This window comes from Lasioglossum baleicum, unplaced genomic scaffold, assembly GCF_051020765.1.
Source record: "Lasioglossum baleicum unplaced genomic scaffold, iyLasBale1 scaffold0023, whole genome shotgun sequence".
NCBI lineage: Eukaryota > Metazoa > Arthropoda > Insecta > Hymenoptera > Halictidae > Lasioglossum > Lasioglossum baleicum.
In genome coordinates, this window is record NW_027469083.1 from 194,707 (window position 1) to 266,795 (window position 72,089).

General features: G+C 43.0%; 2 protein-coding genes and 1 long non-coding RNA gene across 5 annotated transcripts; 1 reads left to right on the forward strand and 2 right to left on the reverse strand.

Moving 5' to 3' along the window:
* The first annotated feature begins 2,605 nt into the window (after positions 1-2,605).
* On the forward strand, positions 2,606-7,925 carry LOC143219339 (uncharacterized). The gene is made up of 10 exons (XM_076445343.1): positions 2,606-3,119; positions 3,439-3,697; positions 3,897-3,959; positions 4,042-4,245; positions 4,351-4,672; positions 4,794-4,938; positions 5,007-5,086; positions 6,919-6,990; positions 7,087-7,179; positions 7,341-7,925. The coding sequence occupies exons 1-10, from the start codon at positions 2,827-2,829 to the stop codon at positions 7,595-7,597; spliced, it is 1,788 nt and encodes a 595-aa protein (XP_076301458.1). The 5' UTR covers positions 2,606-2,826; the 3' UTR covers positions 7,598-7,925.
* LOC143219340 (uncharacterized) lies at positions 7,439-10,182 on the reverse strand. Of its 3 annotated transcripts, XR_013011293.1 has the most exons (4): positions 9,913-10,182; positions 9,743-9,811; positions 8,951-9,004; positions 8,542-8,874 (listed from the first exon to the last, which is right to left on the reverse strand). It is a non-coding gene; the product is annotated as an uncharacterized LOC143219340 (long non-coding RNA). The 3 variants fall into 3 exon arrangements; XR_013011295.1 differs by adding an exon at positions 7,439-7,576 and having other exon boundaries at positions 8,736-8,874; positions 8,951-10,182; XR_013011294.1 differs by having other exon boundaries at positions 9,058-10,182.
* Positions 10,183-15,282: 5,100 nt separating this feature from the next.
* On the reverse strand, positions 15,283-46,515 carry LOC143219312 (uncharacterized). The gene is made up of 9 exons (XM_076445316.1): positions 46,425-46,515; positions 46,070-46,328; positions 42,458-42,520; positions 41,646-41,849; positions 41,248-41,569; positions 40,993-41,137; positions 40,854-40,924; positions 15,639-16,087; positions 15,283-15,327 (listed from the first exon to the last, which is right to left on the reverse strand). The coding sequence occupies exons 1-9, from the start codon at positions 46,499-46,501 to the stop codon at positions 15,283-15,285; spliced, it is 1,635 nt and encodes a 544-aa protein (XP_076301431.1). The 5' UTR covers positions 46,502-46,515.
* Between the last annotated feature and the right edge of the window lie 25,574 nt (positions 46,516-72,089).

The following is a 72,089-nucleotide window of genomic DNA, read 5'->3' on the forward strand; positions in this document are numbered from 1 at the left end:
TTTTCTTTTACATGTGGTGTACGATGCATATCTACTAGCTGATCTATTTTAATTGGAACGCACGGTCATATCCTGATTATTGCAAGGATAATGTTCTCACAGTGAGTAATATGTAGCTTGTGATCTTGAAAACCATTATATTCTTAGATAGAAAGCATTAATAATTGAAGTTTATACGCGACATATATGATCGTGCTTTATACAATCTTTTTTAAACCAGTTAATCAGCGTGTAATGTCACAGCAGCGTTTAGAATGATAACTGTAAATGTATACTGAATTTCCCCAATCAGATGTACCTTCTTTGATATAGATACATAATCCCTTTTACTTGTCATTTTAACTACATAATATAATGTGAGAAGTAAACCTTGCGGTTGAGTTTTAATTCTTGTATTTTAAATTATCATAACCGCTCCGTAATTTGTGCGTGCCAATGTATGAAATAAGTAAAGGAAAGTAAGTAGATATAGAAAGTAAGAAAGCATGTATGTAATAATTAAAGGAAAGATTAAATAAGCAGTGCTGTGTAGAATTCAAATGTATTTGTAGAATTATAATATGTAGATACGTACATAAGTTTCTATAACAATAAAAAATGGGAATATTGAAAACTCGACTCTTAACAGTTCTGTTTTTTTTTCATTTATAAATACTTGTTTATAAAGTAAACAATCTGGTTCGTGGATTTCGAATGTGGTGTAAGCTTTGGTCTTTGTAAGTTTGACATACGTGGAATTGCAACCACGTTGTCATAATGTCGTGTTATCTGTGTTTGATCTGAAGTGCCAAGTGTTTGTTAGGAATTCTTGTGATGGGTCTGTCGCATGTACCGGGACCAATTAATGTTTGAAGTGTAGAAATGAATGCTTTTTGGAGTCTGGAATAAATTTTAGGTTACAATGTTTTACTCGATATATGGTTTCGATAGTAAATTTGTGCAGGAAGAGTACATTAATTATATGTAGATATAACACGTGCCACGGAAAAATGAGTAGATTGTTCGATTTTTAAAAATAATGTGATTTTGAATTAAAATATTGACAACGAAGAGCGAAGGACTACAAAATTACACGAATGTATAGAATTGATTTCAGAGCTCCCGAATAATTCTGTGTGAAAAAGATAATTTAGATAAGTATTTTTTGCCTATAAAATATAATCATTTTTCTGAGTAATGGATAAGATACTTTGCGATTTTTTATATTATTCGTTTACATGTGGTGTACGAAGCAGATCTACTAGCTGATCTATTTTAATTGGAACGCACGGTCATATCCTGATTATTGCAAGGATAATGTTCTCACAGTGAGTAATATGTAGCTTGTGATCTTGAAAACCATTATATTCTTAGATAGAAAGCATTAATAATTGAAGTTTATACGCGACATATATGATCGTGCTTTATACAATCTTTTTTAAACCAGTTAATCAGCGTGTAATGTCACAGCAGCGTTTAGAATGATAACTGTAAATGTATACTGAATTTCCCCAATCAGATGTACCTTCTTTGATATAGATACATAATCCCTTTTACTTGTCATTTTAACTACATAATATAATGTGAGAAGTAAACCTTGCGGTTGAGTTTTAATTCTTGTATTTTAAATTATCATAACCGCTCCGTAATTTGTGCGTGCCAATGTATGAAATAAGTAAAGGAAAGTAAGTAGATATAGAAAGTAAGAAAGCATGTATGTAATAATTAAAGGAAAGATTAAATAAGCAGTGCTGGGTAGAATTCAAATGTATTTGTAGAATTATAATATGTAGATACGTACATAAGTTTCTATAACAATAAAAAATGGGAATATAGTAATCTCAACTCTAAACAGTTCTGTTAAAATATATAAGTTTATGAAAGAAGAGTACATCAATTAAATGTAAATATAAGACATGCAACGAAATTCGTGGATTATTAAATTTTTGAAATTAATGTGATTGCGAATTAAAATAGTGACAACGAAGAGCGAAGGACTGAAAAATTACACGAATATGTAGAATTGCTTTCACAGCTCCGGAATAATTCTGTGTGAAAAAGATAATTTAGATAAGTATTTTTTGCCTATAAAATATAATCATTTTTCTGAGTAATGAATACAATACTTTGTGATTTTTTATATTTTTCTTTTACATGTGGTGTACGAAGCAGAATTACTAGCTGAACTATTTTAATTGGAACACACGGTCAGATCCTGATTATTGCAATGACAATGTTCTTACGGTAAAAAGCATTGATAATTTAACTTTCTATTCTTTGTATGTCTTGAAATATTCATAATATGAAGAATAAATAATGATTATCAGTAGATAAGAAACATTTTTTAATAAATTTTAGTGCAAATTTCATCCCGATATCTCTGATGGTTCAAGAGTTATAGTAAAATGTCAGGATCCAACCTGCTGTGTTCGGTCGTCGTATGCTGTGTATCGCGCGGTGCAGCATTCAAACAAATTTTTAACAACATTCTTTGTTAGAACTAATTTTACGGAAAGTTCCTATCTTTGCCAGCGATAATATCATCGACCATATTTTCATTTTTATGTTCTTCAGAATCATTTGTTTAGTCAGCGACCACCATTTGTTATTTCATCTGACACACGCAACGCGTAGCTAACGAATATTACAATACAATATTGTTAGAATCAATTATATTCTAGGTAATGATCGTATTTTCATATTCATTCTATAAAATGTGTAATCGTAATTTTACCGTGTCGTCAATGTTTTACCAATTTTTTTACATATGTTGAATTATGGCTGTTTAAAATTCATTGTATTGCCGATAATATTTTGTTTCTCTCAAAGTAATCATACTGTTAATAGATGGAAAAAATCGCAGGTAAAGTGAAAGGTTCTTTTGTCTTTGTACACAACGATTACGTGTACAATAAAGATCATCGCAGTGAAAATATTTATCGTTGCAACACACGACGCACCACACGATGTTGTGGGGCTGTGATGGTTCTCAGCGATGGGACTATTACGCTATTAAAACCCCATAACCACCCTGGGCAAGAATATATTGCTACGCAGCATTTTATGATAGAGGAAATGATGAAGCTGAGTCGGGAGACATTGATCCCATTTAAACAAATATTTGATGATGTTTGTAGAAAGTATGTTTATGCTTACTTTTCTTATGTGTTTCTTTTATCAACTTTTTTTTATATTTTCTCCAAATATTTTGAACAAATATTTATCTATCTATCGATATGTGACACTCTTACAGATTTCAAAGATTTTTTAATATGTTGTAGAATTGATTTGGAATAGCAGATGTACACAGGAAAGAACAACCATATGCAGTTAGTTTGTGTTAAATTTTTAGAGTGTGTGGGGGTTTTTAAAACATATTAAGAAATCACTGAAATTAATTGTTGACAGTGTCACATATATATAAATTCACTGAAATGTTATACAGATATTTATTTAAAGACATCCAGATGCTGCAGCTTACTGTTCATTTTCAAAATTAAGACCAACGTTGCACAGACAGAGAGCTAATTTCAAACCCACAATTCCGCAATCCTTAGAAATTTTGTATGATCAGATGAAAACTTATCAACCATTGGAAAAACTAAAAATATCTGTTGTGAAGTCATTAAAAGACGAATTTGCTGTTATAATTACAACTGACGGCTTGCTAGAAGGATTAAAGAATTCAAAAGAAATATTCGTTGATGGAACATTTGCAGTAAGTAGCATAAAACTCTTAGATATAATGTTTTTGTTTAACAATTTAATTAACTTAAACTCTATATATTACAGAAGCTATTTAACTTAAATGTTTATATCAAGAATATCAGACTTTTCAAAGTAAACTTACTGTGTATATATGATAATAATAGATAATAATAATAATAGTAGATAATAATAGTCGTCTGTAATTTTAGGTTTTACCCAAGAAGCCACACATGGGACAGCTCTACACCATCCATATACGCTACATGGATAATGTAAAACATAATTTATATTGGATTTACTTCTTAAATTGTATCCAATGCTCCTTCACAAACATAAAGAATTGCTTCTCTGCAGGGTATTGCAACTATACTTGTACTGTGCGAAACACGGACGGCTGCGATGTATACTGCCATATGGAAACAAATATTTACTTTAATACCCGAATTACCAAATAATATAAGATTCATAATGAGTGATTATGAAGCAGCTGCTGTTACAACTCTAAATGAGTTATTCCCTAATGCGCATATACATGGTTGCTGGTTTCACTATTGTCAGGTTGGTGATACTGTTTGAAGTTATATATTATCATATAAATTACAATTTTGTCTATGTATAGAAAGCTACATTTTTTGTCATACATATATGTACGATATATCGCAGGCTATTCTGCGAAAGTGGCGCAAACTTGGTTTGACTAATGTACCTAATACTGTTCTGCGTATGTCAATGTCTTTGGCTTTAGTACCTGAAACAAAATTTCAAGAAGCCTTATTAATTATACAAAAAGAGGCAGACAACATAGCAAGTAATTTCCCCAATGTTCTTTTATTTATGACTTACATGCGAATTAATTGGTTAAAAATGGCATCGCAAGTAAGCGTATACAATTGTCCGGTGCGCACTAACAATATTGCAGAGTCTTTCCATAATGTTGCTGGTCAAAAATTAGGAAAACAGAACATAAACGTTTGGGCATTTCTAGGTATAGTATTATTTAATTTTTTGCAATCAATTTATTTATAATTTAATAACTATATACTTACATCATTGTCATGTTACTCTAAATATGCGGCAGTATGTAGTTAAATGTTATTAAATTTTAGAAAAAATAAGAGATTTGCTTATGGATCAAGAATTAGATTTGAATCGGCTACAAAATGGTGTAGCGTCTCGAAAACCACGTACTCGTGAAAATATTAGTCGAAGGAAAAAAATTGCTAAAGCTCAAGCTGAATTTGATACTGGAAGGTTAACATTCTTTCTATTTATAATTATTTTTATTGTATATATGTTTATAAATTTATATGATTTTGTAGATTATCTCTAGAGGAGTTTTTAAATATATTTCATCATAAAGACACAATTTTTAAAATCAATCAAATCAGTGCATTGGCAGGTGTCACGTCCTGGCGGGGCTATAAGAGCAAGAGAAGAGAATACCGCGGCCCGGCTACTCTGCTCTTCCACTGACTGACATTTAATAAAAGTGTTGGTCTTTTTATCAACAGACTAGGACCCGATGCCGACACCTGCATGCGGTCTTACACAGATGAATGATGCACGCGACCCTGAAACATACGCGATAATATGTTCCACTTACTTTTACGCTTCGCTTGTTTGTCGATTGACACAAGAAATGGGTTCGCAACGGATGAACGGCTACGGTTGCGCTGATGGCCTTGAATTCGGTCCGCTCTGCTTGACAGGCGTTGATCCAAATGGCTGGAAACGACCTTCAAGGATTGACGACTGCGCCAAATTCTGTCACGTCAATATTTGACAGGAACGATCTCCAATGGTTGACAGCTGGCGGCTACGGTATTGTAGACGGATGCGCTCGTTGAGGAAACGGGCGTGGACGCTGTACGATACCGTGAATCTAACTCACGAATATCGTCCGCGTGATTGACGATATTTTAACTAGCGAAAACGGGCGTGGACGCTGTGCGATCCCGTGAATTTATCTCGCGAATATCGTCCGCGTGGTTGACGATATTTTGATTCGAGAAAACGGACGTGGATGCTGCGGAGCTTGCTATGCGAGCAAGTCTATCACTATCACGCACGTACGCGAACACGTTGAAAGGAAATTGAATAAGGAATACTATTCGCGAACTTTCCAGTGAGAACTCTATCTCTAACTAACAACGTGTCACTTCAAACTACGAAGTTAGGAGCAAGGAAATAATAATTGGGATTTAGATTGACTCTGGTAAAACAAAGTATATTATAAACGTAAAAGAATACAAAGGTAAAGATGCTTATTATTAACGAAATCGAAATACGTACTAAGTACGAAATATGAAACGCAATAAAAATGTTTAATTGAATAAACGAAGTAATGTTTGAATTAAACGAATAAGAATAAGATATTATTGAATGGTATTAGGGACTGTGTCTAAACAGTATGGATTTGGAAAGATTGTGTCTAAACAATCTGGATTTGGAAGATTGACGAAAACTCGACTGACCCACTCGGGTCCCCGGAGAGGACTGGGGAGAATCGAACGTTCGTCGACGAACAACGTTCGTCCGAAAAATGCTGACTTCGCAAAAGGGGACCGTGTCCTCTTTGTGCCGGTCTTCGTCGTAAACAGCGCGATGGCCGCCGCACTAGAGTCAGCAGTTTTCGTTCCCAGTGGTGCAGGACTCGAAAATTAAGTGGTAACCATTGGCGTACCTATTTACTTATTTAAATAAATTGGGACTTAGAATATTTTCGAGCGCTTGCTCTTGCAAGGCGTTTCGATGTAAATTTTATATGTCATATGATTAGTTGACATCATTTGTCGACCGATCATATGTTTGAAAATATTCTAAGTACTTTTGAAAATTACCAAAAATCGAAATTTTGGTAAAGTCCAAACAAACGCGAATTGAGAACATAACCTACAAATTTTTAGGTTAGTTTCATGATTTCCGCTCACGAGTCCAATGATATTTCAATCTTCGAGTTTGGGCCATTTTTGGCTATTTTAGGATTTTGACAGATTTTGGATTTTAGGTTATGTTGATGGATTTCGATCAGATGTACGTGGTGTTAAGGATTCATTGTTATGGAGGATTTTTAGGAGTTTTGGAATCTTTAAAGGGGAACGCTCGCTCTTATGTATCTAATTTTACATGTAGTCTTAAAGCTAACGTCGGAGGTGCGACCGACGTCACACAGGTAAATATATATTGATAATTTTAAAGCTACCTCATAGAATTAAAATACTTTTTGTACAGATGAAGATATTAATGACGAAATTGCTGATGCTAACTCTTTTGCCAAAACAACTTATAATCCTACAGAAACCGGTAAATAAATTAATTTTATATTATGTAGTACGTATTATCGATTGTAGATATTATATATATTATAATGTTCTCTCCGTATATAATTTGTTGTTAAAGATAAACTAGAATGGATGCATGCAAAAACGTTACCAGGTACGACTTCAGCATCATCGAATTCCTCGACAATACAGGACGGGACAGTGTCAGCAGGTTATCTCCAATCCACATATTAATCTCAACTTTTCTAAATCGTTATTATTAATATAATAAGTGGTGTCAATTATCACCAATTGTGACCGAGGTGTATCGAAAAATTAAATTTTTCATATAACCAAGCAGTACGGATAATTAATTGAACATATATTTTTTAGGCGATTATATTGTTGAAATACTTAATGATAGTTTTTGGGAATGTGAAAAAGGAGATACTAATGATCAAGAAGATAGTAATAACCACAAATCAGGATTTTGCATAATCTGTTTTATTAACAAAGCAACAGAAGTTTGTGTGCCTTGCGGTCATCTTGCTTGTTGTATAACTTGTATCAGCCAATGTGATTGCAAACGATGCCCTGTATGCAATGTCAGCTTTACGATGTACGTGACACTTCGTGAACCAGAAATATAAGTATGCTCAGAAAACATCAACACTATATATCTTAGAATAATAGAAATACGGTTATAACATATCTGGGTCACACATTCCACGCGAAAACGAATACATTTTGGAGTAAAATTTCGGATTTTGTTCATTAAATATGTGTAGTCTTTAGTGATCTATGAACGAATCTCAAAGGATTTTTCGATGTCTTAAAAATTGTTGATTTTACACACGTGTAAACAAACGTGTTATCTTTTTGTCATTGAGTCATAAGTATAAAACTATCCCAGTATTCATTGTAGTGAAAACACAAGAGTATCTACTAAAAATGTTTTTTCACCATTTACTTTGCAATTGTTTTAAACAAATAACGTGTTTTCATAGCAGACCAAATTTGTTGTTTTAAAATAAAATTAAAAATTGTACATTTGTTACTCTTCGGTTATAAATTAACCAGATACATTGATATCTTTGGTTATAAATTTCTCTGTATTTCTTGACATTTATTTTTCATATTATGAATACTTCAAGAAATACAGAGTTTATAACCAAAGACATTGGCTGATTTAAATTATCTGAAAAAATACTGAATAAGTAACAAATTAACAATTTTAAATTCCATTTTAAGACAACAAAATTTGAACAATTAATTAAAAATGATTACAAAAAGTATATATTTATTACAAGAATTATCAACGCATAAAAATCATTTTATAATGAATTTTAGTGCAAATTTTATCTCGATATCTTTTATGGTTCAGCAGTTATAATAAAATGTCACGATCCAGCCCACTGTGTTTGGCTGTCTGAGGCAGTATATCTTTTTTAATAGAGGTCCGTAAAGGGGACACGGGTCTATTGAAAATTCGGAATATGTTTAAAATGATAGCAAAAGAAATGGTGAAAAAAACATTTTTAGTAGATACTCTTATGGTTTCACTACAAGTTCCCAAAAACCCATTTCCATCGCTTTGATAATTCTAAACTTATGACTCAATGAAAAAAGGTTAACACGTTTTGTTAAGATATCAAAAATCACCATATTTAAATTTGAACAAAATCTGAAATTTTACTCCAAAATGTGTCCGTTTTCGCGTGGAATGACCCATCTGTGAAGGTCAATTGGAATCTCTTTGTAAATATTGAAGATCTCTTTGTAACGTACATCCAAAATGGCCAAACGACAAAAATTGTGTTAAAAACTCAAATATTGAGTTTTTCCAATATTACAAGTGGCATTTTTAAGTTTGTGAATTTAGCCTTTTTGCCCAGCAATTCTGCATGTCCACGTACGTTCAGATTATCTGTAAAAAAACAATTTAGTAAGAGAGAAATGAGTTCTTCTCTAGCAATACTAAGTTTAGTCCATATAAATTGTACCTTTGTCCTCCAATTCTTGGTTGACTCTTTTCTTCGTACATTTTTTATATGCACCTGGAATTGTTAAAATAATTATTAAGAAATAATTATTAAGATTGTAGATTTACCGGTTGTCATAAAATTTTCACTAAATTCTGTTTCTCAACTATATCCAGATAGCACTGACAATGAGACGTCTTAAAGATGTCTTTAAACGAGTAAATTCGTTTTTCCTGGATTGCGAGGGTGCGGGATTCGCGTTCTCATTTCTCGATAATACAAAAATGGGGGTTTTCAGTAGACAAAATCGCTAGATAGCTCGATCTAGGCCGCTCTCGCCCTCAAGAGTTCTATTTTTTTATTTGCGGGCGTAATTTGCATTATTCGGAAGCATACAACTAACGTATGTAGCTGATTTCATAGCTATTTTCATAGCTACATGCTTGTCGAATAATGCAAATTACGCCTCATAAACGTAAAAATAGGACTATAGAGGGCGATCGCAGCCCAGATTACTCTTTTATCTAGCGCTTTTCACTACTTAAAATCCCATCTTTGTATTATCGAGAAATGAGAACGCGCATCCCGCATCCTTGCAATTCTGGAAACAAGTCTACCGCCTTAGGGTGGATTTATAGTGGAGCAGCGAGGTGAGCTGTGCGGTGAAAAAAAAAGAAAAACAATGAAAATACATATGTACTTTTTCATTAGTATGTGTCGAAATGTTGTCACGCATGTTGGTTTGTTTTCACCGCGCCGCTATCATCGATGCTCGCAGCTCCACTATAAATCCACACTTAAGTATTAACTTACTTCGATTTTGATCAGTAATTTCATTTTTTATAACACAAATCGGTTCTGGAGTAGTGCAAACATGTACCGCTATAAATAAGGAAAATATTTTATATATTTTATTAAAGTGATTATTAATTTAATATTAATTAGATTATCTATTATAAGTAAAATGTTGAAAATTTTGCAACCTCGGTAAATCATGACAAGAGTATTAAAAGACTTTTTTTATGAGAATCCTCATTACACACTGTTTTAACCAGTCCCGCGTGTTTAAATTATTAATAGATTCAAGACAGGTAACCTAGTCCTACGACATTTCAAATTCTGTAGCTGTATACCGATAGCGTAGTCGTAGACCTATGTTTGTGACCTTACGGTATTCAGCTATAGGCGGTACATAGCTATAAGTCTCACTTAATAACCGCCGGTCGTGAATGTGTTAACAGTTCGAAGTAAAAATGGATGGTGTTACGTCCCGGAGTCTGACTTTTGCGAAAACTATCGTTCCACGACCCATTCCCCTTACTGGACGCTCTCAAATGCGATACAACCTTTTGTCCACGCGGCACGTTACGTCCGACGTCTGACTGGGAACCACGACTTTCGCGAACATGCGTATTCTACTTAACGCTTACAGTAGATTCGCCCCAAAGCGGCGGACGAGAACAGAGATAACTGAGACGGCACGAATCTTCGCAGGGAAATATCTAGCAACTTATCGAACAGTTGAGTATAGCGATCGGTGAAGACAGGCAGGCTTCCTTTATGCGAGCTGCTTCCGTTGCTCGCTGACGGCTGCAGTCGAATCAGGCTGGATCGTCGTAGGAAGGACGATGATCCTCACTCGTCCTGGGAAGATCACGTCGTCGGTGATCCTCGGTTGGCGGGAGATACCCCGCTGTTGTCCTTCGTCTCGCGTTCGTTGACGCGCACGAGCTTTCGTAATTGATAGCGACGAACGCGAATTGAATAGGAGAGTATTGCAAACGCGAGGATGTAGGGAGAAGAACTAAGCGAGACTCACTTATTAAATTAATAACTGGGAATATATTTGTAACGTATGAAATGAAATTATAATGAACTAGAAGCGCGTGTTATAGCAGGACCGCTCAAAGGCGGATGAGAGCGAGGACTCGTCGGAGTCTGGACCGGGACATCCAGGAGGCGGCGAGCCTCGCTGGAGTCTTGAACGAACGTATCAGACTGGCTGTCCGAATTGAACTGAACTAACTGAACTCTTTTTAGGATCGTGAGGTCGAATACATAGGTGTCTTATTTTCTACCGGATGTCTCGTTAGACATAACGCTATGGATGTTATGAGAAGCGCGCGATTAATGATTACGGTGAATGCTACGTGATACTGCTACGGGGAATACATTAAGATATGATTATTATACAAGGGTTAAGATAAGAATGGGTATATGGTATGAGGTGAGAATCGGATCTGATGAACGGAGCGAAGTATGACTACTTATAACTAATCAATATTCTTAATAATTACGGTTACAATATCCTACTCTGATTGGCTATGCTTATAACCTATGGCAACACGTCGGCAGACGTGACACCTCACCCCTTGGGAGTTTCGTGCCGAAAATTATTTCTCATCCTCGGAGTCGAACGTCGCGGTTCAACGTAACGTTTCATAAAATGTCGTCTTGGACTCGCATCGTCAAACATGTCGGACGAGTCGTAATCCATCGTAGAGGAAATAGGGAAGGGTTGACGCGTCATCGTCTTCGCTGAAAATGTATATCGCTTGCGACTTATCGGCTGTAACACAAACATCTTAGATTTCGGAGAGTTTACAATATGCATGTTACGCTTCGCGGCTATCGCTCTAAATGTAAACGTTTTTGATTTCACGGGTTTCGGTTTCGTGCGAATGACTCGGTCTGTCTTGTATAAGCGGTCGCTGGAGAGGTGAGATTTATCGTGATTATCGCGCGTTGAACTTTGAATATTTCTCTTCTTGCTGAGATGGTCGGTACTAATTATGTCCGTGACCTCGTCGCAGCGGGAATCGAGAGAATATGAATTGGAAAGAGAATTAGATGAATTGGGACGAAGATTTAGGATTTTTAGATTTGGATTGGACTTGGGATACGCGTTGGTATCTAAAATGGAAGAATCGAGATTCAACAATGAATTCGGTTTTGAATTCGAAATAGAAATTGAATCTGAATTTGAATGATACTTGTTCGTATCGGAATTAGTAGAATTGAGATTCAACGATGAGTTCTGCTTTGAACTCGAAATAGAAATTGAATCTGAATTGGAATGATACTTGTTCGTATCGGAATTAGTAGAATTGAGATTCAACGATGAGTTCTGCTTTGAACTCGGAATAGAAATTGAATCTGAATTGGAATGATACTTGTTCGTATCGGAATTAGTAGAATTGAGATTCAACGATGAGTTCTGCTTTGAACTCGGAATAGAAATTGAATCTGAATTGGAATGATTCGCTCGCGAATCTGGATGCTCATGGGCATTGGATATAGTAGACTGAGAATTTGAAATTGGGATTGAATTTGAAATAGAATTCGTAAATTCTGACTCCGGATCGGCGATTTCCACGATACTTTCTACTTCCTCCAGCTCCATGTTCGGCGTGGAGAGTTCGATCGGTTCGCTCGTGGTGTTGACGCTCTGTATGTACGTGTCACGTCCGTCACTGTGTTTTTGTTACAGGTACCAGGAGAGAGAAAAGAGAACAGTGACAGACGGACGGTTGAGATATTATGATTAAAATGAGGAGTGGTCTTTCGTGCCGAGACAGCCGCGGGCTGTCATATGCACTAGGACAACCGATATTGCTATGGATGCAGTCAAGAAAAGAACGTCCGACGCGGTTACAAGAAGTGTCCCGACAAGAATCGCGCGCGAGAGGATGCAACGAGAACGGTGAGTTTACAGGATTCAACAATTATACAAGATATTATACGACTCACCGCAATGTTGTATTAACGCCTAATAATATTGTTGCAGCAGGAACTGGCGGTACTGACAGTAGGTGTCGTACATCGGATCTTCTATACAGATGTCCTCGAGGTGGGGAAGATCCGGCAGAGTTGCTGCTGCTCGGTTCGGGACGACGTTAGTGGCCTTGGATGCTGGCCGCAAGACGACACGTTGATGAGCTGGCAGAGGAACGTCACGGATGATTCGGCAACGGACCCTGGGAACGATGATCGTGTCTCGGCTGTCGTCGTCGTCGGCTATGTCGATCACCTCTGGACAATCAACCGGATGTAGAACTGGCGTCGGAGCTCGCGAGAGGTCCGCGTGGTTGACCTCTTTAGGAGGGTTGCAAGGGCAACCGTATACAGAAACGTAATCGGACGCGTCACACGGAATGTGCTCGGTGGTTCCCAGAAGTTCTGTCCACTCGGTAGTGGCAATGTTTAGATCGAGCACCGCTTTATTTCTCAACGCGCGTCTCAATTCAGCAAGTTGATACTTGCGTCCCGCTCGACGTGGGCGTCGCATGGGTAAGGAATAGTAATGATGGAATATTAATAATATAATGAAAATGAACTTCCACTTGTTATTAACCTTTTTGGTAGTTAACTCGCTTCACGTCTATAGTGGCGGCTCAGCGTTTCCACTGCGCACTTTAGACCAATTCTAGACGTGGCACGAGAACTTCTCTATGACTCGCTTCAAATTCCTTATTGGCGGCTCAGCGTTTCCACTGCGCACTTTAGACCAAGTCCGGATATGTCACGAGTTTAATATATTCGATGCAAGAACTGAATTGGAAGATGGTGTTGAACTAACACAAGAATAACAAGATCGAAGCACTGGTATAACAACAATATATTAAATAAGAACTGGTAAGTACACTGGTATACAATATGTAAGTAGTATTATAATAGGAGTAGTAATTGGATTAATGAATAATGGATATTGTAATATGTTATAGGAATAATGTATGAGAATTAGGACTTGAGTTGAGTTGAGTTAGAGTTGGAATTGGAATTGGAATTAGGAGTGAAGGATCGACACACTTCACTTTCGCGGAGCTAGACTGAACACGTCTGCTCTTGAAGTCGGAAGAAGCCGGACTGACTCTGAGGCCAGGTAGGCACGTCTGTGCGAGTCGCTGGCTGAAGGCGGACTGCTCGAGTCGCGAGATGGAGGCGGACTGATGCAAGCGTCCGCTCTGCCTTGCCTCCTTCGTTCGGAGTGGGGATAGCTGACGCTGCAGTCTCTTTGTTCTTCAGTCGTCGGAGTGGGAGAACCGCTGACGCAGCAGCGTCTTTGCTCCCGGGGACTGCACGTGCATTTCTGCTGACGCTGCAGTCTCGTGGCTGTCCTATTGCCCTCTACGAGCGTGGGACTGCTGATGCAGCAGTCTTTGGACTTCTCGACGTTTCTAGAAGCTTCTAGATGCTTCCAGAGTGATGCAATACTTTATTGCATTATGTGTCGTGGTGATGGGTTGAAACTGAGGTAAGGTGTTGATCAAGGAGAAGTTATGGTGATGGGTAGAGACGGAGATAAGGATTAGAACAATACAATAATGAGATCTTAATACTATGCTCTTATGTCTAGGGGACGGTGTATGGATCTTATGCAGATCAGACCTTGTATACATAGTGTGTGTACAAGGCCAACGTCGTACATCGGACGACGTAACATACGCTTTACCGTCGGAGATGCGCTTTGAACAATTCGGAATTATAACGCCGGGCGCGATTTCGCATTTTCGCAGGTAACCTATCCTAGGTACGGCGGCGTTCATCGCTGTGTATACCGCGGCTCGCGGTTCGGTATGGCAACTCTCGCGTGAGATAAAAGGAAACTCGTTTCCTTGCCATGTCATGCACCGGTTTCTATACGAAATGTCTGCGCCTTGGACTAAGAACGCAGATCCAAGAACTCCTTCGGATGGAATTGCAGATGAATCTGGCACAACTTGAAATTCTACGGGCGTACCAGATATTGTTAAACATACGGATCCTACAGTCGACACGATTTCGTCGGTAATGCCAGACATTAGAATTTTATTTCCCGTGTCGATTACAATATCGGGCTTTAATACTGAGGCTCTGATCAGGTTCGGTTCTGATCCTGTGTCTAGCATGATCTTAATATCTTTCATCAACTCGGGGATCATAACAATTATATGCGGGATTGCGGTATTGTCGCTGAGAGTTATTCTCGTTACTCTCTGGCCCTTTCTGTGCTCGGCTCGGTCGCGATTATTCAAGCGAATCGTTTGAGAGGTGCCTCCTGTCGTGGACTCGCGGCGGACAGGAGGCTTGGTCCGTTTCCCGACCGTTCGGTTTCGCGTTTGCGGCATTCGTAAATATCATGCTCGGACGTCTCGCAATAATTGCAGTACTTTGCTGGTGCAAAAGAGCTCGCGTAATCATCTTCGCGGCGTTGGGAGGAGGTGTACGCATCGTGATATGACTCGAGATGACATTCTCCGCGTGGTCTGTTTGAAAACAGGTCGGCACGCGTGCGATAAGGAGAGTCGTCGCGTGGCCCATCGTGGTATCGGTCCGGGCGATAACGGTCGTCGCGATAGCGCTCGGGTGTCGGACTACGGTCGACTCTGAAGTTGCGATATTGTTGTGCCGAAGAATCCCTATCGTATGAAAATGCGTATACGTCGGATTGGCGACTTCGGTAGGAAGAATATGATTGATCGAATCTCGGGTTCGACTGTGGGTGCTGCGGCGACGTCATCCTATCGGGGGTTCTGTCGCGTGACGCGTCCGAAAATCGTATTCGTTCGTCGAATCGTTCGTAACGGTCTCTGTCTATTTCGGCCTCTTTATATAATTCTATCGCTTTATTGAATACGTGATTCAGTGATCCGTGTCGAAGGCGCCGGATTTCACTTCGGAGGTTCGGGATTAACCCGCGGATGAAACTATCTATCGTGAGATCGTCTACGTTCGCTATGTTCGGTCGATCGCGATCGCAGTCGAGGATCGCGGCGCGGAGATCTTTTACGCGGCAAATGTAATCGAGAATATGCTCGTTTTGCCGCATGAAAATATTTGCCATCTGACCTCGGTAGTGGTCGACGGTGTGACAGGTGCCGAAAACGTCTTTGAGACGGTTGCACAGTTCGGTTACTGTTTCGACGTTTTCGTCTTCGATTGCGGTATACGCGATTCCGCGGAGTTTAATGATAATCAATTTCGACAGCGTTCTTTCCGCATGTCGAGGAACGAGATCGCGGGCGCGCTTGCAGGCTCGCGTGAATTGCAGCACAGAAATGTTCGTGCCATCGAATGAAGGAATCGAATCTATTGCGGCTTTTATAACTAGTCGCGAATCTTCTCGCTCGGGCGAGTAATCTCTACGAGATGGCATCGGATCGTCTTGAAGAGGCTTTGCTAACAGGTGCAACGGAAAGTTAATCAAATTTTCTGTTCGCTGAGAACGCGTGTTTCTCGTTGGGTTCGCCCTTTCGTCGTGGTGGTTGATCGATCCCACCGCTGCCACCAATTTGTTACGTCCCGGAGTCTGACTTTTGCGAAAACTATCGTTCCGCGACCCATTCCCCTTACTGGACGCTCTCAAATGCGATACAACCTTTTGTCCACGCGGCACGTTACGTCCAACGTCTGACTGGGAACCACGACTTTCGCGAACATGCGTATTCTACTTAACGCTTACAGTAGATTCGCCCCAAAGCGGCGGACGAGAACAGAGATAACTGAGACGGCACGAATCTTCGCAGGGAAATATCTAGCAACTTATCGAACAGTTGAGTATAGCGATCGGTGAAGACAGGCAGGCTTCCTTTATGCGAGCTGCTTCCGTTGCTCGCTGACGGCTGCAGTCGAATCAGGCTGGATCGTCGTAGGAAGGACGATGATCCTCACTCGTCCTGGGAAGATCACGTCGTCGGTGATCCTCGGTTGGCGGGAGATACCCCGCTGTTGTCCTTCGTCTCGCGTTCGTTGACGCGCACGAGCTTTCGTAATTGATAGCGACGAACGCGAATTGAATAGGAGAGTATTGCAAACGCGAGGATTTAGGGAGAAGAACTAAGCGAGACTCACTTATTAAATTAATAACTGGGAATATATTTGTAACGTATGAAATGAAATTATAATGAACTAGAAGCGCGTGTTATAGCAGGACCGCTCAAAGGCGGATGAGAGCGAGGACTCGTCGGAGTCTGGACCGGGACATCCAGGAGGCGGCGAGCCTCGCTGGAGTCTTGAACGAACGTATCAGACTGGCTGTCCGAATTGAACTGAACTAACTGAACTCTTTTTAGGATCGTGTGACGTCGGTCGCACCTCCGACGTTAGCTTTAAGACTACATGTAAAATTAGATACATAAGAGCGAGCGTTCCCCTTTAAAGATTCCAAAACTCCTAAAAATCCTTCATAACAATGAATCCTTAACACCACGTACATCTGTTTGAAATCCATCAACATAACCTGAAATCCAAAATCTGTCAAAATCCTAAAATAGCCAAAAATGGCCCAAACTCGAAGATTGAAATATCATTGGACTCGTGAGCGAAAATCATGAAACTAACCTAAAAATTTGTAGGTTATGTTCTCAATTCGCGTTTGTTTAGACTTTACCAAAATTTCGATTTTTGGTAATTTTCAAAAGTACTTAGAATATTTTCAAACATATGATCGGTCGACAAATGATGTCAACTAATCATATGACATATAAAATTTACATCGAAACGCCTTGCAAGAGCAAGCGCTCGAAAATATTCTAAGTCCCAATTTATTTAAATAAATAAATAGGTACGCCAATGGTTACCACTTAATTTTCGAGTCCTGCACCACTGGGAACGAAAACTGCTGACTCTAGTGCGGCGGCCATCGCGCTGTTTACGACGAAGACCGGCACAAAGAGGACACGGTCCCCTTTTGCGAAGTCAGCATTTTTCGGACGAACGTTGTTCGTCGACGAACGTTCGATTTTCCTCAGTCCTCTCCGGGGACCCGAGTGGGTCAGTCGAGTTTTCGTCAATCTTCCAAGTCCAGACTATTTAGACATAGTCTTTCCAAATCCAGATTGTTTAGACACAATCTTTCCAAATCCATACTGTTTAGACACAGTCCCTAATACCATTCAGTAATATCGTATTCTTATTCGTTTAATTCAAATATTACTTCGTTTATTCAATTAAACATTTTTATTGCGTTTCATATTTCGTACTTAGTACGTATTTCGATTTCGTTAATAATAAGCATCTTTACCGTTGTATTCTTTTACGTTTATAATATACTTTGTTTTACCAGAGTCAATCTAAATCCCAATTATTATTTCCTTGCTCCTAACTTCGTAGTTTGAAGTGACACGTTGTTAGTTAGAGATAGAGTTCTCGCTGGAAAGTTCGCGAAGAGTATTCCTTATTCAATTTCCTTTCAACGTGTTCGCGTACGTGCGTGATAGTGATAGACTTGCTCGCATAGCAAGCTCCGCAGCATCCACGTCCGTTTTCTCGAATCAAAATATCGTCAACCACGCGGACGATATTCGCGAGATAAATTCACGGGATCGCACAGCGTCCACGCCCGTTTTCGCTAGTTAAAATATCGTCAATCACGCGGACGATATTCGTGAGTTAGATTCACGGTATCGTACAGCGTCCACGCCCGTTTCCTCAACGAGCGCATCCGTCTACAATACCGTAGCCGCCAGCTGTCAGCCATTGGAGATCGTTCCTGCCAAATATTGACGTGACAGAATTTGGCGCAGTAGTCAATCCTTGAAGGTCGTTTCCAGCCATTTGGATCAACGCCTGTCAAGCAGAAAGGACCGAATTCAAGGCCATCAGCGCAACCGTAGCTGTTCATCCGTTGCGAATTCATTTCTCGTGTCAATCGACAAACAAGCGAAGCGTAAAAGTAAGTGGAACATATTACCGCGTATGTTTCAGGGTCGCGTGCATCATTCATCAGTGTAAGACTGCATGCAGGTGTCGGCATCGGGTCCTAGTCTGTTGATAAAAAGACCAACACTTTTATTAAATGTCAGTCAGTGGAAGAGTAGAGTAGCCGGGCCGCGGTATTCTCTTCTCTTGCTCTTATAGCCCCGCCAGGACGTGACAATTTTTGGCGCAGTCGGTAGGACAGTCGTTGGTCACCGATGTTAGAAGCACGGCATCGAGGAATAAAAATAGAATCAGTGTTAGCACGCGAACCCCTGCGCGTTCCATCATTGTTTGACAATTTAACGCAGTAGACTTAGAGTCCGTGAAAGCATAGTGTCAGTTAAAAGTGCGACGGGCAGTGAAGGAAATGCCCTTTCGCCCACGTTACATACTCAAATTATTTTTCGCGATGCTCGTACTCAGTACAAATTCATCGAGAGTTTTAGTGAACGTTAAAGTGCGACGGGCGGTTTAGAAAACGCCCCTTCGCCCACGTTATATAGTCGGATTATTTTTCGCGAATTTCATACTTAGAAATTTTCAAGCGACGCAATCATGGAAACGCGTAGCGAGGCTAGAAAGAAGGTTCCTCCTACGGAAGAGGAATTAATTGAATTCCAGAAAGATTTAGCTCGTATAGAATCAGCTCTCATTAATCAAACCGCCGCGTTGACTCAACTCAAATTGCAATACGAAACAGAAACGCGTGAGCAGAGAGTAACGTACGAGGATATACGCCGCGAGATAGCAGAAATCCGATCGGCCAGAGATTCTCAATCAATTCCAGCTAGCCCAGTCGTTGCGCCCCGCGAACCCATAATGCACGATTCTTCGAATTTCACCGTTAAACAAGCGGTTGAACTTGTGCCTACCTTTGACGGCACCTCCATAACCGTGCTACAATTCGTTCGCGCGTGCAAGCGAGCCTTGGAAGCTGTTCCAGCCACAGCTGAGCGTACCCTCACTAGATTAGTATGCAATAAGCTTAGAGGACAGGCATACGCCGCGATTGAAGACGTAAATATTAACACAATCTCTGAATTGTGCAACCGCCTGAAAGATGTACTAGGCCCATATAAATTCATCGATCAGTATCGCGGAGAATTAGCTTCGATACACCAGGGACAGTCCGAGCACGTGTTGAATTATATTACGCGAGTAAAGGACCTTAGAACGGCGATCATAGATTCAGGCCGCGGGGTCCCCAATCTAGACGAGATTGACAAATTCACAATTGATTGTTTCATGCGTGGTCTTATCCCAGCGCTTCGAGCCGAGGTCAGGCTCTGTGCGTCACTCGAATTACAGAAAATATTCGATGAAGCAGTAACCGCGTACAAACAGTACGAGCTTGACCGTGTTCGTTATCGCGACGACGGACGCCGCGTTGCATTCTCCGACTCTCGTAATCGCACACCAGAGCGATCAAGCAACTCTTATTATGATAGGAATGCGCCTGAGCAGCGCAACAGATCTTCGGAAAGGAAAGATCAACGACCTTCCTTTTCACCTCGTGAATCCTGGCGAGACAGGAAATCCGATAACAGAGACGCGTATCGCTCTCCTCCTCCGCGACGTCACGAACCGTCGCAATCAAATCAGCGCGAAACGTATAAACGCGAAGATCGCGCTTCCCAGTCCCCAGGTCGCGATCGCTTTCCTACGGAGAATCGGAAGTATTGTAAATATTGTAAGCGCACGGGACATGACATACACGAATGTCGCCGCCGCGAATATTACAATAAAAATGAGTCGGGAAACGAATCAAGCCTCCCGACAAACGCGACCAAAGGACGGGAGGCATCCCAAGAGAATCGCCAAAAGGCAACACAGCTGGCCGTCATCAGCGACGACCAGCAGTAGATGAAATTCGAGTAGATAGGAGAGATAACCCGGACGGTCAGCAGAATGAACGACCATCCGCGAAATTAGTCTCGGCAATAAATCTCGCGCCGGACTCCCCTATCCCTCGAATAAAAGCAAGATCGTCACTCTTCTCAAAAGAGTGTGAGTTCCTCTTGGACACCGGGTCCGAGGTCAACTTAATCCGAGCGTCTGGTATCAAATCTGACGTTCATCTAAAAACTGACAGCGTCATACACGTCCATGGCGTGACAGAAGGAGAAATTGCGACCCTCGGTTATATCAATGCGGAGCTAGCAGATTCCATTAAAGTCACGCTACACGTTCTGCCTGACAGTTTTCCAATTAATATAGATGGTATCTTAGGCTCCCCCTTCTTCAGAGAGGGAGCAGAGATATCATTTGCGAAGGAATGCGTAGAGTATAAAACCCTACGTATTACCTTTTCGAATCCTCGGGAATATTCCATCGAAAGCCGTACCGCCGCCTGCATAGCCGTCAACGTAAAGGGCCCAAGCGAAGGGTATGTGCGAAAAGTAGATGTAAAACCCGATGTGTTCTTAGGTGATTGTTTAGTCACCAACCGTAACGGAAAGGCATACCTGCGATGCTTTAACGCATCGTCCGAAGTGGCGTCCTTCTCCCTGCCTACGTTGGAGGTGGAAGAGATCGAGGTTCCCTTTTCGAATATTCAAGCCGAAGTCAATTCGGACTTATTCAATGCTCGTGCGTGCCGCGCGCACGAGACGATCGTTAACGATCAACTCGCGTCTTCTATTAATTCGGGTAACCATTCCGACGATTCCGGTAGCCATCCCGATTCTTTAAATAATTCCGGTAACCATCCCGACGATTCCGGTAGCCATCCCGATTCTTTAAATAATTCCGGTAACCATCCCGACGATTCCGGTAGCCATCCCGATTTCTTAAATAATTCCGGTAACCATTCCGACGATTCCGGTAGCCATCCCGATTCTTTAAATAATTCCGGTAACCATCCCGACGATTCCGGTAGCCATCCCGATACTTTAAAGAATTCCGGTAACCATCCCGACGATTTATATTCAAAGTCCTGTGTGGAAAGAAACATCAACGCCTTCGCCTCAGATGAACTTTTAGAATGTTCATATGAGAACAATTTAGAAAACATTTCTATTCCTAAAGTTAAATCAAAAGGAGTTTATGTTTTGCCGCAAACTCCTATCTTCAAATCCTCGCCGGAACAACACCTCTTCCAGCTTCAACGATCAGGTATCCGTGCGACCGAAAACAAAGTCCATGCGTCTGGCAAATACAATTCCGCGAGATTCGCGTCAGCAAGAAAAAGAAATAAAGCCGATACATTATACTCGCCCGAGACAACTAAGTCTGATTATAAGCTTTCGTTATGTATCTTGCGAAACGAATTCAATCTTCCTAGCGTTAACAGAGTCTCCAATATCGTTACGCCAACGATAAACTATCGCAGCGACCCAAGAGCGAAATTTAAAACCTCTGGTCAGCATCACCCCACTCCACAGCAGGAAGACGATATCCCTGCGACGCAACGAGATCTTCAAGGAGAAACCGTCACCCCTGAAGATCATCAGTCTCTCGACAACGCTATAACAGCAACCATGCAGCCGATACAAGCAGCTATCTTGCTCTCTATTGCCACGCAAGCCTCAACACTCATTGGATATGACTGTGGAGGTTCAACCTTGAATATTACCACGTATTCAACTATTGACACTCTTAACTGCGAGCCAGAAGACATCGCACCAGCTGAAAATTTAGAAAGAATTCAGCTCCTGCAGCTAGCTGAATTCTCGCAAGCTCGTGTTTTGCAATGCCATATCGGAATAGACAGAACCATATACTATTGTGGCATGCATTCACATAATTCGGTAGTATCCAATGGTCGACAAGACTATATATTACCGATCTCCAGCGAAACCTGTTCGAGCCTACACACGACGGGGACAATATTCATCACCCCAGCCGCCCAGATCACAGGTATTCAGCCGAACTCGACCTCCTCTCACGGCCTCACGTTAGCAGGAGTTATTCAGAACGATGGTAGCTGCGCTGGAACCACGTATAGTGATCCGTTTGGGACTTGGACCGATGTCGTGGTACAAGCTTTAGTCCGAATCACGATCCGCGACTACATCGCTCCAATCAGATTGTCAACCGGACAGATTCATCTACAAACTGGGCAAACCTGCCCCCTTCAAAAAGGAAGCTGCTTAGACGCACAAGATGGCCATACGTTCTGGGAAACCACGCCGACGGACTCGTGCAAATTCAATAATTATGATGTCTTGTACGAAGGGATAGCCACTAAACTATCCTCCAAGGTGAATCCTTCTCCAACCCTGTATACCGTAGCATCGCAGGACACGACTTTTGCACTCACGGAGACAGGCAGATCGTCAGTTTGCGGATATGTCATAATCCGAACGGAACACCCCAAGCTGTTCATTCTGGAAGTTGGAAGTTCAGGAAAATTCAAGGAGAAAACACACACCTTGGTCAACAATCTGGACATCTTCACGTATGTCAACAGCAAATTTGTCTACGTGGAGAAGCACCTCCGGAAACAATTTTCTCAACTCTACAAAGATGTAATCCGTCAGAAGTGTGAGCTAGAGCGTCAGATTCTCCAGAACGCCCTCACATTATTACATTCAGCACCCGAAGAAGTTGCCACTGCCATCATGAAGGATGTCGGATTTATCGCAGTTCCAGCAGGAGAGGTAGTGCACATAATAAAGTGCATACCAGTCACGGTCCAAGTGAGGAAAACCGAACGGTGTTATGATGAGCTACCCATCACGTATCGGAACACATCAAAATTCCTGAAGCCAAGGGACCACATCATTTCAAATACGGGGACAGAAAAGCCATGCAATGAGCTACTTCCCCCATATTATAGACTGCACGGAACATGGTATCGCCTAACACCGTCATTGATGGAGGCCATCACTCCTTCGGAGCTTCACCCCCTCGCCAAGCCAACCTGGAAATACATAGATCCGAAGAACTTGGCAACGGGAGGCATTTATTCACAAGACGACCTGGACAAACTACAGGATCATATAATGTTTCCTGTAGAGAAGGTAGCAGTCATAAATTCAATCGCACAGGGTGCGACGGGAAGACAGTTTGCAGCAGGAAACATCAACATGTTCAACCTGCTCGATGAAAACTCCCTACAGCAGATAGCGGAGTCTACAGCACAGAAATTATGGTCCGGATTCACTACATTCGGATCAATAAGTGCTGGAATAATCGGAGTGTATGTAGCGATCCGCACGATCAAAACAATCATCAGTACGATCGTTAACGGCATCGCATTACACTCACTATACGGCTGGAGCCTGCATCTCGTTGTCGCCATCTGGAGTTCACTGACCCGGTTCTTTATATTCATGAAGCAGAGGGACAACAAGACTTCAGCGGCCATCGAGGACAAAGATAGTGATAGTGCCAGTGTCGGAGAAATCCGAACCCGTCCTCCCTTGACGAAACGAACGTTAATTTGCGATTCCCTTGACCCAGCGTCGCGAGACAGGGATGACATTTCAGTGCATCCTGTCTACCGCCACCCAGAGGCAGAGATTCCACTGCGTGAAATCTCTTCTCTAAGGGGGGAGGTGTGACGTCGGTCGCACCTCCGACGTTAGCTTTAAGACTACATGTAAAATTAGATACATAAGAGCGAGCGTTCCCCTTTAAAGATTCCAAAACTCCTAAAAATCCTTCATAACAATGAATCCTTAACACCACGTACATCTGTTTGAAATCCATCAACATAACCTAAAATCCAAAATCTGTCAAAATCCTAAAATAGCCAAAAATGGCCCAAACTCGAAGATTGAAATATCATTGGACTCGTGAGCGAAAATCATGAAACTAACCTAAAAATTTGTAGGTTATGTTCTCAATTCGCGTTTGTTTAGACTTTACCAAAATTTCGATTTTTGGTAATTTTCAAAAGTACTTAGAATATTTTCAAACATATGATCGGTCGACAAATGATGTCAACTAATCATATGACATATAAAATTTACATCGAAACGCCTTGCAAGAGCAAGCGCTCGAAAATATTCTAAGTCCCAATTTATTTAAATAAATAAATAGGTACGCCAATGGTTACCACTTAATTTTCGAGTCCTGCACCACTGGGAACGAAAACTGCTGACTCTAGTGCGGCGGCCATCGCGCTGTTTACGACGAAGACCGGCACAAAGAGGACACGGTCCCCTTTTGCGAAGTCAGCATTTTTCGGACGAACGTTGTTCGTCGACGAACGTTCGATTTTCCTCAGTCCTCTCCGGGGACCCGAGTGGGTCAGTCGAGTTTTCGTCAATCTTCCAAGTCCAGACTATTTAGACATAGTCTTTCCAAATCCAGATTGTTTAGACACAATCTTTCCAAATCCATACTGTTTAGACACAGTCCCTATTACCATTCAGTAATATCGTATTCTTATTCGTTTAATTCAAACATTACGTCGTTTATTCAATTAAACATTTTTATTGCGTTTCATATTTCGTACTTAGTACGTATTTCGATTTCGTTAATAATAAGCACCTTTACCTTTGTATTCTTTTACGTTTATAATATACTTTGTTTTACCAGAGTCAATCTAAATCCCAATTATTATTTCCTTGCTCCTAACTTCGTAGTTTGAAGTGACACGTTGTTAGTTAGAGATAGAGTTCTCACTGGAAAGTTCGCGAATAGTATTCCTTATTCAATTTCCTGTTACGTGTTCGCGTACGTGCGTGATAGTGATAGACTTGCTCGCATAGCAAGCTCCGCAGCATCCACGTCCGTTTTCTCGAATCAAAATATCGTCAACCACGCGGACGATATTCGCGAGATAAATTCACGGGATCGCACAGCGTCCACGCCCGTTTTCGCTAGTTAAAATATCGTCAATCACGCGGACGATATTCGTGAGTTAGATTCACGGTATCGTACAGCGTCCACGCCCGTTTCCTCAACGAGCGCATCCGTCTACAATACCGTAGCAGCCGGCTGTCAATCATTGGAGGTCGTTCCTGTCAAATATTGACGTGACAGAGTTTGGCGCAGTCGTCAATCCTTGAAGGTCGTTTCCAGCCATTTGGATCAACGCCTGTCGAGCAGAGGGGACCGAATTCAAGGTCATCAGCGCAACCGTAGCCGTTCATCCGTTGCGAATTCATTTCTCGTGTCAATCGACAAACAAGCGAAGCGTAAAAGTAAGTGGAACATATTATCGCGTATGTTTCAGGGTCGCGTGCATCTTTCATCTGTGTAAGACTGCATGCAGGTGTCGGCATCGGGTCCTAGTCTGTTGATAAAAAGACCAACACTTTTATTAAATGTCAGTCAGTGGAAGAGTAGAGTAGCCGGGCCGCGGTATTCTCTTCTCTTGCTCTTATAGCCCCGCCAGGACGTGACACCTCCTCGGGATTCGATCGAGTGCTCCCTAGAGAAAAACGCCGTGAAAAGCCGGCCGGAATCGAAGGAGACTCGAGAGATATCGGAGTACACTGCGAGAAGTCGGATCGTGGAGCGTGAGGATCGAGTCCGAACAAAGACTCCTCCGAAATCCGAAGAATTCGTCCTCGAACCTCGTACCGTTGCGTGCATAGCGGTCGACGTCGAAGGACCCAAACAGGGATATATCCGCCGTGTTAACGTAGCGCCGGATGTATTCCTGGGTGACTGCGTCGTCACCAATCGTAAAGGCAAAGCGAGCCTCCGGTGTTTTAACACCTCGTCGGAAAGAGTTTCATTTCGATTGCCCCCATTGGAGATGGAAAAAATCGAGTCGTACTCTTCCGACCTTTCTAATTCCGGGTATCATCCCGACGTATTCGGTAACCATCCCGACCTTTCTAATTCCGGGAACCATCCCGACGCATTCGGTAACCATCCCGACCTTACTAATTCCGGGAACCATCCCGACGCATTCGGTAACCATCCCGACCTTTCTAATTCCGGGAACCATCCCGACGTATTCGGTAACCATTGTCACGTCCTGGCGGGGCTATAAGAGCAAGAGAAGAGAATACCGCGGCCCGGCTACTCTGCTCTTCCACTGACTGACATTTAATAAAAGTGTTGGTCTTTTTATCAACAGACTAGGACCCGATGCCGACACCTGCATGCAGTCTTACACAGATGAATGATGCACGCGACCCTGAAACATACGCGATAATATGTTCCACTTACTTTTACGCTTCGCTTGTTTGTCGATTGACACGAGAAATGAGTTCGCAACGGATGAACAGCTACGGTTGCGCTGATGGCCTTGAATTCGGTCCTCTCTGCTTGACAGGCGTTGATCCAAATGGCTGGAAACGACCTTCAAGGATTGACGACTGCGCCAAATTCTGTCACGTCAATATTTGGCAGGAACGACCTCCAATGGTGGACAGCTGGCGGCTACGGTATTGTAGACGGATGCGCTCGTTGAGGAAACGGGCGTGGACGCTGTACGATACCGTGAATCTAACTCACGAATATCGTCCGCGTGATTGACGATATTTTAACTAGCGAAAACGGACGTGGACGCTGTACGATCCCGTGAATTTATCTCGCGAATATCGTCCGCGTGGTTGACGATATTTTGATTCGAGAAAACGGACGTGGATGCTGCGGAGCTTGCTATGCGAGCAAGTCTATCACTATCACGCACGTACGCGAACACGTAACAGGAAATTGAATAAGGAATACTATTCGCGAACTTTCCAGTGAGAACTCTATCTCTAACTAACAACGTGTCACTTCAAACTACGAAGTTAGGAGCAAGGAAATGATAATTGGGATTTAGATTGACTCTGGTAAAACAAAGTATATTATAAACGTAAAAGAATACAAAGGTAAAGATGCTTATTATTAACGAAATCGAAATACGTACTAAGTACGAAATATGAAACGCAATAAAAATGTTTAATTGAATAAACGACGTAATGTTTGAATTAAACGAATAAGAATACGATATTACTGAATGGTAATAGGGACTGTGTCTAAACAGTATGGATTTGGAAAGATTGTGTCTAAACAATCTGGATTTGGAAAGACTATGTCTAAATAGTCTGGACTTGGAAGATTGACGAAAACTCGACTGACCCACTCGGGTCCCCGGAGAGGACTGGGGAGAATCGAACGTTCGTCGACGAACAACGTTCGTCCGAAAAATGCTGACTTCGCAAAAGGGGACCGTGTCCTCTTTGTGCCGGTCTTCGTCGTAAACAGCGCGATGGCCGCCGCACTAGAGTCAGCAGTTTTCGTTCCCAGTGGTGCAGGACTCGAAAATTAAGTGGTAACCATTGGCGTACCTATTTATTTATTTAAATAAATTGGGACTTAGAATATTTTCGAGCGCTTGCTCTTGCAAGGCGTTTCGATGTAAATTTATATGTCATATGATTAGTTGACATCATTTGTCGACCGATCATATGTTTGAAAATATTCTAAGTACTTTTGAAAATTACCAAAAATCGAAATTTTGGTAAAGTCTAAACAAACGCGAATTGAGAACCTAACCTACAAATTTTTAGGTTAGTTTCATGATTTTCGCTCACGAGTCCAATGATATTTCAATCTTCGAGTTTGGGCCATTTTTGGCTATTTTAGGATTTTGACAGATTTTGGATTTTAGGTTATGTTGGTGGATTTCGATCAGATGTACGTGGTGTTTAGGATTCATTGTTATGAAGGATTTTTTGGAGTTTTGGAATCTTTAAAGGGGAACGCTCGCTCTTATGTATCTAATTTTACATGTAGTCTTAAAGCTAACGTCGGAGGTGCGACCGACGTCACACCTCCCCCCTTAGAGAAGAGATTTCACGCAGTGGAATCTCTGCCTCTGGGTGGCGGTAGACAGGATGCACTGAAATGTCATCCCTGTCTCGCAACGCTGGGTCAAGGGAATCGCAAATTAACGTTCGTTTCGTCAAGGGAGGACGGGTTCGGAATTCTCCGACACTGGCACTATCACTGGCTTCCGCTTAAATGTCACCATTGTCTGAATCGGTGTCATCGCTGGAACTATCGGATATCCAGTCAGGGTCGTCCCGTTGTGCGATCCATCTTGCCGATAGAATCTGTCCGCAAGGGATGCACTCCAATACTGGTGTTTCGGTGCATAGCCTTATTCCGCAATACTCGCATCTATTTGGGATGTTATACATCCGCTGATGCTCCCATCGTTCCACTCTAACAATTCGGGTGTATTGGCTGCAGTTGCGGCACAGCAACTTGCCGTTGCAAGCCACTCGAACTATCCCATTGTAACAGATAGTGTTGTTGTATCGTCTCATGTATCGGTGAGCTTTCAGCACGGTCGGCCGTCTTCCTCCCATCGGTCCGCACATTTTTCTGTCGTGGATAGCTATGGGATCCGCAATGTGACTCGGAGCTTGATCGGATGAGGAGTGAAGAGTCTCGTAAGCTGACTCCTCTGGTTGGACCCTTGGCTCGCTATCGTCTTTCTTAGAAGGATCAGAGATTAAGTTTGCAGTTACAATATTTCGCTGACGCGTGTCCTGTCTCGGGCTACCTGGAAGACGTTTAATCTTATTTGCATGGACAATTTTGAAATGGTTTCCTATTCGTAATTTGACATTGTTCGTATCAAGCATTTCTATTATCTCATGCGGTCCAGTATATTGCGCGTCGAATTTTCCTTTACGAGGTTCTTTTAACAAGTATACCTGTTCGCCTACCGTGAACTGCACGGGGTTAATCTTCCTATCATAATAAGTCTTTGATTTCTGCTTTGCCGCTACTAAATTATCGCGCGCGCGGGATTGTGTCTCGCTTATCTTTCTTTGTAGGTCAAAGAGGTAACCTGCGTAGGACTCGTTCTCTACTGCGTAGAGATGGGAATCAGAGGAAGGAACACGGGCCAGGGAACCGAATACCAACTCGTGTGGGGTGAAGTCTGTTCCCTCGTGTACGCTGGTATTGTAGCTAAACATTGCCAAGTTTATCCATTTATCCCAGTTATTTTTGTTGACGTACTGCTTCAAATATTCCGTCAGTACATGATGCGATCTCTCAATGGATCCGTTGCTTTGTGGGTGGAAAGCAGTGGTTTGGAGGCGTGTAATCCTGAATCTTTTTGCGATAGCCTTCATAAGGGAGCTTGTGAAGTTAGTCCCTTGATCCGTTAATATTGCCTTAGGCGTTCCAAAGCGACATATCAGGTGGTCGATGAAGGCGTTTGCTGTACTGACGGAGTCGGTAGATTTGAGCGGCACTGCGACGGAGTACTTTGTAAGAAGGTCTTGCATCGTCATTACATACGTGTTGCCATCTTCGGTAGTGGGTAATGGTCCCACGATGTCTAGCGAGACCTTATCAAACGCCCTGCCGGGCGTATCCGTTAACTTCATTGGTAGGCGAGTTTTTACTCTTGTTAACTTGTTACGCTGGCAACTCAGGCAATTGTTAACGTAGTTGGTTACGTCCTTTTTGAGGCTGTTCCACCAGTATTTTTCTCTTATCCTTTTGTATGTCTTGGTTATGCCTTTATGGCCGGCATACGCTGATACATGGTTCTCCGTGATGATCTCCATCCTTCTATCCTCAGCGGGGATTTGGACCTCGTTCGAACAGAGAAATATTTGGACTGGTGTGTCCTCGAATGTTTCTGTGAGTAGATTGACCACGTATTCTCTCGACAAATGGTCGAGGAATGTTTTAGAGATTGAAAAGGATTCCAACGCGAGCTCGTTGACAACGTCGATCAACGTTCTAAGACATTCTTTGAGGTCGTCTGCAGATACCTCATGAAGCGGTGATTGTTTAATCGGTATCTGGATTAACTTGTATTTACCGTGATCTGTTACCCTAGCTCTATGTAGGAGTAAGTCTTGGGATTTGGCCAGTTTGCCTTGTCTATAGAGATCTACGGCCCCGAGATCGATGGGCCGTCCGTCCATCGTTATGAAGCAAACTAAATTGTCCCTTCTCATTATTAATCGGTCTCTTGTATGAATTATTCTTCTTCTACGTGGTGTAGGATTGCTTTCTTCTTCTTCTTCTTCTTCTTCTTCTTCTTCTTCTTCTTCTTCTTCTTCTTCTGAGGGAATACTCTCTTCTCGCTCATCGAAGACATCTGGTCCGGTCAAGGAAGGCGGAAATATAGGAGAAAAGGAAAGAGTTTCTTCGACTCCCAGATCCCGTAGTAATCCTTGATCGGCGATTGAAATAAGAGGCGGGGATGCTGCGCGGGGGTCATCAGAATGCGATGGCGTACCCATCGATGGTCCCGGTGACGAGGCTGCCGATGATCTTCTCCTTTTTGGGGGCATTGACTTCGGTGGAGGCATGAGAATTGAATCGTCTCTATCTTTCTTCCTGCGGCGTGCGTCGAAAAGAGGAGTCCCCGGGCTTGACAATGGCGTCCTAGGCGGAGTCGTTTCCTCTGAATCGGTCCATGAGATGGGCAATGCCACCGGATTCCGGGATAGGGCATCCGCATTAGAGTTGGCTCTGCCAGGTTTGTAGATAACCTGGTATTCGAACTCTGCCAATTTTAATCTCCACCGGAGGAGCCGGGATGTGGGATCCTTTACGGATGTCATCCACACCAGCGGTCTGTGATCGGTGATGAGTAAGAATTTCCTGCCGTAAATGTACGGGCGGAAATATTGGACGGCGAATATTATGGCTAAACACTCCTTTTCTATTGTGGAGTAGTTTAGTTCAGCGCCGTGAAGGATACGTGACGCGTACGCGATAGGGCGATCCTTTCCCACGTCGCCTTGGCTTAGGACAGCGCCGATCGCGTACCCTGAGGCGTCGCAAGTTACGTTGAATGGTTTCCCAAAATCTGGGTACTGGAGGACAGGCTCCGTACACAATGCCTGTCGTAAAGTCTCGAAGGCTTCCTCCTGCTTTGACCCCCACACGAATTTCGTATCCTTGGTAAGGAGTTGGGTGAGGGGTTTGGAAATATGAGCGAATCTATCTATGAATCTGCGGTAATAGCCCGCTAGACCTAAAAATTCGCGGACGTTCTTTGCGTTTTTCGGTCGAGGATAATTTTGGACCGCGTTAATTTTTTTAGGGCATGGCCGTACGCCATCCTCGCTAATCTGGTGTCCTAGGTAAGCTACCTCTCTGTGCAAAAACCCGCATTTAGACGGTTGTAATTTCAAATTGGCGGCTCTCAATCGGCGAGCCAATTTATCAAATTTCGCTTTGTGTTCTTCTAGGGAACGCGCGTATATGACTATATCGTCAAGATAAACGAAGAGTTCGTTACCCTGGAGACCGGTTAGAATCGTATCCATTAGTCGCTGGAACGTAGCCGGCGCATTACGCAATCCGAACGGCATTCTATTATACTGGTAATGTCCGAACGGAGTTGAGAAGGCGGTTTTTGCGGCGTCCTCCTTTTCCATGCCTATTTGGTGAAACCCGCTTGCCAGATCAAATACGCTAAAATATTTGGCACTACCCAGCTGATCTAAGATCTCGTTTATGCTGGGCAGTGGATAAGCGTCTGCTATTGACTTCTCGTTTAAAGCGCGATAGTCAATTACCATTCTCCATTTCTTATTTCCTTCGGCATCCGCTTTCTTCGGTACGATCCACAAAGGGGAGTTATACGGTGAACTAGAGGGTGCGACTATATCATTTTGTAAGAGTTCACACATTTGTTTGTCGATCTCCTCCTTGTGAATCGGCGGATACCGGTATTGCTTGGTATGTACGGGGATGTCGTCCGTCGTGGGGATTTTATGTGTTACAGCGTTAGTTTTCCCCAGACGATCCCCTTGAAGGTGGAAGAGATCATTATTCTCCTCCAATAAAGATTTGACATGGTCTATCTCGTCGTGATCGAGGTGATCCATGGGAATAGTTTCCATAAGCTCATTAACGCGAGCATTACGGGACTTGGTAATGGAATGGACCCTTTTGGGTATGAATTCGAAGCCTTTCATAAAGGGTTTCGAGTATGAGTGATCGGGATGGTTACCGGAATTGTTTAGGAAATCGGGATGGCTACCGGAATCGTCGGAATGGTTACCGGAATTAATAGAAGACGCGAGTTGATCGTTAACGATCGTCTCGTGCGCGCGGCACGCACGAGCATTGAATAAGTCCGAATTGACTTCGGCTTGAATATTCGAAAAGGGAACCTCGATCTCTTCCACCTCCAACGTAGGCAGGGAGAAGGACGCCACTTCGGACGATGCGTTAAAGCATCGCAGGTATGCCTTTCCGTTACGGTTGGTGACTAAACAATCACCTAAGAACACATCGGGTTTTACATCTACTTTTCGCACATACCCTTCGCTTGGGCCCTTTACGTTGACGGCTATGCAGGCGGCGGTACGGCTTTCGACGGTATATTCCCGAGGATTCGAAAAGGGAATACGTAGGTTTTTATACTCTACGCATTCCTTCGCAAATGATATCTCTGCTCCCTCTCTGAAGAAGGGGGAGCCTAAGATACCATCTATATTAATTGGAAAACTGTCAGGCAGAACGTGTAGCGTGACTTTAATGGAATCTGCTAGCTCCGCATTGATATAACCGAGGGTCGCAATTTCTCCTTCTGTCACGCCATGGACGTGTATGACGCTGTCAGTTTTTAGATGAACGTCAGATTTGATACCAGACGCTCGGATTAAGTTGACCTCGGACCCGGTGTCCAAGAGGAACTCACACTCTTTTGAGAAGAGTGACGATTTTGCTTTTATTCGAGGGATAGGGGAGTCCGGCGCGAGATTTATTGCCGAGACTAATTTCGCGGATGGTCGTTCATTCTGCTGACCGTCCGGGTTATCTCTCCCATCTACTCGAATTTCATCTACTGCTGGTCGTCGCTGATGACGGCCAGCTGTGTTGCCTTTTGGCGATTCTCTTGGGATGCCTCCCGTCCTTTGGTCGCGTTTGTCGGGAGGCTTGATTCGTTTCCCGACTCATTTTTATTGTAATATTCGCGGCGGCGACATTCGTGTATGTCATGTCCCGTGCGCTTACAATATTTACAATACTTCCGATTCTCCGTAGGAAAGCGATCGCGACCTGGGGACTGGGAAGCGCGATCTTCGCGTTTATACGTTTCGCGCTGATTTGATTGCGACGGTTCGTGACGTCGCGGAGGAGGAGAGCGATACGCGTCTCTGTTATCGGATTTCCTGTCTCGCCAGGATTCACGAGGTGAAAAGGAAGGTCGTTGATCTTTCCTTTCCGAAGATCTGTTGCGCTGCTCAGGCGAATTCCTATCATAATAAGAGTTGCTTGATCGCTCTGGTGTGCGATTACGAGAGTCGGAGAATGCAACGCGGCGTCCGTCGTCGCGATAACGAACACGGTCAAGCTCGTACTGTTTGTACGCGGTTACTGCTTCATCGAATATTTTCTGTAATTCGAGTGACGCACAGAGCCTGACCTCGGCTCGAAGCGCTGGGATAAGACCACGCATGAAACAATCAATTGTGAATTTGTCAATCTCGTCTAGATTGGGGACCCCGCGGCCTGAATCTATGATCGCCGTTCTAAGGTCCTTTACTCGCGTAATATAATTCAACACGTGCTCGGACTGTCCCTGGTGTATCGAAGCTAATTCTCCGCGATACTGATCGATGAATTTATATGGGCCTAGTACATCTTTCAGGCGGTTGCACAATTCAGAGATTGTGTTAATATTTACGTCTTCAATCGCGGCGTATGCCTGTCCTCTAAGCTTATTGCATACTAATCTAGTGAGGGTACGCTCAGCTGTGGCTGGAACAGCTTCCAAGGCTCGCTTGCACGCGCGAACGAATTGTAGCACGGTTATGGAGGTGCCGTCAAAGGTAGGCACAAGTTCAACCGCTTGTTTAACGGTGAAATTCGAAGAATCGTGCATTATGGGTTCGCGGGGCGCAACGACTGGGCTAGCTGGAATTGATTGAGAATCTCTGGCCGATCGGATTTCTGCTATCTCGCGGCGTATATCCTCGTACGTTACTCTCTGCTCACGCGTTTCTGTTTCGTATTGCAATTTGAGTTGAGTCAACGCGGCGGTTTGATTAATGAGAGCTGCTTCTCTACGAGCTAAATCTTTCTGGAATTCAATTAATTCCTCTTCCGTAGGAGGAACCTTCTTTCTAGCCTCGCTACGCGTTTCCATGATTGCGTCGCTTGAAAATTTCTAAGTATGAAATTCGCGAAAAATAATCCGACTATATAACGTGGGCGAAGGGGCGTTTTCTAAACCGCCCGTCGCACTTTAACGTTCACTAAAACTCTCGATGAATTTGTACTGAGTACGAACATCGCGAAAAATAATTTGAGTATGTAACGTGGGCGAAAGGGCATTTCCTTCACTGCCCGTCGCACTTTTAACTGACACTATGCTTTCACGGACTCTAAGTCTACTGCGTTAAATTGTCAAACAATGATGGAACGCGCAGGGGTTCGCGTGCTAACACTGATTCTATTTTTATTCCTCGATGCCGTGCTTCTAACATCGGTGACCAACGACTGTCCTACCGACTGCGCCAAATTTGTCACAACAAATTTTGGCAGAGGTAGGACACATGACGTATCCTACAAAAGTGTTGACGGTGTCTCTAACATCGGTGACCAACGAGTGTCCTACCGACTGCGCCAAATTTGTCACGTCCTGGCGGGGCTATAAGAGCAAGAGAAGAGAATACCGCGGCCCGGCTACTCTGCTCTTCCACTGACTGACATTTAATAAAAGTGTTGGTCTTTTTATCAACAGACTAGGACCCGATGCCGACACCTGCATGCAGTCTTACACAGATGAAAGATGCACGCGACCCTGAAACATACGCGATAATATGTTCCACTTACTTTTACGCTTCGCTTGTTTGTCGATTGACACGAGAAATGAATTCGCAACGGATGAACGGCTACGGTTGCGCTGATGACCTTGAATTCGGTCCCCTCTGCTCGACAGGCGTTGATCCAAATGGCTGGAAACGACCTTCAAGGATTGACGACTGCGCCAAACTCTGTCACGTCAATATTTGACAGGAACGACCTCCAATGATTGACAGCCGGCTGCTACGGTATTGTAGACGGATGCGCTCGTTGAGGAAACGGGCGTGGACGCTGTACGATACCGTGAATCTAACTCACGAATATCGTCCGCGTGATTGACGATATTTTAACTAGCGAAAACGGGCGTGGACGCTGTGCGATCCCGTGAATTTATCTCGCGAATATCGTCCGCGTGGTTGACGATATTTTGATTCGAGAAAACGGACGTGGATGCTGCGGAGCTTGCTATGCGAGCAAGTCTATCACTATCACGCACGTACGCGAACACGTAACAGGAAATTGAATAAGGAATACTATTCGCGAACTTTCCAGTGAGAACTCTATCTCTAACTAACAACGTGTCACTTCAAACTACGAAGTTAGGAGCAAGGAAATGATAATTGGGATTTAGATTGACTCTGGTAAAACAAAGTATATTATAAACGTAAAAGAATACAAAGGTAAAGATGCTTATTATTAACGAAATCGAAATACGTACTAAGTACGAAATATGAAACGCAATAAAAATGTTTAATTGAATAAACGACGTAATGTTTGAATTAAACGAATAAGAATACGATATTACTGAATGGTAATAGGGACTGTGTCTAAACAGTATGGATTTGGAAAGATTGTGTCTAAACAATCTGGATTTGGAAAGACTATGTCTAAATAGTCTGGACTTGGAAGATTGACGAAAACTCGACTGACCCACTCGGGTCCCCGGAGAGGACTGGGAAGAATCGAACGTTCGTCGACGAACAACGTTCGTCCGAAAAATGCTGACTTCGCAAAAGGGGACCGTGTCCTCTTTGTGCCGGTCTTCGTCGTAAACAGCGCGATGGCCGCCGCACTAGAGTCAGCAGTTTTCGTTCCCAGTGGTGCAGGACTCGAAAATTAAGTGGTAACCATTGGCGTACCTATTTATTTATTTAAATAAATTGGGACTTAGAATATTTTCGAGCGCTTGCTCTTGCAAGGCGTTTCGATTTAAATTTTATATGTCATATGATTAGTTGACATCATTTGTCGACCGATCATATGTTTGAAAATATTCTAAGTACTTTTGAAAATTACCAAAAATCGAAATTTTGGTAAAGTCTAAACAAACGCGAATTGAGAACATAACCTACAAATTTTTAGGTTAGTTTCATGATTTTCGCTCACGAGTCCAATGATATTTCAATCTTCGAGTTTGGGCCATTTTTGGCTATTTTAGGAATTTGACAGATTTTGGATTTTAGGTTATGTTGATGGATTTCAATCAGATGTACGTGGTGTTAAGGATTCATTGTTATGAAGGATTTTTAGGAGTTTTGGAATCTTTAAAGGGGAACGCTCGCTCTTATGTATCTAATTTTACATGTAGTCTTAAAGCTAACGTCGGAGGTGCGACCGACGTCACAAGACTATATATTACCGATCTCCAGCGAAACCTGTTCGAGCCTACACACGACGGGGACAATATTCATCACCCCAGCCGCCCAGATCACAGGTATTCAGCCGAACTCGACCTCCTCTCACGGCCTCACGTTAGCAGGAGTTATTCAGAACGATGGTAGCTGCGCTGGAACCACGTATAGTGATCCGTTTGGGACTTGGACCGATGTCGTGGTACAAGCTTTAGTCCGAATCACGATCCGCGACTACATCGCTCCAATCAGATTGTCAACCGGACAGATTCATCTACAAACTGGGCAAACCTGCCCCCTTCAAAAAGGAAGCTGCTTAGACGCACAAGATGGCCATACGTTCTGGGAAACCACGCCGACGGACTCGTGCAAATTCAATAATTATGATGTCTTGTACGAAGGGATAGCCACTAAACTATCCTCCAAGGAGAATCCTTCTCCAACCCTGTATACCGTAGCATCGCAGGACACGACTTTTGCACTCACGGAGACAGGCAGATCGTCAGTTTGCGGATATGTCATAATCCGAACGGAACACCCCAAGCTGTTCATTCTGGAAGTTGGAAGTTCAGGAAAATTCAAGGAGAAAACACACACCTTGGTCAACAATCTGGACATCTTCACGTATGTCAACAGCAAATTTGTCTACGTGGAGAAGCACCTCCGGAAACAATTTTCTCAACTCTACAAAGATGTAATCCGTCAGAAGTGTGAGCTAGAGCGTCAGATTCTCCAGAACGCCCTCACATTATTACATTCAGCACCCGAAGAAGTTGCCACTGCCATCATGAAGGATGTCGGATTTATCGCAGTTCCAGCAGGAGAGGTAGTGCACATAATAAAGTGCATACCAGTCACGGTCCAAGTGAGGAAAACCGAACGGTGTTATGATGAGCTACCCATCACGTATCGGAACACATCAAAATTCCTGAAGCCAAGGGACCACATCATTTCAAATACGGGGACAGAAAAGCCATGCAATGAGCTACTTCCCCCATATTATAGACTGCACGGAACATGGTATCGCCTAACACCGTCATTGATGGAGGCCATCACTCCTTCGGAGCTTCACCCCCTCGCCAAGCCAACCTGGAAATACATAGATCCGAAGAACTTGGCAACGGGAGGCATTTATTCACAAGACGACCTGGACAAACTACAGGATCATATAATGTTTCCTGTAGAGAAGGTAGCAGTCATAAATTCAATCGCACAGGGTGCGACGGGAAGACAGTTTGCAGCAGGAAACATCAACATGTTCAACCTGCTCGATGAAAACTCCCTACAGCAGATAGCGGAGTCTACAGCACAGAAATTATGGTCCGGATTCACTACATTCGGATCAATAAGTGCTGGAATAATCGGAGTGTATGTAGCGATCCGCACGATCAAAACAATCATCAGTACGATCGTTAACGGCATCGCATTACACTCACTATACGGCTGGAGCCTGCATCTCGTTGTCGCCATCTGGAGTTCACTGACCCGGTTCTTTATATTCATGAAGCAGAGGGACAACAAGACTTCAGCGGCCATCGAGGACAAAGATAGTGATAGTGCCAGTGTCGGAGAAATCCGAACCCGTCCTCCCTTGACGAAACGAACGTTAATTTGCGATTCCCTTGACCCAGCGTCGCGAGACAGGGATGACATTTCAGTGCATCCTGTCTACCGCCACCCAGAGGCAGAGATTCCACTGCGTGAAATCTCTTCTCTAAGGGGGGAGGTGTGACGTCGGTCGCACCTCCGACGTTAGCTTTAAGACTACATGTAAAATTAGATACATAAGAGCGAGCGTTCCCCTTTAAAGATTCCAAAACTCCTAAAAATCCTTCATAACAATGAATCCTTAACACCACGTACATCTGTTTGAAATCCATCAACATAACCTAAAATCCAAAATCTGTCAAAATCCTAAAATAGCCAAAAATGGCCCAAACTCGAAGATTGAAATATCATTGGACTCGTGAGCGAAAATCATGAAACTAACCTAAAAATTTGTAGGTTATGTTCTCAATTCGCGTTTGTTTAGACTTTACCAAAATTTCGATTTTTGGTAATTTTCAAAAGTACTTAGAATATTTTCAAACATATGATCGGTCGACAAATGATGTCAACTAATCATATGACATATAAAATTTACATCGAAACGCCTTGCAAGAGCAAGCGCTCGAAAATATTCTAAGTCCCAATTTATTTAAATAAATAAATAGGTACGCCAATGGTTACCACTTAATTTTCGAGTCCTGCACCACTGGGAACGAAAACTGCTGACTCTAGTGCGGCGGCCATCGCGCTGTTTACGACGAAGACCGGCACAAAGAGGACACGGTCCCCTTTTGCGAAGTCAGCATTTTTCGGACGAACGTTGTTCGTCGACGAACGTTCGATTTTCCTCAGTCCTCTCCGGGGACCCGAGTGGGTCAGTCGAGTTTTCGTCAATCTTCCAAGTCCAGACTATTTAGACATAGTCTTTCCAAATCCAGATTGTTTAGACACAATCTTTCCAAATCCATACTGTTTAGACACAGTCCCTAATACCATTCAGTAATATCGTATTCTTATTCGTTTAATTCAAATATTACTTCGTTTATTCAATTAAACATTTTTATTGCGTTTCATATTTCGTACTTAGTACGTATTTCGATTTCGTTAATAATAAGCATCTTTACCGTTGTATTCTTTTACGTTTATAATATACTTTGTTTTACCAGAGTCAATCTAAATCCCAATTATTATTTCCTTGCTCCTAACTTCGTAGTTTGAAGTGACACGTTGTTAGTTAGAGATAGAGTTCTCGCTGGAAAGTTCGCGAAGAGTATTCCTTATTCAATTTCCTTTCAACGTGTTCGCGTACGTGCGTGATAGTGATAGACTTGCTCGCATAGCAAGCTCCGCAGCATCCACGTCCGTTTTCTCGAATCAAAATATCGTCAACCACGCGGACGATATTCGCGAGATAAATTCACGGGATCGCACAGCGTCCACGCCGGTTTTCGCTAGTTAAAATATCGTCAATCACGCGGACGATATTCGTGAGTTAGATTCACGGTATCGTACAGCGTCCACGCCCGTTTCCTCAACGAGCGCATCCGTCTACAATACCGTAGCCGCCAGCTGTCAGCCATTGGAGATCGTTCCTGCCAAATATTGACGTGACAGAATTTGGCGCAGTCGTCAATCCTTGAAGGTCGTTTCCAGCCATTTGGATCAACGCCTGTCAAGCAGAAAGGACCGAATTCAAGGCCATCAGTGCAACCGTAGCTGTTCATCCGTTGCGAATTCATTTCTCGTGTCAATCGACAAACAAGCGAAGCGTAAAAGTAAGTGGAACATATTACCGCGTATGTTTCAGGGTCGCGTGCATCATTCATCAGTGTAAGACTGCATGCAGGTGTCGGCATCGGGTCCTAGTCTGTTGATAAAAAGACCAACACTTTTATTAAATGTCAGTCAGTGGAAGAGTAGAGTAGCCGGGCCGCGGTATTCTCTTCTCTTGCTCTTATAGCCCCGCCAGGACGTGACAATCGTGAGGTCGAATACATAGGTGTCTTATTTTCTACCGGATGTCTCGTTAGACATAACGCTGTGGATGTTATGAGAAGCGCGCGATTAATGATTACGGTGAATGCTACGTGATACTGCTACGGGGAATACATTAAGATATGATTATTATACAAGGGTTAAGATAAGAATGGGTATATGGTATGGGGTGAGAATCGGATCTGATGAACGGAGCGAAGTATGACTACTTATAACTAATCAATATTCTTAATAATTACGGTTACAATATCCTACTCTTATTGGCTATGCTTATAACCTATGGCAACACGTCGGCAGACGTGACAGATGGTAGTTTATTTTGATTGAGGTCATTACGGTTCTGGGAAAAACTTATGTGCAATGAAAACAATGCGCGATTAGGACAATCCCTATTTTTGTTTACATTAACACCAATTTTCATACTTTACCTTCATGATCTCCATACATTAATATCTTATGACCTTTATGAAACGATAATAAAAACTCTTTCAAAGTTAATCTAAAAACCAATAAGTAAATATCTTTTATGTATAATTATATTTTTTAACATTTAGGACAAAATCAAACCTTTCACTAGCAAGATGTTTCTGTAGTAATCCAATCTTATTATCTCTTATTACACTTTTCTTGTTGCTTTTGCGACGTACACATTGTCCTTCATTGAGTCTTTTTAATTTAATTTCTTCATCCATTATTAGTTGCTTTATAGTTTCTGTAAAGTTTACACAGTTAACTTGGCTTGGATGAGAAATCGTTCTTTTAAATTTAGTTTTATACGCAAATAAAAATGTATAAATGAAATAACATTAATGAAAGAATTACCCAAAAATATCCATATGTTTTTTTTCCCTTTTCCTAACTTCAATGAAACAACATTATTGTAAGACTCGGTGGTATTGTTTGTTCTCATGGGACAATCATATACTGAAACTTTTTCTGCTTTTGGCAACCACGTGGATCGTATGTATTCGATAAAAATTTTGATTGGAGGATGCTCAGCGGTAAAAGAAGCTGATTCTCTTTCAATTTCAGCAAACCCTTTTTTAAAGAGGTCTGCAGGAGCTAAAGCTAATGTCATTGCCATTGACAATACTTTAGTTGGTGCATCTGCGAGACCTAAATGGCGCCATTTTCGTAATAAAGCCTGTAAAACGTACACTTGGTTTAAAATTATATCTTTTTATGGGCAGTAAATTTATTCCCTATAAAATTATATTAACCTGATTATAGTGGAACCAGCAGCCTTTTACACTGCTCAATGGAAACTGCTGCTCCAATGCAATCATTGCTGCACTTTCATAATCAGTCATTGTAAACTTCAAATTCTCATGAAGCGTTGGAGCTAATTCTTTTATCTTGCTCCATATTGCTATATACATAGCTTTTGTTAATGTTTCGCACAATATAAATATTGTACCCACTCCCTTTCAAAGCAAAACTTTCATAAGTATAATATAAGCTGTTAAATTTGGTACCACTATCAATACGATGTGAATTTTTACCCTGGTCATAGGGCAGCAGTTACCATGTATTAAAGGGAAAGAATAAAAATTATATGCACTTTTATGCTTGTAGTAAAATTACAAAATAAATAATGTTACAATGGGATATTTAAAACAAACGTCTAAATGCTAATTTCTATATTACATAACAAAACATTACGATAACCTGTAAATGCTCTCTCAATTTAGGGTACTTCGTCAATTATCAAACGTTAACTCGAAAAATATTTCACCTAAAGTGCTATTAACATCTGTCAGTGTTGAGTGCATTTTGATCTTCAAATCTATTTGTCGTGAACTAATTTCGAATAACAAAACATAGTATTTATTTATTACGATACAGATTTATTCGTTACTAATAAATAATTTTTCTCCAAATAATATCGTTACTCGTGATTCAGGAATAAATTCTTACATTATTCTTTGTACGATAATCAAAATAAAATTTGCCCAACATTGCCTATACACATCATATAATTATAGTATAACAAACTAAAATAACATACTTTGGTAATGTATATTATACTTACGGTATCCATGTATACAATGTGAATAATATAAAGTTGTGCAATTGGTGGTTTAGGAGGTAAAACCTTGAATAGAAATAAAATGCAAATTGTATAGAATTGAATAGAAATAAAATATAATATATGTATATACATCTTTTCCATTATTTCGTATTAAAAGAATATTTGTATCACATTATGTCCCCCTTCATATGAAACAACTTTCGGAAGAACATTTTTTAACATTTTCTGTTCCTTCTAAGAAATTAAAAACAGTCCAACTATTATATAATTCGTTGATACATAATACATATATACATTCAGTATTATGTCTATACTACATATTATATGAATACCAGGTATTTCGTTTATCTCATCCATTTTAATGTCTTCATTACTTTTACAAATAACAAAATATACAAAACAATAGTTGTTTTCATTTTCATGTTTTTTTCCGTCAAGAAAATTTTTTTCAAGTTTTAAAGTTTATCGACGATTTTTTTTGTAACAGCGACACATTTTTACTAGTGTAGCTGATTTAAAAAAATGGATTTTAAACACGTATGTTGATCTTGAAATGACCAGACAATTCATAATAATTTGAAGGACTAATGAATTTTAATATTTTCTTGTCTGACCAATATCTTTGTTATCTTACAAGAAGCGGTCCTTGCCTGTCCAAGTAGCGTAAGTTCAGGGTAATGAAATACCGTGCTGGAAGTAAGGATGCTACATCTGGTCAGCAGTCGCTCGAAAAATATTTGACTTGGAACATAATTAATAAAGTAAATCTCTATAGAAATATTTTCATTGTCTTGAGAGTAATAGAGGTCATATCAAGTGTATTTCTTGATAGCCTCATTCAAATTATCATGAATTTTCGGCACAGAGGCATTCCAATATCAACACATTTATACTCATTTATTAGTGAAAAATCGTCGATTACTTCAAAAAGTTGAAAAAACACGAATCGCACAATTTGCTAATTCTTTTACAAGTTACTTCTCAGTGTAATAAACATTTGGATTTGCAAAAACAACAGCAATATTAGAGTAGACAAAATCCTAGAAATACCTTATATATTAATAATAATATACACTATACACACTTTAAACACTGACATAATGTTGTGTGTTTGTCTTATGTGTCTATACATACACATATATTATACAAGGTGTAACAGAATATGTGAGACCCACTTCAGAAACTGATTGTACGTCTAAAACAATGAAAAGAATTCATATAAACATATGCTTGATCTATCTTTGTTTACGAGATATAAAGGATTTTGTAAAAAGAGCAAACTCTCTCTGTCCATAAACTGCACAGTAAACCGGTATATCTCATAAGCAAGAATTCACGCAAGCTTCAGACTACAATAAGCTTCTCAACAAATTCGGCAAACACCAGGAGTCTTTCAGAGTGTAACCGGATCCATAACAAGACTTCTACAAGTTTTCTGGAAATTGGCAAGATAGTCATTTTCAATATCTTATGCACACACAGATGGAATTAGATAAGACAAAATTAAAACAGAAAAATCTCATCAAGACAGATAGACATACATTTATATGAATATTTCTCAATGTTTTTAAATATAGTACAATTACAGTTCCTGAGTTGATTCTCATGTTACGTCGTCCGATGTACGACGTTGGCCTTGTACACACACTATGTATACAAGGTCTGATCTGCATAAGATCCATACACCGTCCCCTAGACATAAGAGCATAGCATTAAGATCTCATTATTCTATTGTTCTAATCCTTATCTCCGTCTTTACCCATCACCATAACTTCACCTTGATCAACACCTTACCTCAGTTTCAACCCATCACCACGACACATAATGCAATAAAGTATTGCATCACTCTGGAAGCATCTAGAAGCTTCTAGAAACGTTGAGAAGTCCAAAGACTGCTGCATCAGCAGTCCCACGCTCGTAGAGGGCAATAGGACAGCCACGAGACTGCAGCGTCAGCAGAAATGCACGTGCAGTCCCCGGGAGCGAAGACGCTGCTGCGTCAGCGGTTCTCCCACTCCGACGACTGAAGAACAAAGAGACTGCAGCGTCAGCTATCCCCACTCCGAACGAAGGAGGCAAGGCAGAGCAGGCGCTTGCATCAGTCCGCCTTCAGCCAGCGACTCGCACAGACGTGCCTACCTGGCCTCAGAGTCAGTTCGGCTTCAAGAGCAGACATGTTCAGTCTAGCTCCGCGAAAGTGAAGTGTGTCGATCCTTCACTCCTAATTCCAATTCCAATTCCAACTCTAACTCAACTCAACTCAAGTCCTAATTCTCATACGTTATTCCTATAACATATTACAATATCCATTATTCATTAATCCAATTACCACTCCTATTATAATACTACTTACATATTGTATACCAGTGTACTTACCAGTTCTTATTTAATATATCGTTGTTATACCAGTGCTTCGATCTTGTTATTCTTGTGTTAGTTCAACACCATCTTCCAATTCAGTTCTTGCATCGAATATATTAAACTCGTGACATATCCGGACTTGGTCTAAAGTGCGCAGTGGAAACGCTGAGCCGCCAATAAGGAATTTGAAGCGAGTCATAGAGAAGTTCTCGTGCCACGTCTAGAATTGGTCTAAAGTGCGCAGTGGAAACGCTGAGCCGCCACTATAGACGTGAAGCGAGTTAACTACCAAAAAGGTTAATAACAAGTGGAAGTTCATTTTCATTATATTATTAATATTCCATCATTACTATTCCTTACCCATGCGACGCCCACGTCGAGCGGGACGCAAGTATCAACTTGCTAAATTGAGACGCGCGTTGAGAAATAAAGCGGTGCTCGATCAAATCATTGCCACTACCGAGTGGACAGAACTTCTGGGAACCACCGAGCACATTCCGTGTGACGCGTCCGATTACGTTTCTGTATACGGTTGCCCTTGCAACCCTCCTAAAGAGGTCAACCACGCGGACCTCTCGCGAGCTCCGACGCCAGTTCTGCATCCGGTCGATCGTCCTGAGGTGATCGACATAGCCGACGACGACGACAGCCGAGACACGATCATCGTTCCCAGGGTCCGTTGCCGAATCATCCGTGACGTTCCTCTGCCAGCTCATCAACGTGTCATCTTGCGGCCAGCATCCAAGGGCACTAATGTCGTCCCGAGGAGAGCAGCAGCAACTCTGCCAGATCTTCCCCACCTCGAGGACATCTGTATAGAAGACCCGATGTACGACACCTACTGTCAGTACCGCCAGTTCCTGCTGCAACAATATTATTAGGCGTTAATACAGCATTGCGGTGAGTCATATAATGTCTTGTATAATTGCTGAATCCTGTAAACTCACCGTTTTCGTTGCATCATCTCGCGCGTGATTCTTGTCGGGACACTTCTTGTAACCGCGTCGGACGTTCTTTTCTTGACTGCATCCATAGCAATATCGGTTGTCCTAGTGCATATGACAGCCCGCGGCTGTCTCGGCACGAAAGACCACTCCTCATTTTAATCATAATATCTCAACCGTCCGTCTGTCACTGTTCTCTTTTCTCTCTCCTGGTACCTGTAACAAAAACACAGTGACGGACGTGACACTCACATGTTCTCTGTTACACCCTACATATATACTTTACTTTCACTTGTATACTACTTACGGAGAAAATACCATCAGCATAGATACAGTGGGAGGTATCAAGAACGTTCAAAAGTGTGCCTGTAGTGAACAAAATGGCTGCTTTACCCTCTTCATCCTTTATTACTATTTTAGTAATGTTATCCATGATAGAATGAGTCTCAATGCAGGCATTTATGGCGATTAAATTAGGCGCAACTTGTGGATAGCTTTTTTGTCTTTCTCGGAAAAGTACAGCTTTTATACTGTTATATGATAATGTGCTTGCAGCAATAGGATACCTACACAAAAAAAGAATTTTATTTAGTTTTCTGATAATTTTTAAATCTATTTCATATTGTTCAAAGTTTCTTTCAAAAATATGGTACAACAATTACTGTCTACAGATGTCATCGAAGATTTTTTTTAATGGGATCAATGTCTCCCGACATAGTTGAAGCATATCACTTTTCATTTTCTCCCGCTGGATTGTATTGTGACGTCGGTCGCACCTCCGACGTTAGCTTTAAGACTACATGTAAAATTAGATACATAAGAGCGAGCGTTCCCCTTTAAAGATTCCAAAACTCCTAAAAATCCTTCATAACAATGAATCCTAAACACCACGTACATCTGATCGAAATCCACCAACATAACCTAAAATCCAAAATCTGTCAAAATCCTAAAATAGCCAAAAATGGCCCAAACTCGAAGATTGAAATATCATTGGACTCGTGAGCGAAAATCATGAAACTAACCTAAAAATTTGTAGGTTAGGTTCTCAATTCGCGTTTGTTTAGACTTTACCAAAATTTCGATTTTTGGTAATTTTCAAAAGTACTTAGAATATTTTCAAACATATGATCGGTCGACAAATGATGTCAACTAATCATATGACATATAAATTTACATCGAAACGCCTTGCAAGAGCAAGCGCTCGAAAATATTCTAAGTCCCAATTTATTTAAATAAATAAATAGGTACGCCAATGGTTACCACTTAATTTTCGAGTCCTGCACCACTGGGAACGAAAACTGCTGACTCTAGTGCGGCGGCCATCGCGCTGTTTACGACGAAGACCGGCACAAAGAGGACACGGTCCCCTTTTGCGAAGTCAGCATTTTTCGGACGAACGTTGTTCGTCGACGAACGTTCGATTCTTCCCAGTCCTCTCCGGGGACCCGAGTGGGTCAGTCGAGTTTTCGTCAATCTTCCAAGTCCAGACTATTTAGACATAGTCTTTCCAAATCCAGATTGTTTAGACACAATCTTTCCAAATCCATACTGTTTAGACACAGTCCCTATTACCATTCAGTAATATCGTATTCTTATTCGTTTAATTCAAACATTACGTCGTTTATTCAATTAAACATTTTTATTGCGTTTCATATTTCGTACTTAGTACGTATTTCGATTTCGTTAATAATAAGCATCTTTACCTTTGTATTCTTTTACGTTTATAATATACTTTGTTTTACCAGAGTCAATCTAAATCCCAATTATCATTTCCTTGCTCCTAACTTCGTAGTTTGAAGTGACACGTTGTTAGTTAGAGATAGAGTTCTCACTGGAAAGTTCGCGAATAGTATTCCTTATTCAATTTCCTGTTACGTGTTCGCGTACGTGCGTGATAGTGATAGACTTGCTCGCATAGCAAGCTCCGCAGCATCCACGTCCGTTTTCTCGAATCAAAATATCGTCAACCACGCGGACGATATTCGCGAGATAAATTCACGGGATCGCACAGCGTCCACGCCCGTTTTCGCTAGTTAAAATATCGTCAATCACGCGGACGATATTCGTGAGTTAGATTCACGGTATCGTACAGCGTCCACGCCCGTTTCCTCAACGAGCGCATCCGTCTACAATACCGTAGCAGCCGGCTGTCAATCATTGGAGGTCGTTCCTGTCAAATATTGACGTGACAGAGTTTGGCGCAGTCGTCAATCCTTGAAGGTCGTTTCCAGCCATTTGGATCAACGCCTGTCGAGCAGAGGGGACCGAATTCAAGGTCATCAGCGCAACCGTAGCCGTTCATCCGTTGCGAATTCATTTCTCGTGTCAATCGACAAACAAGCGAAGCGTAAAAGTAAGTGGAACATATTATCGCGTATGTTTCAGGGTCGCGTGCATCTTTCATCTGTGTAAGACTGCATGCAGGTGTCGGCATCGGGTCCTAGTCTGTTGATAAAAAGACCAACACTTTTATTAAATGTCAGTCAGTGGAAGAGTAGAGTAGCCGGGCCGCGGTATTCTCTTCTCTTGCTCTTATAGCCCCGCCAGGACGTGACAAATTTGGCGCATTCGGTAGGACACTCGTTGGTCACCGATGTTAGAGACACCGTCAACACTTTTGTAGGATACGTCATGTGTCCTACCTCTGCCAAAATTTGTTGTGACAAATTTGGCGCAGTCGGTAGGACAGTCGTTGGTCACCGATGTTAGAAGCACGGCATCGAGGAATAAAAATAGAATCAGTGTTAGCACGCGAACCCCTGCGCGTTCCATCATTGTTTGACAATTTAACGCAGTAGACTTAGAGTCCGTGAAAGCATAGTGTCAGTTAAAAGTGCGACGGGCAGTGAAGGAAATGCCCTTTCGCCCACGTTACATACTCAAATTATTTTTCGCGATGTTCGTACTCAGTACAAATTCATCGAGAGTTTTAGTGAACGTTAAAGTGCGACGGGCGGTTTAGAAAACGCCCCTTCGCCCACGTTATATAGTCGGATTATTTTTCGCGAATTTCATACTTAGAAATTTTCAAGCGACGCAATCATGGAAACGCGTAGCGAGGCTAGAAAGAAGGTTCCTCCTACGGAAGAGGAATTAATTGAATTCCAGAAAGATTTAGCTCGTAGAGAAGCAGCTCTCATTAATCAAACCGCCGCGTTGACTCAACTCAAATTGCAATACGAAACAGAAACGCGTGAGCAGAGAGTAACGTACGAGGATATACGCCGCGAGATAGCAGAAATCCGATCGGCCAGAGATTCTCAATCAATTCCAGCTAGCCCAGTCGTTGCGCCCCGCGAACCCATAATGCACGATTCTTCGAATTTCACCGTTAAACAAGCGGTTGAACTTGTGCCTACCTTTGACGGCACCTCCATAACCGTGCTACAATTCGTTCGCGCGTGCAAGCGAGCCTTGGAAGCTGTTCCAGCCACAGCTGAGCGTACCCTCACTAGATTAGTATGCAATAAGCTTAGAGGACAGGCATACGCCGCGATTGAAGACGTAAATATTAACACAATCTCTGAATTGTGCAACCGCCTGAAAGATGTACTAGGCCCATATAAATTCATCGATCAGTATCGCGGAGAATCAGCTTCGATACACCAGGGACAGTCCGAGCACGTGTTGAATTATATTACGCGAGTAAAGGACCTTAGAACGGCGATCATAGATTCAGGCCGCGGGGTCCCCAATCTAGACGAGATTGATAAATTCACAATTGATTGTTTCATGCGTGGTCTTATCCCAGCGCTTCGAGCCGAGGTCAGGCTCTGTGCGTCACTCGAATTACAGAAAATATTCGATGAAGCAGTAACCGCGTACAAACAGTACGAGCTTGACCGTGTTCGTTATCGCGACGACGGACGCCGCGTTGCATTCTCCGACTCTCGTAATCGCACACCAGAGCGATCAAGCAACTCTCCTTATGATAGGAATGCGCCAGAGCAGCGCAACAGATCTTCGGAAAGGAAAGATCAACGACCTTCCTTTTCACCTCGTGAATCCTGGCGAGACAGGAAACCCGATAACAGAGACGCGTATCGCTCTCCTCCTCCGCGACGTCACGAACCGTCGCAATCAAATCAGCGCGAAACGTATAAACGCGAAGATCGCGCTTCCCAGTCCCCAGGTCGCGATCGCTTTCCTACGGAGAATCAGAAGTATTGTAAATATTGTAAGCGCACGGGACATGACATACACGAATGTCGCCGCCGCGAATATTACAATAAAAATGAGTCGGGAAACGAATCAAGCCTCCCGACAAACGCGACCAAAGGACGGGAGGCATCCCAAGAGAATCGCCAAAAGGCAACACAGCTGGCCGTCATCAGCGACGACCAGCAGTAGATGAAATTCGAGTAGATAGGAGAGATAACCCGGACGGTCAGCAGAATGAACGACCATCCGCGAAATTAGTCTCGGCAATAAATCTCGCGCCGGACTCCCCTATCCCTCGAATAAAAGCAAGATCGTCACTCTTCTCAAAAGAGTGTGAGTTCCTCTTGGACACCGGGTCCGAGGTCAACTTAATCCGAGCGTCTGGTATCAAATCTGACGTTCATCTAAAAACTGACAGCGTCATACACGTCCATGGCGTGACAGAAGGAGAAATTGCGACCCTCGGTTATATCAATGCGGAGCTAGCAGATTCCATTAAAGTCACGCTACACGTTCTGCCTGACAGTTTTCCAATTAATATAGATGGTATCTTAGGCTCCCCCTTCTTCAGAGAGGGAGCAGAGATATCATTTGCGAAGGAATGCGTAGAGTATAAAACCCTACGTATTCCCTTTTCGAATCCTCGGGAATATTCCATCGAAAGCCGTACCGCCGCCTGCATAGCCGTCAACGTAAAGGGCCCAAGCGAAGGGTATGTGCGAAAAGTAGATGTAAAACCCGATGTGTTCTTAGGTGATTGTTTAGTCACCAACCGTAACGGAAAGGCATACCTGCGATGCTTTAACGCATCGTCCGAAGTGGCGTCCTTCTCCCTGCCTACGTTGGAGGTGGAAGAGATCGAGGTTCCCTTTTCGAATATTCAAGCCGAAGTCAATTCGGACTTATTCAATGCTCGTGCGTGCCGCGCGCACGAGACGATCGTTAACGATCAACTCGCGTCTTCTATTAATTCGGGTAACCATTCCGACGATTCCGGTAGCCATCCCGATTCTTTAAATAATTCCGGTAACCATCCCGACGATTCCGGTAGCCATCCCGATTCTTTAAATAATTCCGGTAACCATCCCGACGATTCCGGTAGCCATCCCGATTTCTTAAATAATTCCGGTAACCATTCCGACGATTCCGGTAGCCATCCCGATTCTTTAAATAATTCCGGTAACCATCCCGACGATTCCGGTAGCCATCCCGATACTTTAAAGAATTCCGGTAACCATCCCGACGATTTATATTCAAAGTCCTGTGTGGAAAGAAACATCAACGCCTTCGCCTCAGATGAACTTTTAGAATGTTCATATGAGAACAATTTAGAAAACATTTCTATTCCTAAAGTTAAATCAAAAGGAGTTTATGTTTTGCCGCAAACTCCTATCTTCAAATCCTCGCCGGAACAACACCTCTTCCAGCTTCAACGATCAGGTATCCGTGCGACCGAAAACAAAGTCCATGCGTCTGGCAAATACAATTCCGCGAGATTCGCGTCAGCAAGAAAAAGAAATAAAGCCGATACATTATACTCGCCCGAGACAACTAAGTCTGATTATAAGCTTTCGTTATGTATCTTGCGAAACGAATTCAATCTTCCTAGCGTTAACAGAGTCTCCAATATCGTTACGCCAACGATAAACTATCGCAGCGACCCAAGAGCGAAATTTAAAACCTCTGGTCAGCATCACCCCACTCCACAGCAGGAAGACGATATCCCTGCGACGCAACGAGATCTTCAAGGAGAAACCGTCACCCCTGAAGATCATCAGTCTCTCGACAACGCTATAACAGCAACCATGCAGCCGATACAAGCAGCTATCTTGCTCTCTATTGCCACGCAAGCCTCAACACTCATTGGATATGACTGTGGAGGTTCAACCTTGAATATTACCACGTATTCAACTATTGACACTCTTAACTGCGAGCCAGAAGACATCGCACCAGCTGAAAATTTAGAAAGAATTCAGCTCCTGCAGCTAGCTGAATTCTCGCAAGCTCGTGTTTTGCAATGCCATATCGGAATAGACAGAACCATATACTATTGTGGCATGCATTCACATAATTCGGTAGTATCCAATGGTCGACAAGACTATATATTACCGATCTCCAGCGAAACCTGTTCGAGCCTACACACGACGGGGACAATATTCATCACCCCAGCCGCCCAGATCACAGGTATTCAGCCGAACTCGACCTCCTCTCACGGCCTCACGTTAGCAGGAGTTATTCAGAACGATGGTAGCTGCGCTGGAACCACGTATAGTGATCCGTTTGGGACTTGGACCGATGTCGTGGTACAAGCTTTAGTCCGAATCACGATCCGCGACTACATCGCTCCAATCAGATTGTCAACCGGACAGATTCATCTACAAACTGGGCAAACCTGCCCCCTTCAAAAAGGAAGCTGCTTAGACGCACAAGATGGCCATACGTTCTGGGAAACCACGCCGACGGACTCGTGCAAATTCAATAATTATGATGTCTTGTACGAAGGGATAGCCACTAAACTATCCTCCAAGGTGAATCCTTCTCCAACCCTGTATACCGTAGCATCGCAGGACACGACTTTTGCACTCACGGAGACAGGCAGATCGTCAGTTTGCGGATATGTCATAATCCGAACGGAACACCCCAAGCTGTTCATTCTGGAAGTTGGAAGTTCAGGAAAATTCAAGGAGAAAACACACACCTTGGTCAACAATCTGGACATCTTCACGTATGTCAACAGCAAATTTGTTTACGTGGAGAAGCACCTCCGGAAACAATTTTCTCAACTCTACAAAGATGTAATCCGTCAGAAGTGTGAGCTAGAGCGTCAGATTCTCCAGAACGCCCTCACATTATTACATTCAGCACCCGAAGAAGTTGCCACTGCCATCATGAAGGATGTCGGATTTATCGCAGTTCCAGCAGGAGAGGTAGTGCACATAATAAAGTGCATACCAGTCACGGTCCAAGTGAGGAAAACCGAACGGTGTTATGATGAGCTACCCATCACGTATCGGAACACATCAAAATTCCTGAAGCCAAGGGACCACATCATTTCAAATACGGGGACAGAAAAGCCATGCAATGAGCTACTTCCCCCATATTATAGACTGCACGGAACATGGTATCGCCTAACACCGTCATTGATGGAGGCCATCACTCCTTCGGAGCTTCACCCCCTCGCCAAGTCAACCTGGAAATACATAGATCCGAAGAACTTGGCAACGGGAGGCATTTATTCACAAGACGACCTGGACAAACTACAGGATCATATAATGTTTCCTGTAGAGAAGGTAGCAGTCATAAATTCAATCGCACAGGGTGCGACGGGAAGACAGTTTGCAGCGGGAAACATCAATATGTTCAATCTGCTCGATGAAAACTCCCTACAGCAGATAGCGGAGTCTACAGCACAGAAATTATGGTCCGGATTCACTACATTCGGATCAATAAGTGCTGGAATAATCGGAGTGTATGTAGCGATCCGCACGATCAAAACAATCATCAGTACGATCGTTAACGGCATCGCATTACACTCACTATACGGCTGGAGCCTGCATCTCGTTGTCGCCATCTGGAGTTCACTGACCCGGTTCTTTATATTCATGAAGCAGAGAGACAACAAGACTTCAGCGGCCATCGAGGACAAAGATAGTGATAGTGCCAGTGTCGGAGAATTCCGAACCCGTCCTCCCTTGACGAAACGAACGTTAATTTGCGATTCCCTTGACCCAGCGTTGCGAGACAGGGATGACATTTCAGTGCATCCTGTCTACCGCCACCCAGAGGCAGAGATTCCACTGCGTGAAATCTCTTCTCTAAGGGGGGAGGTGTGACGTCGGTCGCACCTCCGACGTTAGCTTTAAGACTACATGTAAAATTAGATACATAAGAGCGAGCGTTCCCCTTTAAAGATTCCAAAACTCCTAAAAATCCTTCATAACAATGAATCCTAAACACCACGTACATCTGATCGAAATCCACCAACATAACCTAAAATCCAAAATCTGTCAAAATCCTAAAATAGCCAAAAATGGCCCAAACTCGAAGATTGAAATATCATTGGACTCGTGAGCGAAAATCATGAAACTAACCTAAAAATTTGTAGGTTAGGTTCTCAATTCGCGTTTGTTTAGACTTTACCAAAATTTCGATTTTTGGTAATTTTCAAAAGTACTTAGAATATTTTCAAACATATGATCGGTCGACAAATGATGTCAACTAATCATATGACATATAAATTTACATCGAAACGCCTTGCAAGAGCAAGCGCTCGAAAATATTCTAAGTCCCAATTTATTTAAATAAATAAATAGGTACGCCAATGGTTACCACTTAATTTTCGAGTCCTGCACCACTGGGAACGAAAACTGCTGACTCTAGTGCGGCGGCCATCGCGCTGTTTACGACGAAGACCGGCACAAAGAGGACACGGTCCCCTTTTGCGAAGTCAGCATTTTTCGGACGAACGTTGTTCGTCGACGAACGTTCGATTCTTCCCAGTCCTCTCCGGGGACCCGAGTGGGTCAGTCGAGTTTTCGTCAATCTTCCAAGTCCAGACTATTTAGACATAGTCTTTCCAAATCCAGATTGTTTAGACACAATCTTTCCAAATCCATACTGTTTAGACACAGTCCCTATTACCATTCAGTAATATCGTATTCTTATTCGTTTAATTCAAACATTACGTCGTTTATTCAATTAAACATTTTTATTGCGTTTCATATTTCGTACTTAGTACGTATTTCGATTTCGTTAATAATAAGCATCTTTACCTTTGTATTCTTTTACGTTTATAATATACTTTGTTTTACCAGAGTCAATCTAAATCCCAATTATCATTTCCTTGCTCCTAACTTCGTAGTTTGAAGTGACACGTTGTTAGTTAGAGATAGAGTTCTCACTGGAAAGTTCGCGAATAGTATTCCTTATTCAATTTCCTGTTACGTGTTCGCGTACGTGCGTGATAGTGATAGACTTGCTCGCATAGCAAGCTCCGCAGCATCCACGTCCGTTTTCTCGAATCAAAATATCGTCAACCACGCGGACGATATTCGCGAGATAAATTCACGGGATCGCACAGCGTCCACGCCCGTTTTCGCTAGTTAAAATATCGTCAATCACGCGGACGATATTCGTGAGTTAGATTCACGGTATCGTACAGCGTCCACGCCCGTTTCCTCAACGAGCGCATCCGTCTACAATACCGTAGCAGCCGGCTGTCAATCATTGGAGGTCGTTCCTGTCAAATATTGACGTGACAGAGTTTGGCGCAGTCGTCAATCCTTGAAGGTCGTTTCCAGCCATTTGGATCAACGCCTGTCCAGCAGAGGGGACCGAATTCAAGGTCATCAGCGCAACCGTAGCCGTTCATCCGTTGCGAATTCATTTCTCGTGTCAATCGACAAACAAGCGAAGCGTAAAAGTAAGTGGAACATATTATCGCGTATGTTTCAGGGTCGCGTGCATCTTTCATCTGTGTAAGACTGCATGCAGGTGTCGGCATCGGGTCCTAGTCTGTTGATAAAAAGACCAACACTTTTATTAAATGTCAGTCAGTGGAAGAGTAGAGTAGCCGGGCCGCGGTATTCTCTTCTCTTGCTCTTATAGCCCCGCCAGGACGTGACAGTATGAAACAATTTAGAATGATTGTGGGATTTTAATAGCGTAATAGTCCCATCGCTGAGAACCATCACAGCCTCACAACATCGTGTGGTGCGTCGTGTGTTGCAACGATAAATATTTTCACTGCGATGATCTTTATTGTACACGTAATCGTTGTGTACAAAGACAAAAGAACCTTTCACTTTACCTGTGTCACGTCCTGGCGGGGCTATAAGAGCAAGAGAAGAGAATACCGCGGCCCGGCTACTCTACTCTTCCACTGACTGACATTTAATAAAAGTGTTGGTCTTTTTATCAACAGACTAGGACCCGATGCCGACACCTGCATGCAGTCTTACACAGATGAAAGATGCACGCGACCCTGAAACATACGCGATAATATGTTCCACTTACTTTTACGCTTCGCTTGTTTGTCGATTGACACGAGAAATGAATTCGCAACGGATGAACGGCTACGGTTGCGCTGATGACCTTGAATTCGGTCCCCTCTGCTGGACAGGCGTTGATCCAAATGGCTGGAAACGACCTTCAAGGATTGACGACTGCGCCAAACTCTGTCACGTCAATATTTGACAGGAACGACCTCCAATGATTGACAGCCGGCTGCTACGGTATTGTAGACGGATGCGCTCGTTGAGGAAACGGGCGTGGACGCTGTACGATACCGTGAATCTAACTCACGAATATCGTCCGCGTGATTGACGATATTTTAACTAGCGAAAACGGGCGTGGACGCTGTGCGATCCCGTGAATTTATCTCGCGAATATCGTCCGCGTGGTTGACGATATTTTGATTCGAGAAAACGGACGTGGATGCTGCGGAGCTTGCTATGCGAGCAAGTCTATCACTATCACGCACGTACGCGAACACGTAACAGGAAATTGAATAAGGAATACTATTCGCGAACTTTCCAGTGAGAACTCTATCTCTAACTAACAACGTGTCACTTCAAACTACGAAGTTAGGAGCAAGGAAATGATAATTGGGAATTAGATTGACTCTGGTAAAACAAAGTATATTATAAACGTAAAAGAATACAAAGGTAAAGATGCTTATTATTAACGAAATCGAAATACGTACTAAGTACGAAATATGAAACGCAATAAAAATGTTTAATTGAATAAACGACGTAATGTTTGAATTAAACGAATAAGAATACGATATTACTGAATGGTAATAGGGACTGTGTCTAAACAGTATGGATTTGGAAAGATTGTGTCTAAACAATCTGGATTTGGAAAGACTATGTCTAAATAGTCTGGACTTGGAAGATTGACGAAAACTCGACTGACCCACTCGGGTCCCCGGAGAGGACTGGGGAGAATCGAACGTTCGTCGACGAACAACGTTCGTCCGAAAAATGCTGACTTCGCAAAAGGGGACCGTGTCCTCTTTGTGCCGGTCTTCGTCGTAAACAGCGCGATGGCCGCCGCACTAGAGTCAGCAGTTTTCGTTCCCAGTGGTGCAGGACTCGAAAATTAAGTGGTAACCATTGGCGTACCTATTTATTTATTTAAATAAATTGGGACTTAGAATATTTTCGAGCGCTTGCTCTTGCAAGGCGTTTCGATGTAAATTTATATGTCATATGATTAGTTGACATCATTTGTCGACCGATCATATGTTTGAAAATATTCTAAGTACTTTTGAAAATTACCAAAAATCGAAATTTTGGTAAAGTCTAAACAAACGCGAATTGAGAACCTAACCTACAAATTTTTAGGTTAGTTTCATGATTTTCGCTCACGAGTCCAATGATATTTCAATCTTCGAGTTTGGGCCATTTTTGGCTATTTTAGGATTTTGACAGATTTTGGATTTTAGGTTATGTTGGTGGATTTCGATCAGATGTACGTGGTGTTTAGGATTCATTGTTATGAAGGATTTTTAGGAGTTTTGGAATCTTTAAAGGGGAACGCTCGCTCTTATGTATCTAATTTTACATGTAGTCTTAAAGCTAACGTCGGAGGTGCGACCGACGTCACACCTCCCCCCTTAGAGAAGAGATTTCACGCAGTGGAATCTCTGCCTCTGGGTGGCGGTAGACAGGATGCACTGAAATGTCATCCCTGTCTCGCAACGCTGGGTCAAGGGAATCGCAAATTAACGTTCGTTTCGTCAAGGGAGGACGGGTTCGGAATTCTCCGACACTGGCACTATCACTATCTTTGTCCTCGATGGCCGCTGAAGTCTTGTTGTCTCTCTGCTTCATGAATATAAAGAACCGGGTCAGTGAACTCCAGATGGCGACAACGAGATGCAGGCTCCAGCCGTATAGTGAGTGTAATGCTATGCCGTTAACGATCGTACTGATGATTGTTTTGATCGTGCGGATCGCTACATACACTCCGATTATTCCAGCACTTATTGATCCGAATGTAGTGAATCCGGACCATAATTTCTGTGCTGTAGACTCCGCTATCTGCTGTAGGGAGTTTTCATCGAGCAGATTGAACATATTGATGTTTCCCGCTGCAAACTGTCTTCCCGTCGCACCCTGTGCGATTGAATTTATGACTGCTACCTTCTCTACAGGAAACATTATATGATCCTGTAGTTTGTCCAGGTCGTCTTGTGAATAAATGCCTCCCGTTGCCAAGTTCTTCGGATCTATGTATTTCCAGGTTGACTTGGCGAGGGGGTGAAGCTCCGAAGGAGTGATGGCCTCCATCAATGACGGTGTTAGGCGATACCATGTTCCGTGCAGTCTATAATATGGGGGAAGTAGCTCATTGCATGGCTTTTCTGTCCCCGTATTTGAAATGATGTGGTCCCTTGGCTTCAGGAATTTTGATGTGTTCCGATACGTGATGGGTAGCTCATCATAACACCGTTCGGTTTTCCTCACTTGGACCGTGACTGGTATGCACTTTATTATGTGCACTACCTCTCCTGCTGGAACTGCGATAAATCCGACATCCTTCATGATGGCAGTGGCAACTTCTTCGGGTGCTGAATGTAATAATGTGAGGGCGTTCTGGAGAATCTGACGCTCTAGCTCACACTTCTGACGGATTACATCTTTGTAGAGTTGAGAAAATTGTTTCCGGAGGTGCTTCTCCACGTAAACAAATTTGCTGTTGACATACGTGAAGATGTCCAGATTGTTGACCAAGGTGTGTGTTTTCTCCTTGAATTTTCCTGAACTTCCAACTTCCAGAATGAACAGCTTGGGGTGTTCCGTTCGGATTATGACATATCCGCAAACTGACGATCTGCCTGTCTCCGTGAGTGCAAAAGTCGTGTCCTGCGATGCTACGGTATACAGGGTTGGAGAAGGATTCACCTTGGAGGATAGTTTAGTGGCTATCCCTTCGTACAAGACATCATAATTATTGAATTTGCACGAGTCCGTCGGCGTGGTTTCCCAGAACGTATGGCCATCTTGTGCGTCTAAGCAGCTTCCTTTTTGAAGGGGGCAGGTTTGCCCAGTTTGTAGATGAATCTGTCCGGTTGACAATCTGATTGGAGCGATGTAGTCGCGGATCGTGATTCGGACTAAAGCTTGTACCACGACATCGGTCCAAGTCCCAAACGGATCACTATACGTGGTTCCAGCGCAGCTACCATCGTTCTGAATAACTCCTGCTAACGTGAGGCCGTGAGAGGAGGTCGAGTTCGGCTGAATACCTGTGATCTGGGCGGCTGGGGTGATGAATATTGTCCCCGTCGTGTGTAGGCTCGAACAGGTTTCGCTGGAGATCGGTAATATATAGTCTTGTCGACCATTGGATACTACCGAATTATGTGAATGCATGCCACAATAGTATATGGTTCTGTCTATTCCGATATGGCATTGCAAAACACGAGCTTGCGAGAATTCAGCTAGCTGCAGGAGCTGAATTCTTTCTAAATTTTCAGCTGGTGCGATGTCTTCTGGCTCGCAGTTAAGAGTGTCAATAGTTGAATACGTGGTAATATTCAAGGTTGAACCTCCACAGTCATATCCAATGAGTGTTGAGGCTTGCGTGGCAATAGAGAGCAAGATAGCTGCTTGTATCGGCTGCATGGTTGCTGTTATAGCGTTGTCGAGAGACTGATGATCTTCAGGGGTGACGGTTTCTCCTTGAAGATCTCGTTGCGTCGCAGGGATATCGTCTTCCTGCTGTGGAGTGGGGTGATGCTGACCAGAGGTTTTAAATTTCGCTCTTGGGTCGCTGCGATAGTTTATCGTTGGCGTAACGATATTGGAGACTCTGTTAACGCTAGGAAGATTGAATTCGTTTCGCAAGATACATAACGAAAGCTTATAATCAGACTTAGTTGTCTCGGGCGAGTATAATGTATCGGCTTTATTTCTTTTTCTTGCTGACGCGAATCTCGCGGAATTGTATTTGCCAGACGCATGGACTTTGTTTTCGGTCGCACGGATACCTGATCGTTGAAGCTGGAAGAGGTGTTGTTCCGGCGAGGATTTGAAGATAGGAGTTTGCGGCAAAACATAAACTCCTTTTGATTTAACTTTAGGAATAGAAATGTTTTCTAAATTGTTCTCATATGAACATTCTAAAAGTTCATCTGAGGCGAAGGCGTTGATGTTTCTTTCCACACAGGACTTTGAATATAAATCGTCGGGATGGTTACCGGAATTCTTTAAAGTATCGGGATGGCTACCGGAATCGTCGGGATGGTTACCGGAATTATTTAAAGAATCGGGATGGCTACCGGAATCGTCGGAATGGTTACCGGAATTATTTAAGAAATCGGGATGGCTACCGGAATCGTCGGGATGGTTACCGGAATTATTTAAAGAATCGGGATGGCTACCGGAATCGTCGGGATGGTTACCGGAATTATTTAAAGAATCGGGATGGCTACCGGAATCGTCGGAATGGTTACCCGAATTAATAGAAGACGCGAGTTGATCGTTAACGATCGTCTCGTGCGCGCGGCACGCACGAGCATTGAATAAGTCCGAATTGACTTCGGCTTGAATATTCGAAAAGGGAACCTCGATCTCTTCCACCTCCAACGTAGGCAGGGAGAAGGACGCCACTTCGGACGATGCGTTAAAGCATCGCAGGTATGCCTTTCCGTTACGGTTGGTGACTAAACAATCACCTAAGAACACATCGGGTTTTACATCTACTTTTCGCACATACCCTTCGCTTGGGCCCTTTACGTTGACGGCTATGCAGGCGGCGGTACGGCTTTCGATGGAATATTCCCGAGGATTCGAAAAGGGAATACGTAGGGTTTTATACTCTACGCATTCCTTCGCAAATGATATCTCTGCTCCCTCTCTGAAGAAGGGGGAGCCTAAGATACCATCTATATTAATTGGAAAACTGTCAGGCAGAACGTGTAGCGTGACTTTAATGGAATCTGCTAGCTCCGCATTGATATAACCGAGGGTCGCAATTTCTCCTTCTGTCACGCCATGGACGTGTATGACGCTGTCAGTTTTTAGATGAACGTCAGATTTGATACCAGACGCTCGGATTAAGTTGACCTCGGACCCGGTGTCCAAGAGGAACTCACACTCTTTTGAGAAGAGTGACGATCTTGCTTTTATTCGAGGGATAGGGGAGTCCGGCGCGAGATTTATTGCCGAGACTAATTTCGCGGATGGTCGTTCATTCTGCTGACCGTCCGGGTTATCTCTCCTATCTACTCGAATTTCATCTACTGCTGGTCGTCGCTGATGACGGCCAGCTGTGTTGCCTTTTGGCGATTCTCTTGGGATGCCTCCCGTCCTTTGGTCGCGTTTGTCGGGAGGCTTGATTCGTTTCCCGACTCATTTTTATTGTAATATTCGCGGCGGCGACATTCGTGTATGTCATGTCCCGTGCGCTTACAATATTTACAATACTTCTGATTCTCCGTAGGAAAGCGATCGCGACCTGGGGACTGGGAAGCGCGATCTTCGCGTTTATACGTTTCGCGCTGATTTGATTGCGACGGTTCGTGACGTCGCGGAGGAGGAGAGCGATACGCGTCTCTGTTATCGGATTTCCTGTCTCGCCAGGATTCACGAGGTGAAAAGGAAGGTCGTTGATCTTTCCTTTCCGAAGATCTGTTGCGCTGCTCAGGCGCATTCCTATCATAATAAGAGTTGCTTGATCGCTCTGGTGTGCGATTACGAGAGTCGGAGAATGCAACGCGGCGTCCGTCGTCGCGATAACGAACACGGTCAAGCTCGTACTGTTTGTACGCGGTTACTGCTTCATCGAATATTTTCTGTAATTCGAGTGACGCACAGAGCCTGACCTCGGCTCGAAGCGCTGGGATAAGACCACGCATGAAACAATCAATTGTGAATTTGTCAATCTCGTCTAGATTGGGGACCCCGCGGCCTGAATCTATGATCGCCGTTCTAAGGTCCTTTACTCGCGTAATATAATTCAACACGTGCTCGGACTGTCCCTGGTGTATCGAAGCTAATTCTCCGCGATACTGATCGATGAATTTATATGGGCCTAGTACATCTTTCAGGCGGTTGCACAATTCAGAGATTGTGTTAATATTTACGTCTTCAATCGCGGCGTATGCCTGTCCTCTAAGCTTATTGCATACTAATCTAGTGAGGGTACGCTCAGCTGTGGCTGGAACAGCTTCCAAGGCTCGCTTGCACGCGCGAACGAATTGTAGCACGGTTATGGAGGTGCCGTCAAAGGTAGGCACAAGTTCAACCGCTTGTTTAACGGTGAAATTCGAAGAATCGTGCATTATGGGTTCGCGGGGCGCAACGACTGGGCTAGCTGGAATTGATTGAGAATCTCTGGCCGATCGGATTTCTGCTATCTCGCGGCGTATATCCTCGTACGTTACTCTCTGCTCACGCGTTTCTGTTTCGTATTGCAATTTGAGTTGAGTCAACGCGGCGGTTTGATTAATGAGAGCTGCTTCTCTACGAGCTAAATCTTTCTGGAATTCAATTAATTCCTCTTCCGTAGGAGGAACCTTCTTTCTAGCCTCGCTACGCGTTTCCATGATTGCGTCGCTTGAAAATTTCTAAGTATGAAATTCGCGAAAAATAATCCGACTATATAACGTGGGCGAAGGGGCGTTTTCTAAACCGCCCGTCGCACTTTAACGTTCACTAAAACTCTCGATGAATTTGTACTGAGTACGAACATCGCGAAAAATAATTTGAGTATGTAACGTGGGCGAAAGGGCATTTCCTTCACTGCCCGTCGCACTTTTAACTGACACTATGCTTTCACGGACTCTAAGTCTACTGCGTTAAATTGTCAAACAATGATGGAACGCGCAGGGGTTCGCGTGCTAACACTGATTCTATTTTTATTCCTCGATGCCGTGCTTCTAACATCGGTGACCAACGACTGTCCTACCGACTGCGCCAAATTTGTCACAACAAATTTTGGCAGAGGTAGGACACATGACGTATCCTACAAAAGTGTTGACGGTGTCTCTAACATCGGTGACCAACGAGTGTCCTACCGACTGCGCCAAATTTGTCACGTCCTGGCGGGGCTATAAGAGCAAGAGAAGAGAATACCGCGGCCCGGCTACTCTACTCTTCCACTGACTGACATTTAATAAAAGTGTTGGTCTTTTTATCAACAGACTAGGACCCGATGCCGACACCTGCATGCAGTCTTACACAGATGAAAGATGCACGCGACCCTGAAACATACGCGATAATATGTTCCACTTACTTTTACGCTTCGCTTGTTTGTCGATTGACACGAGAAATGAATTCGCAACGGATGAACGGCTACGGTTGCGCTGATGACCTTGAATTCGGTCCCCTCTGCTCGACAGGCGTTGATCCAAATGGCTGGAAACGACCTTCAAGGATTGACGACTGCGCCAAACTCTGTCACGTCAATATTTGACAGGAACGACCTCCAATGATTGACAGCCGGCTGCTACGGTATTGTAGACGGATGCGCTCGTTGAGGAAACGGGCGTGGACGCTGTACGATACCGTGAATCTAACTCACGAATATCGTCCGCGTGATTGACGATATTTTAACTAGCGAAAACGGGCGTGGACGCTGTGCGATCCCGTGAATTTATCTCGCGAATATCGTCCGCGTGGTTGACGATATTTTGATTCGAGAAAACGGACGTGGATGCTGCGGAGCTTGCTATGCGAGCAAGTCTATCACTATCACGCACGTACGCGAACACGTAACAGGAAATTGAATAAGGAATACTATTCGCGAACTTTCCAGTGAGAACTCTATCTCTAACTAACAACGTGTCACTTCAAACTACGAAGTTAGGAGCAAGGAAATGATAATTGGGATTTAGATTGACTCTGGTAAAACAAAGTATATTATAAACGTAAAAGAATACAAAGGTAAAGATGCTTATTATTAACGAAATCGAAATACGTACTAAGTACGAAATATGAAACGCAATAAAAATGTTTAATTGAATAAACGACGTAATGTTTGAATTAAACGAATAAGAATACGATATTACTGAATGGTAATAGGGACTGTGTCTAAACAGTATGGATTTGGAAAGATTGTGTCTAAACAATCTGGATTTGGAAAGACTATGTCTAAATAGTCTGGACTTGGAAGATTGACGAAAACTCGACTGACCCACTCGGGTCCCCGGAGAGGACTGGGGAGAATCGAACGTTCGTCGACGAACAACGTTCGTCCGAAAAATGCTGACTTCGCAAAAGGGGACCGTGTCCTCTTTGTGCCGGTCTTCGTCGTAAACAGCGCGATGGCCGCCGCACTAGAGTCAGCAGTTTTCGTTCCCAGTGGTGCAGGACTCGAAAATTAAGTGGTAACCATTGGCGTACCTATTTATTTATTTAAATAAATTGGGACTTAGAATATTTTCGAGCGCTTGCTCTTGCAAGGCGTTTCGATGTAAATTTATATGTCATATGATTAGTTGACATCATTTGTCGACCGATCATATGTTTGAAAATATTCTAAGTACTTTTGAAAATTACCAAAAATCGAAATTTTGGTAAAGTCTAAACAAACGCGAATTGAGAACCTAACCTACAAATTTTTAGGTTAGTTTCATGATTTTCGCTCACGAGTCCAATGATATTTCAATCTTCGAGTTTGGGCCATTTTTGGCTATTTTAGGATTTTGACAGATTTTGGATTTTAGGTTATGTTGGTGGATTTCGATCAGATGTACGTGGTGTTTAGGATTCATTGTTATGAAGGATTTTTAGGAGTTTTGGAATCTTTAAAGGGGAACGCTCGCTCTTATGTATCTAATTTTACATGTAGTCTTAAAGCTAACGTCGGAGGTGCGACCGACGTAACACCTGCGATTTTTTCCATCTATTAACAGTATGATTACTTTGAGAGAAACAAAATATTATCGGCAATACAATGAATTTTAAACAGCCATAATTCAACATATGTAAAAAAATTGGTAAAACATTGACGACACGGTAAAATTACGATTACACATTTTATAGAATGAATATGAAAATACGATCATTACCTTGAATATAATTGATTCTAACAATATTGTATTGTAATATTCGTTAGCTACGCGTTGCGTGCGTCAGATGAAATAACAAATGGTGGCCGCTGACTAAACATATGATTCTGAAGAACATAAAAATGAAAATATGGTCGATGATATTATCGCTGACATAGATAGAAACTTTCCGTAAAATTAGTTCTAACAAGGAATGTTGTTAAAAATTTGTTTGAATGCTGTGTCACGTCCTGGCGGGGCTATAAGAGCAAGAGAAGAGAATACCGCGGCCCGGCTACTCTACTCTTCCACTGACTGACATTTAATAAAAGTGTTGGTCTTTTTATCAACAGACTAGGACCCGATGCCGACACCTGCATGCAGTCTTACACAGATGAATGATGCACGCGACCCTGAAACATACGCGGTAATATGTTCCACTTACTTTTACGCTTCGCTTGTTTGTCGATTGACACGAGACATGAATTCGCAACGGATGAACAGCTACGGTTGCGCTGATGGCCTTGAATACGGTCCGCTCTGCTTGACAGGGGTTGATCCAAATGGCTGGAAACGACCTTCAAGGATTGACGACTGCGCCAAACTCTGTCACGTCAATATTTGACAGGAACGACCTCCAATGATTGACAGCTGGCTGCTACGGTATTGTAGACGGATGCGCTCGTTGAGGAAACGGGCGTGGACGCTGTACGATACCGTGAATCTAACTCACGAATATCGTCCGCGTGGTTGACGATATTTTGATTCGAGAAAACGGACGTGGATGCTGCGGAGCTTGCTATGCGAGCAAGTCTATCACTATCACGCACGTACGCGAACACGTAACAGGAAATTGAATAAGGAATACTATTCGCGAACTTTCCAGTGAGAACTCTATCTCTAACTAACAACGTGTCACTTCAAACTACGAAGTTAGGAGCAAGGAAATAATAATTGGGATTTAGATTGACTCTGGTAAAACAAAGTATATTATAAACGTAAAAGAATACAAAGGTAAAGATGCTTATTATTAACGAAATCGAAATACGTACTAAGTACGAAATATGAAACGCAATAAAAATGTTTAATTGAATAAACGAAGTAATATTTGAATTAAACGAATAAGAATACGATATTACTGAATGGTATTAGGGACTGTGTCTAAACAGTATGGATTTGGAAAGATTGTGTGTAAACAATCTGGATTTGGAAAGACTATGTCTAAATAGTCTGGACTTGGAAGATTGACGAAAACTCGACTGACCCACTCGGGTCCCCGGAGAGGACTGAGGAAAATCGAACGTTCGTCGACGAACAACGTTCGTCCGAAAAATGCTGACTTCGCAAAAGGGGACCGTGTCCTCTTTGTGCCGGTCTTCGTCGTAAACAGCGCGATGGCCGCCGCACTAGAGTCAGCAGTTTTCGTTCCCAGTGGTGCAGGACTCGAAAATTAAGTGGTAACCATTGGCGTACCTATTTATTTATTTAAATAAATTGGGACTTAGAATATTTTCGAGCGCTTGCTCTTGCAAGGCGTTTCGATGTAAATTTTATATGTCATATGATTAGTTGACATCATTTGTCGACCGATCATATGTTTGAAAATATTCTAAGTACTTTTGAAAATTACCAAAAATCGAAATTTTGGTAAAGTCTAAACAAACGCGAATTGAGAACATAACCTACAAATTTTTAGGTTAGTTTCATGATTTTCGCTCACGAGTCCAATGATATTTCAATCTTCGAGTTTGGGCCATTTTTGGCTATTTTAGGATTTTGACAGATTTTGGATTTTAGGTTATGTTGATGGATTTCAAACAGATGTACGTGGTGTTAAGGATTCATTGTTATGAAGGATTTTTAGGAGTTTTGGAATCTTTAAAGGGGAACGCTCGCTCTTATGTATCTAATTTTACATGTAGTCTTAAAGCTAACGTCGGAGGTGCGACCGACGTCACACCTCCCCCCTTAGAGAAGAGATTTCACGCAGTGGAATCTCTGCCTCTGGGTGGCGGTAGACAGGATGCACTGAAATGTCATCCCTGTCTCGCGACGCTGGGTCAAGGGAATCGCAAATTAACGTTCGTTTCGTCAAGGGAGGACGGGTTCGGATTTCTCCGACACTGGCACTATCACTATCTTTGTCCTCGATGGCCGCTGAAGTCTTGTTGTCCCTCTGCTTCATGAATATAAAGAACCGGGTCAGTGAACTCCAGATGGCGACAACGAGATGCAGGCTCCAGCCGTATAGTGAGTGTAATGCGATGCCGTTAACGATCGTACTGATGATTGTTTTGATCGTGCGGATCGCTACATACACTCCGATTATTCCAGCACTTATTGATCCGAATGTAGTGAATCCGGACCATAATTTCTGTGCTGTAGACTCCGCTATCTGCTGTAGGGAGTTTTCATCGAGCAGGTTGAACATGTTGATGTTTCCTGCTGCAAACTGTCTTCCCGTCGCACCCTGTGCGATTGAATTTATGACTGCTACCTTCTCTACAGGAAACATTATATGATCCTGTAGTTTGTCCAGGTCGTCTTGTGAATAAATGCCTCCCGTTGCCAAGTTCTTCGGATCTATGTATTTCCAGGTTGGCTTGGCGAGGGGGTGAAGCTCCGAAGGAGTGATGGCCTCCATCAATGACGGTGTTAGGCGATACCATGTTCCGTGCAGTCTATAATATGGGGGAAGTAGCTCATTGCATGGCTTTTCTGTCCCCGTATTTGAAATGATGTGGTCCCTTGGCTTCAGGAATTTTGATGTGTTCCGATACGTGATGGGTAGCTCATCATAACACCGTTCGGTTTTCCTCACTTGGACCGTGACTGGTATGCACTTTATTATGTGCACTACCTCTCCTGCTGGAACTGCGATAAATCCGACATCCTTCATGATGGCAGTGGCAACTTCTTCGGGTGCTGAATGTAATAATGTGAGGGCGTTCTGGAGAATCTGACGCTCTAGCTCACACTTCTGACGGATTACATCTTTGTAGAGTTGAGAAAATTGTTTCCGGAGGTGCTTCTCCACGTAGACAAATTTGCTGTTGACATACGTGAAGATGTCCAGATTGTTGACCAAGGTGTGTGTTTTCTCCTTGAATTTTCCTGAACTTCCAACTTCCAGAATGAACAGCTTGGGGTGTTCCGTTCGGATTATGACATATCCGCAAACTGACGATCTGCCTGTCTCCGTGAGTGCAAAAGTCGTGTCCTGCGATGCTACGGTATACAGGGTTGGAGAAGGATTCACCTTGGAGGATAGTTTAGTGGCTATCCCTTCGTACAAGACATCATAATTATTGAATTTGCACGAGTCCGTCGGCGTGGTTTCCCAGAACGTATGGCCATCTTGTGCGTCTAAGCAGCTTCCTTTTTGAAGGGGGCAGGTTTGCCCAGTTTGTAGATGAATCTGTCCGGTTGACAATCTGATTGGAGCGATGTAGTCGCGGATCGTGATTCGGACTAAAGCTTGTACCACGACATCGGTCCAAGTCCCAAACGGATCACTATACGTGGTTCCAGCGCAGCTACCATCGTTCTGAATAACTCCTGCTAACGTGAGGCCGTGAGAGGAGGTCGAGTTCGGCTGAATACCTGTGATCTGGGCGGCTGGGGTGATGAATATTGTCCCCGTCGTGTGTAGGCTCGAACAGGTTTCGCTGGAGATCGGTAATATATAGTCTTGTCGACCATTGGATACTACCGAATTATGTGAATGCATGCCACAATAGTATATGGTTCTGTCTATTCCGATATGGCATTGCAAAACACGAGCTTGCGAGAATTCAGCTAGCTGCAGGAGCTGAATTCTTTCTAAATTTTCAGCTGGTGCGATGTCTTCTGGCTCGCAGTTAAGAGTGTCAATAGTTGAATACGTGGTAATATTCAAGGTTGAACCTCCACAGTCATATCCAATGAGTGTTGAGGCTTGCGTGGCAATAGAGAGCAAGATAGCTGCTTGTATCGGCTGCATGGTTGCTGTTATAGCGTTGTCGAGAGACTGATGATCTTCAGGGGTGACGGTTTCTCCTTGAAGATCTCGTTGCGTCGCAGGGATATCGTCTTCCTGCTGTGGAGTGGGGTGATGCTGACCAGAGGTTTTAAATTTCGCTCTTGGGTCGCTGCGATAGTTTATCGTTGGCGTAACGATATTGGAGACTCTGTTAACGCTAGGAAGATTGAATTCGTTTCGCAAGATACATAACGAAAGCTTATAATCAGACTTAGTTGTCTCGGGCGAGTATAATGTATCGGCTTTATTTCTTTTTCTTGCTGACGCGAATCTCGCGGAATTGTATTTGCCAGACGCATGGACTTTGTTTTCGGTCGCACGGATACCTGATCGTTGAAGCTGGAAGAGGTGTTGTTCCGGCGAGGATTTGAAGATAGGAGTTTGCGGCAAAACATAAACTCCTTTTGATTTAACTTTAGGAATAGAAATGTTTTCTAAATTGTTCTCATATGAACATTCTAAAAGTTCATCTGAGGCGAAGGCGTTGATGTTTCTTTCCACACAGGACTTTGAATATAAATCGTCGGGATGGTTACCGGAATTCTTTAAAGTATCGGGATGGCTACCGGAATCGTCGGGATGGTTACCGGAATTATTTAAAGAATCGGGATGGCTACCGGAATCGTCGGAATGGTTACCGGAATTATTTAAGAAATCGGGATGGCTACCGGAATCGTCGGGATGGTTACCGGAATTATTTAAAGAATCGGGATGGCTACCGGAATCGTCGGGATGGTTACCGGAATTATTTAAAGAATCGGGATGGCTACCGGAATCGTCGGAATGGTTACCCGAATTAATAGAAGACGCGAGTTGATCGTTAACGATCGTCTCGTGCGCGCGGCACGCACGAGCATTGAATAAGTCCGAATTGACTTCGGCTTGAATATTCGAAAAGGGAACCTCGATCTCTTCCACCTCCAACGTAGGCAGGGAGAAGGACGCCACTTCGGACGATGCGTTAAAGCATCGCAGGTATGCCTTTCCGTTACGGTTGGTGACTAAACAATCACCTAAGAACACATCGGGTTTTACATCTACTTTTCGCACATACCCTTCGCTTGGGCCCTTTACGTTGACGGCTATGCAGGCGGCGGTACGGCTTTCGATGGAATATTCCCGAGGATTCGAAAAGGGAATACGTAGGTTTTTATACTCTACGCATTCCTTCGCAAATGATATCTCTGCTCCCTCTCTGAAGAAGGGGGAGCCTAAGATACCATCTATATTAATTGGAAAACTGTCAGGCAGAACGTGTAGCGTGACTTTAATGGAATCTGCTAGCTCCGCATTGATATAACCGAGGGTCGCAATTTCTCCTTCTGTCACGCCATGGACGTGTATGACGCTGTCAGTTTTTAGATGAACGTCAGATCTGATACCAGACGCTCGGATTAAGTTGACCTCGGACCCGGTGTCCAAGAGGAACTCACACTCTTTTGAAAAGAGTGACGATTTTGCTTTTATTCGAGGGATAGGGGAATCCGGCGCGAGATTTATTGCCGAGACTAATTTCGCGGATGGTCGTTCATTCTGCTGACCGTCCGGGTTATCTCTCCTATCTACTCGAATTTCATCTACTGCTGGTCGTCGCTGATGACGGCCAGCTGTGTTGCCTTTTGGCGATTCTCTTGGGATGCCTCCCGTCCTTTGGTCGCGTTTGTCGGGAGGCTTGATTCGTTTCCCGACTCATTTCTATTGTAATATTCGCGGCGGCGACATTCGTGTACGTCATGTCCCGTGCGCTTACAATATTTACAATACTTCTGATTCTCCGTAGGAAAGCGATCGCGACCTGGGGACTGGGAAGCGCGATCTTCGCGTTTATACGTTTCGCGCTGATTTGATTGCGACGGTTCGTGACGTCGCGGAGGAGGAGAGCGATACGCGTCTCTGTTATCGGGTTTCCTGTCTCGCCAGGATTCACGAGGTGAAAAGGAAGGTCGTTGATCTTTCCTTTCCGAAGATCTGTTGCGCTGCTCTGGCGCATTCCTATCATAAGGAGAGTTGCTTGATCGCTCTGGTGTGCGATTACGAGAGTCGGAGAATGCAACGCGGCGTCCGTCGTCGCGATAACGAACACGGTCAAGCTCGTACTGTTTGTACGCGGTTACTGCTTCATCGAATATTTTCTGTAATTCGAGTGACGCACAGAGCCTGACCTCGGCTCGAAGCGCTGGGATAAGACCACGCATGAAACAATCAATTGTGAATTTATCAATCTCGTCTAGATTGGGGACCCCGCGGCCTGAATCTATGATCGCCGTTCTAAGGTCCTTTACTCGCGTAATATAATTCAACACGTGCTCGGACTGTCCCTGGTGTATCGAAGCTAATTCTCCGCGATACTGATCGATGAATTTATATGGGCCTAGTACATCTTTCAGGCGGTTGCACAATTCAGAGATTGTGTTAATATTTACGTCTTCAATCGCGGCGTATGCCTGTCCTCTAAGCTTATTGCATACTAATCTAGTGAGGGTACGCTCAGCTGTGGCTGGAACAGCTTCCAAGGCTCGCTTGCACGCGCGAACGAATTGTAGCACGGTTATGGAGGTGCCGTCAAAGGTAGGCACAAGTTCAACCGCTTGTTTAACGGTGAAATTCGAAGAATCGTGCATTATGGGTTCGCGGGGCGCAACGACTGGGCTAGCTGGAATTGATTGAGAATCTCTGGCCGATCGGATTTCTGCTATCTCGCGGCGTATATCCTCGTACGTTACTCTCTGCTCACGCGTTTCTGTTTCGTATTGCAATTTGAGTTGAGTCAACGCGGCGGTTTGATTAATGAGAGCTGCTTCTCTACGAGCTAAATCTTTCTGGAATTCAATTAATTCCTCTTCCGTAGGAGGAACCTTCTTTCTAGCCTCGCTACGCGTTTCCATGATTGCGTCGCTTGAAAATTTCTAAGTATGAAATTCGCGAAAAATAATCCGACTATATAACGTGGGCGAAGGGGCGTTTTCTAAACCGCCCGTCGCACTTTAACGTTCACTAAAACTCTCGATGAATTTGTACTGAGTACGAACATCGCGAAAAATAATTTGAGTATGTAACGTGGGCGAAAGGGCATTTCCTTCACTGCCCGTCGCACTTTTAACTGACACTATGCTTTCACGGACTCTAAGTCTACTGCGTTAAATT

Coding starts and splice junctions, on each gene's coding strand:
- LOC143219339 (XM_076445343.1), top strand. CDS start 2,827: ATGGAAAAAATCGCAGGTAAAGTGAAAGGTTCTTTTGTCTTTGTACAC. Junction 3,960..4,041: donor ATATACGCTACATGGATAAT/GTAAAACATAAT, acceptor GCTTCTCTGCAG/GGTATTGCAACTATACTTGT. Junction 6,991..7,086: donor TTATAATCCTACAGAAACCG/GTAAATAAATTA, acceptor TTGTTGTTAAAG/ATAAACTAGAATGGATGCAT.
- LOC143219312 (XM_076445316.1), bottom strand. CDS start 46,501: ATGAAAAGTGATATGCTTCAACTATGTCGGGAGACATTGATCCCATTA. Junction 46,329..46,424: donor TTCGATGACATCTGTAGACA/GTAATTGTTGTA, acceptor TTTTTTGTGTAG/GTATCCTATTGCTGCAAGCA. Junction 16,088..40,853: donor AATGTATGGAGATCATGAAG/GTAAAGTATGAA, acceptor TGCACCTGTTAG/CAAAGCCTCTTCAAGACGAT.